The sequence below is a fragment of the Mustela erminea genome, chromosome 19, assembly GCF_009829155.1.
Source record: "Mustela erminea isolate mMusErm1 chromosome 19, mMusErm1.Pri, whole genome shotgun sequence".
Taxonomy (NCBI): Eukaryota; Metazoa; Chordata; class Mammalia; order Carnivora; family Mustelidae; genus Mustela; species Mustela erminea.
This window is the reverse complement of record NC_045632.1, coordinates 25100461-25171536: the sequence shown is the minus strand read 5'-3', so window position 1 is coordinate 25171536 and position 71076 is coordinate 25100461. Positions and strand designations below refer to the sequence as shown.

Sequence of the window (71076 nt, the reverse complement as noted above, 5' to 3'; positions counted from 1 at the left end):
CCACAGAGTCTGTGCAGAAGCTGCCATGGGTGCTGGAGGCCACTGCTCTGGAAGTCTGGGTGAGGCTGCTTACTTCCATCTGCTGGATCTGCTCTGCAGTTGCCTCATCCCCTGGCAGACATGCAGCAGCAGCAGCAGCAGCAGCAGCAGCAGCAGCACAAGCTATTTCCATCATATCAGAGCTGGTTGGAGTATCAGTTGTGGATAAAGACCTGGCTCTGCCCAAAGGATAACAGCTGCCATCTCCTGACCAGATTTCCTGTTGATGTGGGGACTTCCCTTTGGGGTCTTTGCCCCACCTATTATGTAAGCTCGTCCCTCTCTTCATCTTGGGTAGCACTCAGATCTGCTGCAGGACACGATTCAGAGCTGTGGGGTGGGCGGGAACACCATCAATCTCAGCACATGAGTTCTGGTTTTCCAGATCCATTTCAGGTTCTGGATCTATCTGAAATGGTTGCACATTGTGTGGAGACACTGATGACCTCCTGTGCTGGTGCTGGAAGAGATCCTTCAAATGTTGGCCAATCACATTAATGTTCTCCAAAGCATTGTGGGTCATTTCATACAACTTTTGTTCTGATTCTGTTTGCTTTTTGGCCTCTGCATCTTGGGATTTGCCTCCAGGAGCAGAGTCCTCATATAACTGTTCACTGCCTCCATCAATAGGCTCCATCAATAAATTTAATATGCTTATTTGCAAACTCAAAAACTTTTAAACACACCAAGCCTGTCAAATTAGGTAGGCATTGGGGCGCTTGGGTGACTCAGTGGGTTAAGCCTCTGCCTTCAGCTCTGGTCAGGATCTCAGGGTCTAGGGGTGGAGCCTGGCATTGGACTCTCTGCTCAGTGGGGATCCTGCTTTTCCCTCCCTCTCTGTCTGCCTCTCTGCCTACTTGTGCTCTCTCTTGTCAAATAAATAAAATCTTTAAAAAAAAATTAGGTAGGCATTTGCTTCAACAGTAACTACACATGCAGCTGTGCGGCAGAGGCTTCATGCCTATCTATATCACTCTCCCTCAAGCACTTCTAAGGTGTACAGGAATCCTTTTAGGACAAGCCGCGGGGAAGGGAGGAGCACCCGGCATCTCTGCCAGGGCAGTGGCTTGAGCTCAAGTGCTGGTTCCTTCTGCTGTGTCAGCCCCACCAGGTCCATCTCCCCCCAACCACTCCCTGCCCGGCCCTCACTACTGTGCCACCACAGCCACCAATGCTGCCTGAGCCTCGGCCTTGAATTCTATATATTGTCTAATTTTCTCCTAGTGCACGAGTGTTTCAGTTCTGAGTGCTACGTAAACTTGGTATTAGTCTGATGTTCCAGCTGGTCTTCTAGGGGAGGGCCCTGCTGCACTGATTCTCAGATGTCTTGGTCTCGGGGGAACTGTACCGCCCTTTGCCAGGAGGCCAGGCTCAGCATCAACTGTTTCCAGTTGCTCTCCATGGCTTTTGTTCCCTGAAGGTTTTCTAAGCCACTTCAGAGGATAAAAAGAAAAATGACGGTGCCCCAATCTCCAGCCCCAGAGCTGAAAGATCCCAGCCTTCTCTTCAGTTAACCCTTAGGGAAAAGCAGCCAATATCGTGTGTGCACCAAACTCTGCAGGCTCCTGTGGTGTGCACCCCTGTCAGTCCTCCTGGGGGAAGGACCAGGGTCTCACGTTGGTTCTGCCTCTTGTTTGGCCTCTGCTTGGAGTGCAGTCACTGGAATGTGTTGCGGTTGATGGTTTATGGCAAAACTGAGCCAAGGGCCCACTCTGGGGCTGTCTGATTGTAGCTGGCTTCCCTGTTCTGTTGCTTGGGAACTCTGCTGACTCAGTCACCCCCATTCTTTCTGTGACCCCAGGGATCCAGAGACCACACTGTTCCATTAAGGATTCTGCCCTGTGTTGCCACCTGAGCACCTTTTAGGCAGGGATGTCCCTCACCGAGCAGATTTCTGAAAGTTCCAATTTTCTGCTTCACTGCTGTGTCAACTTTCCTATAGCCAACTTATGGAGGCTCGCTCCCCTCACTGTTTATCTTCCAATATATCCCCTCAGATTCATGGTCTCCACAGATTCTACCTTGCAAAAAGTGGTTGCTTGTATGTTTGTAGAATTGCAGAAGTTCTTTTCTTAGCTCTCTGGTTGAATTCACGAGTGTTCAGAATGATTTGATAGATATCTAGCTGAATTCAAGGGACCAGATGAAATGAGGGTCCCCTACTCTTCCAGCATCTTCCTTTCTCTGATTTTCGTATTTTGAATCACCTTTGAATTCTCGAGATAAATCCCACTTGATCAGGATATTTAATCTTCTTAATGTACTGTTGAATTTGGTTTGCTAATTTTTTTTTTTAAAGATTTTATTTATTTATTTGACGGAGAGAGATCACAAGCAGGCAGAGAGGCAGGCAGAGAGAGAGAGAGGGAAGCAGGCTCCCCGCTGAGCAGAGAGCCCGATGCGGGGCTCCATCCCAGGACCCTGGGATCATGACCTGAGCCGAAGGCAGAGGCTTCAACCCACTGAGCCGCCCAGGCGCCCCGGTTTGCTGATATTTTGTTGAGTATTTTTGCCTCTGTGTTCATTTGGGATATTGGCCAGTAATTTTCTTGTAGTGTCCTCTTATTTTGGTAATGCTGGCTTTGTAAAATGACTTTGGAAGTGTCCCCTCTTTATCTTTTTGGAAGAGTTTGGGAAGGGTTGGTATTAATTCTTTAGATTTTTCATAGAATTCAGCAGTGAAACCACCTGGTCCTGGAAATTCCTTTGTTGGGAGGTTTGCTATTTGCTTCATGAACTTGTATGACCAAATCTCTCTCCATGTTTGAAATGTTCTCAGCCATTATTTATTGAAATAAATTTTTACTCCTTTCAACTTCTCTTCTCCTTATGGGACTCCAATAGTATATTCGATGATTCTTTGTTGAATTTTTGTATTTTGTTCTTGTATTATTTTTCTGGTATTATTATTATTATTTTTTAAAAACCTGTATTCTCTTGTAGCTCTCTGAGTATTTGTAGAACTATTATTTAAAATTCTTTGTTTGATCTGTTAGACCTCATCAATAAATTCAGTAAAATTTCAGGATATGAAATCAACAGACAAAAATCGGTACCATTCTATACATTAATGAATAGAATAATGAATTTTCTTTATTTTTTTCAAAGACTTTATTTATTTATTTGAAAGAGAGAGTGAGAGCATGAAGAAGGGGAGGAGCAGGGGGCCAGGGGGAGCCTGAGCCTGATAGGTGGCTTGATCTCAGGACCTCGAGATCATGACCTGAGCTGAAGTCAGATGCTTACCTGACTGAGCCACCAGGCACCCCAATTTTTTTTTTTGAGTTTTTATTTAAATTCCAGTTAGTTAGCATATAGTGTAATATAAGTTTCAGTGTATAATATAGTGATTCAATACTTCTATACAATATGCAGTGTTCAACACAGCAGGTGTACTCCTTAATCCATCATCACCTACTTTACCTATGCCCCCACCAAACTCCCTCTGGTAACTCTCAGTTTGTTCTCAATAGTTGAGAGTCTGGTTCTTGGTTTCTCTCTCTCTCTCTCTCTTTCTTCCCCCCCTTTGTTGGTTTGTTTTGCTTCTTAAATCCCACATGTGAGTGAAATCATGGTATTTATCTTTCTCTGACTGACTTATTTTGCTTAGCATACTCTCTAGCTCCATCTACGTCATTGCAAATGCCAAGATTCCATTCTTTTTTATGGCTGAGTAATATTCCATCATATATGTATGCCACAGCTTTATCCATTCATCTTTTGATGGATACTTGGTCTGTTTCCATATCTTGGTTGTTTAGATAATGTTACTATCAACATTGGGGTACATGTATTCTTTTGAATTAGTGTTTTTGAATCCTCTTGGTAAATACCTAGGAGTGCAATTGTTGGATTGTAGGGTAGTTCTATTTTTAACTTTTTGAGGAAACTCCTCACTGTTCTCCAGAGTAGCTGCATCAGTTTGCATTCCCACCAAGATTACAAGATGATTCCCCTTTCTCCACATCCTTGCCAGCATTTGTTTCTTCTGTTTTTGATTTTCACCATTCTGACAGGTGTGAGGTGATATCTCATTATAGTTTTGATTTATATTTCCCTGATGATGAGTGATGTTGAGCATCTTTTCATATGTCCATTGGCCATCTGTATGTCTTCTTTGGAAAAATGTCTATTCATATCTTCGGCCTATTTTTTTAAAAAAAAGATTATTAATTTATTTGACAGAGAGTGAAAGAGACAGTGACAGAGGGAACACAAGCAGGGAAGTAGGAAGGAGGAGCAGGCTTTCCACTGAGCAGGGAGCCTGATATGGGGCTCAATGCTAGGACCCTGGGATCATAACCTGAGCTGAAGGCAGTTGCTTATCCAACTGAGCTACCCAGGTGCCCCTCTTCTGCCCATTTTTTAATTGGATTATTTTTGGGGGTGAACTTGATAAGTTTGATAAGTTCTTTATATATTTTGAACAGTAACACATTATCAGGTATGTCATTTGCAAATATCTTCTCCCATTCTGTATGCTGCCTTTTAGTTTTCTTGTTTCCTTTGCCGTGCAGAAACTTCTAATTTTTAATTTTCTTAAATTTTGAAGATTTTATTTATTTATTTTTGAGAGCGAGAGTGCACTAGAGATCATGAGCAGGGGTGGGGACAGAGGGAGAAGCAGACTCCGTGCTGAGCAGAGAGCCCGATGTGGGACTTGATCTCAGGACCCTGGGATCATGACCAGAGCCAAAGGCAGATACTCAACCAACTGAACCACCCAGGTGCCCTGGAACTTTTTATTTTGATGAAGTCCCAATAGTTTATTTTTGTTTTTGCTCCTCTTGCCTCAGGAGACATATCTAGGAAGAAGTTGCTATGGCTGATGTCAAATAGGTTACTTCCTGTGTTCTCCTCTAGGATTTTGATGGTTTCAATCTCACATTTAGGTCTTCAGTCCATTTTGAATTTATTTTTGTGTATGGTGTAAGAAAGTGGTCCAGTTTCTTTCTTTTGTATGTTGCTGTCCAGTTTTCTCAGCACCATTTGTTGAAAAGACTGTCTTTTTCCTATTGCATATCCTTTCCTGCTTTGTCAGAGATTAATTGACCATATAGTTGTGGGGAATGACTTTTCTGAAAAAGAAATAAAGCAATTCCACTTATAATAGCATAAAAACAATGAAATACTTGAAGTAAGTTTAAGCAAGAAGATGAAAGATCTCTACTCCGAAAACTATAAGACATGGATGAAAGAAATCAAAGAAGACACAAAAAAATGGAAAGATACCCCATGCAGAATAAAAATACTGTTAAAATGTCAATATTACCAAGAGCCATCTATAGATTCAAAGCAACCCCTGTCAAGATTCCAGTGGCATTTTTTACAGAAGTAGGAAAAAAACTCCTAAAATGTTTATGGAACCACAAAATTCCAAAAATCGGCCAAAGAAATCCTGAGGAAGAACAAAGCAGGAGGATTCACACTTCCTGATTTCAAGCTAACTCTATAAAGCTATAATGATCAAAATAATATAGTATTGGCATACAAACAGACCTCCATAGATTCCAGTGAACCCATAGTTAGCCCTAGTTCTTTCTACCCATCCTGACCCCCATTATTACGAGTGTGTCTATAAGTGACTTCTGCAACTGCATAGGCTCCTATAGCTGGCCTCTATAGTCAAGTGTGTGCACACCACTGGCTCTGATCACCAACACTACCTGCAGTGGTCTCTACCTGTCCTGGAGGTGCCACTTAAGAGCCCAACAGCCCTTGAAGCCACTGTGGACCTCCTTCAATTCTTGCCAAAAACTACACAGTTGTCAATACTGTGGACTCCGGAGGCCTGGGCCGAAGAGACATCTTACACATGAGGAGCTGGTGCCGCCAAATTCCCCTGCGTTGGTGTCCTGCAGGGTCATGAGTTCAAACTTACATTGGGTGTAGAGATTACTAAAAAAATTAACTTTAACACAATTATCAATAGGTAAGGACTTACCATTGTTATTTTGTTCATTGTTTTCTGGTTGTTTTGTAGATTCATTTTTCTTTTTTCTTATCCTGCTCTCTTCTATCTTTTGATTCTTTAATTATCAGTATGCTTTGATTTATTTGTCATATTATTTTGTGTACTTGCTATAGTTTTTCCCTCGTGGTTACCATGAGGTACAGAAAACATCCTAAAATTATAACACCCTATTTTAAGCTGATAATGGAATTTCTAAACACTTTTACTTCTCTCTCACTTTTTTGGTTATTGCTGTTAAAATTTACATATTTTTATATCACATATCTAGCAACAGATTATTGTACTTATGGTTGCTTTCACTATATTCGTTTTTAAAAGATTTTTAAACTAGAATTATAAGTAAATTATGCAGCATCATTACCAAATTAGAGTCGAACATTGACAATATACTTACCATTACCAGTTAGTTTTATGCTACCTTTTAATGTTTTCATGATGTTAATTAGCATCCTTTTACTTCCACTCAAAGAACCCTCTACTGTTTTTGTAAGGCAGGTCTAGTGGTAATGAACTCCCTCAGCTTTTGTTAGTTCAGGGAGGTTTTTATCCCTCCTTTGTTTTTGAAGGATAGTTTTTGATGGGTATAGTATTCTTGATGGACCATTCTTTTATTTTGAATATGTCATCCCACTCTCTCCTGGTCTGAAGTATTTCTGTTGATAAATCTGCCCATAGTCTTATAGGGGTTCCCTTGTTTGTAACTCTTTCTCTTTTCTCTTGCTGTTTTTCATTTTTTTCTGTTGTAATTTTTTACAATTCAATTATGTGTCTTAGTGTAGCCCTATTTGAGTTCAACCTATATGGAGTTTTTTAAGCCTCACAGATCTGGATGTCCATTTTTCTCTCCTTCAGGAATTTTTCAGCCATTTTTGCTTTAGATATATTTTCTGTTTCTTGCTTTTCTCCTTCTGGAATTCTCATATTGTGAACGTTGTTTTATTTCATTGTGTCTCATAAGTATCATAGACTTTACTTTTTTTCCATTCTTTTTTCTTTTTTGCTCCTCTGACTGGATAATTTTTAATGTCCTATACTCCTCTTCACTGATTCCTTTTTCAGCATGCTTAAGTCTGTCTTTGAAACTATTGAATTCTTCTGTTCAATTATTGTAATTTTCAACTCTAGGATTTCTGATTTTTTAAAATTATTTCTATAGCTTTGTTGAACTTGTTTGTTCATGCATTGTTTTCTTAGTTTTGTTCAGCTATCTCTGTGCCCTGTAGGTCATTAAATTTATTTAAGAGGATATTTTGAATTCTTGTCTGAATTCTTTATAGGTCTCCATTTTCTAAAAAAGATCAGTTATTGGGCGCTTGGGTGGCTCAGTGGGTTAAAGCCTCTGCCTTCGGCTCAGGTCATGATCCCAGGGTCCTGGGATCGGGCCCCACATCGGGCTCTCTGCTCAGCGGGGAGCCTGCTTCCTCCTCTCTCTCTGCCTGCCTCTCTGCCTACTTGTGATCTCTGTCAAATAAATAAATAAATAAATCTTTAAAAAAATCAGTTATTGGGTTCTTTTATTGGTGTCATATTTACCTGTTTTGTTTTGTTTGTTTTGTTTTTTGGTGATCCTTGATTCCTTACATTGGTGTCTGTACATTTGAGTAATCAGGTTCCTTAAGAGATTTGCTTTGACAGTGACAATTCTTCATCAGCCAGCTCAGTTTGGGTTTCTGGGTGTATCTACTGATAATGTTGTTAGGCAGGTGGTCTATTTTTTGTTCCCTTTCTGGGGTTGATGGATTGGGAGGGTGGGTGCCACTAGCGGAGAGCAGTTAGCTAAGTTGCTTTGGTTCCCTACCCAAGTGAGCCTGGAGGATGGACTCTGTGGTTGCCTGGTTCTCTGGTCAGGCTTACCAGATTGTTGTAACTGAATGCTATATTTGGTAGTATGTTGGGCCATGAATCAGCTTCCCTACCCTGGCAGGGCAGCAGGATATGACCCTGAACATGGATGGTACATTGTTTGGGGACCCAAATCATGCAAGAGTGAACACAGAATTCTATGGTCAGGTGAGGTCACTGGTTATACTCAGCAGATGAGGAAAACCATGGGCTGTGCTCTCTGTTCAAACATCACTGTATGCAGGGATGTTGGATAAGCTACATATGTGCTCTGGTTGGTTTAGCTGGTCAGGCAGGCTGGGTACTGTATTCAACACCAAGCAGTGCTATGAATTAGTTTCTCTGCCTGGATGCAGTGGGAGAAGTAGCTCTAAAGCTGGTTGAGCTCTTTGTTGTCTTAACTCACACCAAGCTGTGCTCCAAGATTCATAGCCAAACAGGTCCACTGGCTTTGCTCTGAGTGTCGCTGGGTCACAGAGCTTCCAGGTGTTCTCACCAGCATTTCTGAACAGATGGGGCCAGAAGAGTTAAGAGGTCTTTAATGTGTATTAATCAGGTTAAGAGTTGGGCTATGTTTATTGTTCACTGTAGATGTGGGTACCAGAGGCTTCAGACTCCTCTATTTTCTGTGTTTTTACCCCTACCATTAATTTCTGGAGCAGGTCTCCTTAAATAGAGCCTATGCCCTGTAGTTTTTCCAACTGTAATCCAGTGTTGTTGTACTGGTGGTAAGGTGTGGGGGATGGAAAACATTCTTAATCTTTTGACAATATTTCAGTCTTTTAGTGGTAGAACTGTATTCCTGGGCTGGCTGTTACCTTCCCAAGTGTTTCTTGGCTTTTATTCACCCTATAACCCCCTTAAGTAAGACAGGAAGACTGGAGAGGGGAGGAGTTAGATAAATGTCCTTCCTTCCAAGTAGATAAAGTTCTGGAAATGGCTTTTCCTATGGAGAGTAGATCTTTATTATGGAGGATGATCTACATCTATTTCAAGATGGTTATTTTTGGGGGCACCTGGGTGGCTCAGTGGGTTAAAGCCTCTGCCTTCGGCTTAGGCCCAGGGTACTGGGATCGAGTCCCACATCGGGCTGTCTGCCCAGCAGGGAGCCTGCTTCCCTCTCTCTCTCTGTCTGCCTCTCTGCCTACTTGTGATCTCTGTCAAATAAATAAATAAAATCTTAAAAAAAAAAAGGTGGTTATTTTTCCTCTCATCTTGCCAGAGCTATTATCTTTTTTTCTTGGTTCTTAACCTTGAGAACTTGCTAGGATTCTTTGGAATACCCATGAAAATGTGTCCCTTTCTCTCCCCACCAAGACTTCAGTCCCAGGAGTTTCTCACTTCCACACTAGCCTATACAGCTTCCAGCAACTGTCGAAATTACCATGTAAGTGTTCTGTTTATGCCATCAGAGTTTCTGCTCAAGGTAAACAGATCATTACATGATTTCCTATATTTGCATATCTCTTCAGATTTTAGGGTGGCAATTTGTCCCACAACCTCAATTCTCCAACCAGCCCAAGAAAAGTCATTGATTTTTCAATCTCTTCAGATCTTGTGAGCATGGGAGTGATGATCTCTGAACTTTGATATGTCAGAACTCTTACATGTCAGAAACCAGAAGTCTGATTATGGACTTTAACCTTATCTATGAAACACCTTCATAGTAATACCTGGATTCATGTCTGAATAACTAGTGATTGTAGCTTAGTCAAGTGAACACACAGAGCATGGTCTACCCCTTGTCAGCTTGCTACCCTTACACATCTCAAGCTATACTTTATCTCAAATAAAGGTAGTAACAAAGTTATACTTCTGCCTAAATGATACGGATGTGGAGTCTTCCAGTGCAATGGTCAAGAAAGAATTCTTGAGATGTTTACAGGGCAACTTAGTAAGTTTATTTAAGTAGCATGGGGACAGGACCTACGGACAGAAAGAGCTGCACGCTGTGTGAAGCTGGTGGTTACATACTTAGCAATCAAAGGGAAGGGGGGGCATGCAGGGCATATCAGACTATAAAAATTTCTTTGAATTTCTTTGAATTATTACTTGGAAAACTACTTCTGCAAGATTCATCTGGTACATATTGTAGAGGCCACTTAGAGGCAGACTTGAGCAATGGAATATAGAGAGGGCCCACAGTGACCAACTGGCTGAATACAGACAGGCCCATCAGGTGACCCACCTCAAAATATCCATAGACCCTGACCAATGGTCTACTTACAACCAGGCACACTTACCAAAAAAGGAGAATTCTATACATCGTCCTACCTCCTCACCTCCCCCCTTTAAAAGAAGCCCCCACCCATCGCCTCTTTGCAGACAGCCTGTCTGCTCTATTCTGCCCACGGCTCCCTTGCAGCGCATTCAATAAACTTCTATCTCCTTTGTTTTGCCACCTGTACCACTGGCCTCACCCAATCATCCCCTTACATTTGGGGGCCCCCATCCAATCAGAACAGACATCCCATTTAGACACCACACATTTCATCCAGTATGATATTAACTATTTGTGAGATATATAAGCAGTCATGATACCCTTTTTTTTTCATGATACTCTTAAAGAATGTAGCAACCAGCATATATTTGATCCTTATCGAAACTATGCAGACTTTAAGTCTGCCTTCCAAGCTAAAGGTAAACATTTTCCTGCTTCTGTCTCTCATCAATACAATTGCCTTTTATACAATCAAAAACATGCTAGCTCTTATTCCAGAAGAGCTTTCTCCTTTGATCCTGTAACTTAAACTCTGTGAAATAAATGTAACTATTATTAACACATCCTATGTTAGAGATGATAAGGAGATAAGAGAAGGAAGAAGACAATATCTCTTAGCTTTTGGATACTTTCATTTATAGTATATCAAGGCAGTTCTTTATAATATACTAAGGCAAGTTTCAGCTTCATTTGGTATAGTCGAAACCTTTGGATCCATGGTTCATCTAACCAGTCATACTATTAGATCCTTTTCTAAGCCCCTTAAGTTAAAACATTGAATTCAGAATCTCTGCTTAGGGGGCACCTGGGTGGCTCAGTGGGTTAAGCTGCTGCCTTCAGCTCAGGTCATGATCTCGGGGTTCTGGGATCAAGCCCCGCATTGGGCTCTTTGCTCAGCAGGGAACCTGCTTCTCTCTCTCTTCCTGCCTCTCTGCCTACTTGTGATCTTTCTCTGTCAAATAAAGAAATAAAATCTTTAAAAAAATAAAAATTAGGGCGCCTGGGTGGCTCAGTGGGTTAAGCCGCTGCCTTCGGCTCAGGTCATGATCTCAGGGTCCTGAGATCAAGTCCCGCATCGGGCTCTCTGCTCAGCAGGGAGCCTGCTTCCTCCTCTCTCTCTCTCTGCCTGCCTCTCTGCCTACTTGTGATCACTCTGTCAAATAAATAAATAAAATCTTTAAAAAAAATAAAATAAATAAAAATTAAAAAAAATCTGATTCTGCTGGCAAAGAGGATCTCAAAGAATTGAGAAATTCAATGTACTTGGCTTCATCTTCCCATTGCAATTTTCAAGATCCCATTCCTTCCCAATCAGTGCCCTCATTTGAAGGGAAAACACCCTTTTGGTCAAGAGTTCAATTTGCACTGTAGTTCAACCACTTGCAAGAAAGCCACTATAGGCTACAGGAGATAAGTGTTTTTCCAAGGGCAGACTTACCTTTCAGGTCAATGTGACACTGAAGCTGGGAATCAGAGGCCCTGAGCTCAACCTTCTCAACTTTCTCCACCACAGTTAGGATGATCAGCCAATTTCATTACACTCCTTAGTTCCACTAAAATATTCTAATGTAACAAATACATGGTCACCTAGAATCTCACTTCTTCTAGGTATTTGATTAGGAGTATCTAATGATAATATTTTGCATATCCCTTGTCGCATCATGTCATGGACTACTAGTGTCCTCTTTAGTGCTAGAAATAGAGTCATTAGTGTCTTTAATAAGATTAGAGAATCAATTCCAGAAAACCCAGAATCAATTCAGAAAATTCATCTTTAAGATTCTGTTCCTCTAGAGCCACTTCTGGTACCAAAGTCTGTATCAGTCAAGATTCAACCAGGGAAAGAGAACCAGAGCTAGATAATATATATATTAAATGTATGCAAAGGAATTGGCTTACATGATTGAGGGGGCTTACCAGGCAAATCCCAAATCAATATGACAGGCCATCTTCAAGGGCAGGCTAGAACTTGGGCATGGGGTGATAGAGCTGTTCATAATTGAACTTATTTGGAGAAGCAAAGTGTGTGTTCAAGAAATAACATCTATAATTATTATGTAAAAGAAAGAGGAGCAAAAACAGACTTTTCGAGTCATGAAGTTAATCTTCATTATATCTGACATGGATGTATTCCTTTCTAAGTAGGGATTAAAGGGAATCCACCTCATGTATAAACTTCCCGGTCTCTGTTCTTATTTTGGAGATCAAGGAAAGCTTGTGTTATAACCAGGTTATATTCAGCTAGATCTTTGGCTTGGATCCCCGCTGTCCCTTGCTGGGTTCCTTGACAGCCTAGTAATGTTCAGAATGGTAGAGCCTCACAAAATCAGGTACTCAATCCTTTTGTTTCATTTTTCTTTTCTTTTGTTTATTTGTTTGTTTTTAAGTTTTTCTTTTCTGAGCCCCTGGGTGGCTCAGTTGGTAGAGCCTCTTCCTTTTGCTCGGGTCAGGATCCCAGGACCTGGGATCAAGTCCCGCATCGGGCTCTCTGCTCAGCGGGGAGCCTGCTTCCTCCTCTCTCTCTCTCTCTGCCTGCCTCTCTGCTTACTTGTGATCTCTGTCTGTCAAACAAATAAATAAAATCTTTTTAAAAAAAGTTTTTATTTTAATTCCAGTTAACAAACAGTATCACATTAGTTTCAGGTGTACAATGTAGCGCTTCAACAATTCCCTATATTACCTGATGCTTATCACAAGTGCTCTCCTTAATCCCCTTCACTCCTTTCCCCCACCCCCCACTGTCTCCCTCTGGCAACCATCACTTTGTTCTCTGTGGTTAAGTGTCTGTTTCTTTGTCTCTGTCTCTCCTTTTCTCACCTTTGCTCATTTTGTTCTGTTTCTTAAATTCTATGTATGAGTGAAATCATATGGTATTTGTCTTTCTCTGACTGACTTATTTCACTTAGCATTTTACATTCTAGCTCCATCCATGTCACTGCAAATAGCAAGATTTCATTTTTTTCTCTGGCTGAATAATATTCCATATGTGTGTGTGTGTGTATGTGGGTGTACACATGACCCTGAGATCAAGACCTGAGCTGAGATCAAGACTTGGACACTCAACCAGCTGAGCCACTCAGACACCCTGAGAGAGAGAATTTAAGCAGATTCAATCCAATGTAGAGCCTGATGCAGGGCTTGATCTCACAACCCTGAGATCATGACCTGAGCCAAAATCAAGAGTTGGACACTTAACCAACTGAGCCACCCAGGTACCCCAGATTTATGTGATTTTTTAAATTATTAAATAAAAATGGTTAAAATTTACATAACAAAATATACCATTTTAACCATTTTTTTTAAAAGATTTTATTTATTTATTTGACAGACAGAGATCACAAGTAGGCAGAGAGGCAGGCAGAGAGAGAGAGAGAGAGAAAGAGGGAAGCAGGCTTCCCGCGGAGCAGAGAGCCTGATGCGGGGCTCGATCCCAGGACCCTGAGATCATGACCAGAGCCGAAGGCAGCAGCCCAAACCACTGAGCCACCCAGGTGCCCCCCATTTTAACCATTTTTAAGTGTACAATTCGGTGACACAACAGTCTTGTATAATAATCACAACTATTTCTAGAACTTTTTTTTATCCTCAAAAGACATTAAATAATAATTCCCCATGCCCTCCTTCCCCCAGCTCCTAGTAACCTCTATTCTACTTTCTGTCTACCTGAATTTGCCCACTCCAGGTACTTCATCTAAGTGAACTCATATAAAATTTGTCCTTTATTATCTGGCATATTTCACTTAGCATAATACTTTCAAGTTTCATCCATATTGTAGCATGTATCAGAATCTCATTCCTTCTTAAGGTTGAGCCATATTGCATTTTATGTATATAATACATTTTGTTTATTCATTCCTCTATTGATGGACACTTGGGTTGTTTCTACCTTTTGGCTATTGTGCATATACTGCTATGAACACGGCACACAAGTATTTGCCTGAATTCCTGCTTTCAATTCTTTTGTGTATGTACCTAGGAGTGAAATTGCTGGATTATATGATACTTTTATGTTTGACTTTTCAAGAAATTACCAGACTGTTTTACATGGGGGCTGCACTGCACCATTTTACATTCCCACCAGCAATGCACAAAAGTTTTAATTTCTCCACATTGTCACCAACATTTGTTATTATCTGGTTTGTGTGTATGTGTGTGCTTTTCTCTCTCCTTTTTTCTTCTTGTAATATCTATCCTAATGGGTGTGAAGTGGTGTTGTGTAGTTTTGATTTACATTCCCTTAATGACTAGGGACGTTGATCATTTTTTTCACGTGCTCCCTCACTGTTTATATATCTTCTTTGAAGAAATGCCTATTCGAAAACTTTGCCCATATTTGAATTGGGTTGTTTGTTTTGGGGAGTGAGTTATGTTTTAATGTCCAAATCTATCTGCTCTCCAAACGATCTTCTGGAATTTTTGATATTTATTTTAATATTTTATAACTGGCATTTCTAGAAAATGTTCCACAGGAAAACATTTCATGTTTCTATGGTAACTGTGTAACATATGTGAAAGATCTTTCTTTGTAATAGATGAAACAGACAGTAATTCCGAGTTGCTTCCCATGTATGTGGGCTGTTTTCAGAGAGTGCTCCTGCTCTTTCTACATGGAAACTTTCAGAAAGGGTGATTGACTGCACTAATGGGACAAGATTTTGGGGTGAGGCTCCCCAAGGCTTCAGTGATACACTGTTATCCTTCATTTTTCTTTGGGTTGGAAAATTTACTCTCTCAATGAAATCTAAAACATAAAACAAACAAAACACCTTCACTCTCTGGTATATGGTCGCGAATTAGACCTGCAAATGAAAATTTTACTTTGTAAATTTCAATTGTCATCATTAAGTGGATCTGTATCAACTCCAGTAGTAGGAGATCTGACACAAATTTGCTGTGTGCCTCTTCTGGGTTGAGCGGTACATATATATTTGGTGTTAGAGATAAAGGGATAAATGTAGCTTCTGCCCTTCATCAAGAAGTTCAGAATTAGAAGTTTTTTTTTTTATTTTTTTTTTTTAAGATTTTATTTATTTGACAGACAGAGATCACAAGTAGACGGAGAGGCAGGCAGAGAGAGAGAGAGAAGCAGGCTCCCTGCTGAGCAGAGAGGCTGATGCGGGACTCGATCCCAGGACCCTGAGATCATGACCTGAGCCAAAGGCAGCGGCTTAACCCACTGAGCCACCCAGGCGCCCCCAGAATTAGAAGTTTTAAGTATGGTTTTTGAGGTTATAAAATACAAAACACATAAAAAATGTCAACTCGTGTTTGTAACAAAAAAATCAGTTGAACAAATCTGGGTACAATTATTTATGTCTTCATGGTAGTGCAACATGTGAATGTGATTAAAAAGAATAATAGTTAAAACAATAGAAAAGAGCTACCATTTATGGAGTACTTATTATGTCCTAGGCACTATGCCACATACTTTCCATGTATGCTTGTGTTTAATAATTGTAAATCAGGAAAACGAAGCTCAAATAATTAGTTAAGAAAGTTGCTCAGGGTCAGTACTTGGTACATGGCAGAGTCTGGATACAAAGCTAAGCCAGTAGGACCCCACTTCCCTAATAGAAATACAACAACTTATAAGGAGGAGGAAAACAGGGCAATATATTTCAAATAGCTTAGTATTACTGTGAGTGGCCAGGAAAGCAACATGGATATCATCTGGAAAATAGAAGATTTAAGTAAGTAGGTAGAAAGGCCTTTTTTAAAAAAACTGTTTTGGAATATTACATAAAAGTGCAGGAAGCTGAGTACTCATCTCACCTTCCTGATCAATGCAGGTGTCCTCTCCAAGTGTGTTGCAGGGTTTCTTTCATATGCAATTTTTAAAAGATTTTATTTTTAAGTACTCTCTACACCCAATGTGGGGCTCGAGTCTACAACCCCAAGATCAAAAGTCACATGCTCTACTGACTGAGCCAGCCAGGTGCCCCTCAGATGCAAATTTTGGATTAAAATATTTTGTTCAAAAAAAAAAAAAAGAAAAAGAAAGGGGTGCCTGTGTGGCTCAGTGGGTTAAAGCCTCTGCCTTTGGCTCAGGTCATGATCCCAGGGTCCTGGGATGGAGCCCCGCATCGGGCTCTCTGCTCCGCGGGGAGCCTGCTTCCTCCTCTCTCTCTGCCTGCCTCTCTGCCTACTTGTGATCTCTGTCTGTTGAGTAAATAAATGAAATCTTTTAAAAAAAATATTTTGTTCATATTTTGGCTGGCTTTTATCTTGATTACTATGGTCTCTTCATTGACCTTACCACCTTTCCCTGAACAAGATGCCATCTCAAGTCTCTTTCCTTAAGAGTTCTTACCATGCCCTCATCTTTCAAATCTATGTCTTGACTGCTTCCTAAAACCTGTCTTTAATGGAGTCCACTTCTTCAGCTGAGGTCTGAAAGTCTCCAGTGAATCTACCTTTGCCTATATCATAGTTCTTGATTCTTAACAAATAAAAATACTTTTGTGCCTTTTGTCCTATACGTCTTCATTTGTGCCTTTTTTGTTTTTGTCTTCTTTTTACCCTTTCTTTGTCAATATATAGGACTTTATGGTCCTGTTTTGTAAGGTGAAGCCTAAAGACTGTCTCTAGAATCTTTCTCTTACCAGACTAGTTTTCAGCTTTCTAGGATGGAAAATCCTATTGCTCTGAATTGATCAGAAATCTGCTCTTGGGTTAATCAGTCATGACTAGTTGGGTGGGCACCAGAATCTCATAGTACAGACATGGCTGCAGGCGTCTACTAATGTCGACTATGTTAGGGACATTCCTAGTCAGAATACTTTCTAACCAGGCATTCACCTAAGAGGTGCCTCTTACACTCTCTAGAACAAAGTGTTGGAAAGAGTCATGATATCTTTATAAACAAGATGCAGAAACGAGCTGAGGGGTTCGAATGAAATTATAAGCAATTGAACAATCAGATCCAAAGAAGGTGGACTGCTGTTTGCCTGGAGGAATGTCATTAGTGATAATAATTTCAGGGTTCTGTTCACCCTTTCCTGATTTTAGCGTTTCTCTCAATGAGTCAAGTGAATTATCCTTAGAGTCCAAATGCCCACATGAACAAAGGTCATGTCCTGGCTTCCTTGGTGCTGTTAAGCTACATTAAGAAGGTAGTAGACATAATCTCAGGAAATAAACTGAGGGTTGCTGGAGGGAAGGGGGATGGGTGATGGACATTGAGGAGGATATGTGCTATGGCGAGTACTATGAATTGTGTAAGACTGATGAATCACAGACCTGTACCCCTGAAACAAATAATATATGTTAATAAAACAACAAAAAAAAGAAAGTAGACATTTGTTATTTTGGGCCACACTCATCTACCCTTCCTGAATATACCATTCCCCAGTCCTTTTTTTTTTTTTAGGATTTTATTTTATTTTTTTAAGATTTTATTTATTTATTCATGAGAGACAAAGAGAGAGAGAGAGAGGCAGAGGGAGAAGCAAACTCTCCACTGAGCAGGTCCCCTGACGTGGACTCGATCCTAGAACCCCGGGATCATGACCTGAGCCAAAGACAGATGCGCAACCATCTGAGCTGCCTGGGCAGCCTCCCTCCAAGTCTTGATGGGACTGATGGGGGTCCAAGAGGCCCCCATCAGAGTTCCCTTAGAAAACATTGACCCTGAGGTGGGGAAATGGCTGGTTTTCAGTCAGCCCTCACCTCTCACTCCCAGCCTTTTCTCTATTTCCGTCTGGGATTCCATTTGGTGAACATTGAACTTCTGGATTTTATCTGTTCTTTCACATTTTTCTCTTTTTATATCTTATGCTCTGGAAGATCTCCTTTGTTTTATCTTATTATTCTAATTTGGAGCATTTTATTTTACCTGTTGTATTTTATTTAAAATTTTTATTTATTTATTTGACAGAGAGAGAGAGATCACAAGTAGTCAGAGGGGCAGGCAGAGAGAGAGGGGGAAGCAGGCTCCCCGCTGAGCAGAGAGCCTGATTTGGGGCTTGATCCCAGGACCCTGAGATCATGACCTGAGCCAAAGGCAGAAGCTTAACCCACTGAGCCACCCAGGTGCCCCTTAGCTGTTGTATTTTAAATCTCCAAGTGCTTTTCTGATTTTTTTTTTTCAAAGCACCCTCGTGCAGTTTTATAAAATCTTTGTTATATCTTTTTGAGTCAAGTTTTCTTCTATTCCCTGATTATGTTTGTTTCTACCAGGATTTGTCTCGGTTTTTCTTTCTCAAGCTTCCAGATCTGCTAATATCTTAGTGATATTTATATGTCTTGTCGTGTTTTATTTATTTATTTATTTATTTATTTATTTATTTATTTAAAGATTTTATTTATTTATTGACAGAGAGAGATCACAAGCAGGCAGAGAGGCAGGCAGAGAGAGAGAGGAAGGGAAGCAGGCCCCCTGCTGAGGCAGAGAGCCTGATGCGGGACTCGATCCCAGGACCCTGGGATAATGACCTGAGCTAAGGTAGTGGCTTAACCCACTGAGCCACCCAGGCGCCCTCTTGTCATATTTTAGAAAGAAGGTGCTGCTTCCTGATGGCGCAAGGGAGAAGAATGAGGCACCAACAAGTCAGCTGCAACAGAATGGGAGCAGGGGCCACAGTAGAAAAGACTTAGCACTTTATTTTATTCAGGAAAGACCTAAGTGTCCAACAAATTTTATTTTATTTATAATTTAAATTATCATTTAAGTTTTATTTATCATTTAAGTAAAACTTTGACGTTTTAGGTTACAATGACTTTGAAAGCTATCTTAACAATTACCCGTGAAAACTTTGAGACAGACAATGAGTTATCAGTTTAGTTATCTTTTTGTTAACAAATTCCAGCAGAGATAGTATGAGCTTATTTGACCTTTAGTAAACCTTAAGAGAATAAGTTTTACATTTAATGTTGATAACTTTAAAGACATGTCTATTTTAATGAAACCAATAAATTTAACTTTCTTTAAATACTGATTATTGTTTTACTTGGGCCCACCCTATTTTAAATTTTTACCTGAGACATGGGTTTGTAAAAGCTGCAGAATAGGGACGCCTGGGTGGCTCAGTTGGTTAAGCAGCTGCCTTCGGCTCAGGTCATGATCCCAGCGTCCTGGGATCGAGTCCCACATTGGGCTCCTTGCCCAGCAGGGAGCCTGCTTCTCCCTCTGCCTCTGCCTGCCATTCTGTCTGCCTGTTCTCACTCTCTCTCCCTCTCTCTCTCTCTGATAAATAAATAAAATCTTTAAAAAAAAAAAAAAGCTGCAGAATGGAGCGAATAAGAGTTTAAGTAGACCGTATCGTAATTGGAATTGGTTTTTCTTTAGTAGGCCAAAGTTTTACGTATGTTTTACTTTTTTTCATGTTTGTAAATCTAAAGTCCCTAATATAGGGAATTAGGAGCAATGTTTTTAAATTACCTTTAAAAGCTCCAACAGTTTGCCCTGGCTGACTTTTGCTCCTCCTGCCTAAGGAGCCTTTTCAACAAACATCCCTAAGGGTGATACTCGTTTGTGCTCTCCAGATTACCCATACCCGGTAAGTACCCACAACACAGCAGCGGGGTGGTGGGGTGGGGCAGGGAAGGCACTGCCGGTGCAAAACTCACTTTGGGGCTGGTCTCTCAAGTCCCTGTTCGGCCACCACGTGTCGCCTCCTTGTTGCCCCCTGCTCCCATTCTCTTGCATCTGACTTGTGTCTCATTCTTCTCTTCTGGGCCGTCAGGAGGCGGCAAGAAGGTCCATGCAGCTGGGCTCCATCACCTTCCAGTGAGAAATCTGATTGCATGTTCTGCTCTGGGCATGAGAGTGGGGAGGGGAGGGCAACTCATTGTGAGACTGAGAGCCCCTGATTGCCAGAGTGAGAACTTGACTGTGGGACATGAAGTTGAGGACTAAAAACCTTAGACTCCAGTCTTGCCTGAGGGTAGATGCCAGCCGCCTGTACTTGCTGGGTGTCGTGCAGGGGACCGGGGGATATAGGGGGTAGCGGAGAAAAAAACAGGTGGGTACAGTTGATCCACTGCCGGAGCCTGCCCAGGTCCCCTCCGGCTGACTGACTGCCCTCCTCTGCAGCCCTCATACATCCCCTCTCTGCGCTGTCCCTTACCTATTAACCCTCTCCCGTTCACTTCCTGGCTTCCAGATAGGTGCCCACTCTCTCAGCCCAATATGACATTCTCTTACCCTGTTCTCCCTCATGTACGGGTTTATTTCTTTTGTACTTCTGTTCCTTTAATACAGAGTCAAGGAAGACAGAGCATGTCTGGTTCATTAATAAAAGTCAAAAAAACAGGGACACCTGGGTGGCTCAGTGGGTTAAGCCGCTGCCTTCGGCTCAGGTCATGATCTTAGGGTCCTGGGATCGAGTCCCGCATCAGGCTCTCCACTCAGTGGGGAGCCTGCTTCCCTCTCTCTCTCTCTCCGCCTACTTGTGATCTTTCTCTGTCAAATAAATAATTAAAATCTTAAAAAAAAAAAAAAGTAAAAAAAAATACACATTTACCGTTTGTTATTCCACAAGTAATATTTCCAGCAAAACCCCTGTATGTTAATGATATATTTCTATTAAAATAAATAACTTATCTTTTACAGCTTAAAAAAGTAAACAAGTTGGGGCGCCAGGGTGGCTCAGTGGGTTAAGCCTCTGCCTTTGGCTCGGGTCATGATCTCAGGGTCCTGGCATCGAGCCCCACATCGGACTCTCTGCCCATGCTTCCCCCCCTCTCTCTGCCTGCCTCTGTACCTGCTTGTGATCTCTGTCTATCTTATAAATAAGAAAAAATCTTTATTAAGAAAAAGTAAACAAGTAATGTACAAAAACATGCTCCTTATAAAAATGTAAATACAAAAGCTTGTAGACTATAAAGGGAAATTGGCTTTTCCCCTAACTCAATTCTAGAATTGCCCAGGAACTAATGGCTGTTAAGAATTGGGTCTAGGGACGCCTGGGTGGCTCAGTTGGTTGGACGACTGCCTTCGGCTCAGGTCATGATCCTGGAGTCCTGGGATCGAGTCCCGCATCGGACTCCCAGCTCCATGGGGAGTCTGCTTCTCTCTCTGACCTTCTCCTCTCTCACCTTCTCACTCTCTCTCTCTCAAGTAAATAAAAAAATAAAAAAAAAATATTAAAAAAAAAAAAAAAAAGAATTGGGTCTAAATCCTCAACTATTGCTAATGGATTTACATATCTCTGTCCATCTGTCTGTTTGTCAGGTTATTTATCTTTTTAATTTTGATAGGATCCAGTTTTATGTGTTGTTCTGTGAATTTTAACTTGGTTGTATGTCTTTTCATGGCAGTGGATGTAAAGCTATCATTCTTTCCCCTACTGGTTGACATTTAAGTAATTTAGGGTTTTTCTTTTTCTAAAAAGACAAAATCTATTAATGTTCCTGTTTCACATGTTTTACCCAAATTGAGAAACCTTGTCGTATTGCAAAGAATCCCGGTATTTTTTTTTTAAGATTTTATTTATTTATTTGACAGAGATAGATCACAAGTAGGCAGAGAGGCAGGCAGAGAGAGAGAGGAGGAAGCAGACTCCCCCACTAAGCAGAGAGCCTGATGTGGGGCTCGATCCCAGGACCCTGGGATCATAACCTGAGCCAAAGGCAGAGGCTTTAACCCACTGAGCCACTCAGGTACCCCAGAATCCCAGTATATTAAACTAAAAAACCTGATGGATGAAATATAGCAAGTTGAACATATAATATATGACCACATTTAGAGGTGCAGTACTAAAACTTCTTTGCTGAACTTCATGTTATCCTATCCCAGCTAAATAATGGAACAGAACCAAATCACATTTATTTTGTTCAAAGTCAAGGAGGCAAGGCAGCTTGCATGACATCTCTCAATCATCCTAACAAACACCTAGATTCAAATGTTTTTGTTCCCCTCTACTGTCCTTTTCCTACTATTTCCTGCCTATTTTTCTCATTTTCCTCTCCATGCTCTAAACTCTTGATTTACTGGTCATTCTCTTTATTATAGGTCTTGAAATTGGAATCATTTTAACCTCAAGAGGACCATCAAAGTGTGACTATACAGGTGACTCCTATTTATAACAATGTGTAGGAATATCTATTGACAAAAATACACATTTTGGCGGCCCAGAGCCCTACTTTGGAGAAACGTCACATTCTCCACTTTTTTTTTTTTTTAAAGATTTTATTTATTTATTCGACAGAGAGAGATCACAAGCAGGCAGAGAGAGAGGAGGAAGCAGGCTCGCGGCTGAGCAGAGAGCCCGATGTGGGGCTCGATCCCAGGACCCTGGGATCATGACCCGAGCCGAAGGCAGCGGCTTAACCCACTGAGCCACCCAGGTGCCCCCATTCTCCACTTTTGAAGAGCAGAAATCCTTTGCATGGCTAGTTCTGGTCAATCTTTATAGTGTACCATGCCAAATGGTTTTGAAAACTCTACTGTGTTTGGTTAGCACTGACTTTCCTTGGCTCTGTGGCAGAACTAACTTTTCTCCTCATTTTCATGTTTCTTCATCTGTAGAAGCCTGGTGTTCACTGACCTCCATCTGCAAGGTTGGGTCAGAGCTCCAGCTTAGCCCCTGCTTTTAACAAAAAGGACAGCAGCTGCAATTCACTGAGCTCTAAACTACACCAAGGCATCATTGTATGCATTTCACATTCAGTCTCTCATTTAATCCTCAGAACAATCTTATGCATTAGACTGAGAGAGGGTATAAGTTGCTTGCTGAAGTCACACACTAAGTGGTGGAATTGGATCAAAGCCAGGTCTGCCTCATGCACCAAAGCCCACACTCCTACCCTCGAGGCGCCAACCCATACTTCACTGATGAATCTTCATGAGCCCAAACTTGAAGACACTACCTACTAGATGAGTGAATCATAGGCTAGATCATGGCCCCCCAAAACACATTCACATTCACACCCAGGAAGCTATGAATTTTGCGTTTGATAGCCAAAAAACAAAACAAAACAAACAAAAAAACTTTGCAGATATGATTAAGTGAAGGACCTTATCCAGATGGGCCCTAAATGTAATCATATGTATCATCATAAAAGGGAGGCAGAAGGAGATCTGACATACAAAGGAGCAGATAAGGCAGTGAGATCATGGAGGCAGAGACTAAGTATTACAGCTACAAATCAAGAAATGCCAGCAGCACCTAGAAGCCAGAGCCTCCAGAGGAAGGACAGCCTTACTGAAACCTTAGTGATACTGGTTTCAGACTTCTGGCCTCCAGATCTATGAGAGGATAAATTTCTGTCATTTTAAGTCACTATATTCGTGGTAATTTGTTATGGCAGCCATGGGAAACTAACACAGTGATTTGTGACCTCTCTAAGCCAGTTTCCTTATCTGCAAAATGAGGATATTAATGGTAATACTTAGAACCTGAAAAAAACTAATGAATTTAAACGGTCTGGCAGGATGCCTCGTACAAGGTAAATGCTCAGCAGAGATTAGGTGTTATTATTAGCAGTGGGCTCTGATGGGAACACCTATGAGGTGCTTTGGAAGCATATGAGAAGAAAGGCAACTAATCCAGCCTCTAGTTCATATGACGCACATACCATCCTGGAAGGTTAACAAGACACTTGAGAGGCAAAGAAGTTAAAATTAACTTAAATAATTGGCATTTACTGACCATAAAAACATTTTCCACCCCCAATTTCTAAGAGTGACTGCAACCCTCAGAGATGTGCTTTTCAAGTGGTCACTCTTGTCCCCTGGCAGGTGCCCCAACAACTTTCCTATTTTTCTGGATCTGATTCTGAATGGTCATTCCAGGATACATTAATGAATGAATGAAACGTAAGAATAAGCAGTGCAGGGCACCTGGGTGGCTCAGTGGGTTAAGCCGCTGCCTTCGGCTCAGGTCATGATCTCAGGGTCCTGGGATCGAGTCCCGAGTCGGGCTCTCTGCTCGGCGGGGAGCCTGCTTCCCTTCCTCTCTCTCTGCCTGCCTCTCTGCCTACTTGTGATCTCTCTCTGTCAAATAAATAAATAAAATCTAAAAAAAAAAAAAAAAAAGAATAAGCAGTGCAACTGGGAATTGGAAGTGTAAATTCGGTTGCCTATCGAGGAATGTAATCGACAGCCATCACACTTTGCTGTGTTGTCCATAGAAAGGAGCGCAGCTTGGGCCCAACTGGTCTAAGGGCCGGAGTGCCAGAGAGCTATGGATCGTTTCTCCCCGAGGGCTGCGCTGGAGCCGGGCCGGAGCCTTTGCCTTTGAGCTGTCTCCATTTGTTCACCCTGCTCTGAGAGACATCATCGCCTGCACTGTGGGTTGCTCTGGGCTAATGATGGAGGAGTTAGCAGCATGGCCTGGAGTGGCTCTCGGTGGGCTGGAGCCAGCTGACACACGCCACTTAGGTTTCCAAGGAGCCAAGCTGTCCCCACTCACGCACGGCTGATGCACTTGTGGCTAAATGCGTTGTAGCTGGGGGCCCGGTGCCAAATTCAGGGCAGGAAATAGAACGCCACCTCCATCACCAGGGAAACAATGGCCTGCGTGCATGATTTAAGCCAGGGCCAACGAGAAAGCTCAAAGGGACAGTCGGCAGAGGAAGGGAGACCAGAGGGCGGCTTGCAAGGATTTTGTCTTGGGTTATAACCGTTGACAAGCCACTTAACTGCCCACATATTTAAGTTTATCTGAGTATGAGATGGAGGCAACAATATTTACACATCTCACTGGGGACTTAGGAAAACAATATTTCTGACAGACCACTTGGGATCCATGGATGAAAGGTGGTATGTAAGTGCAGATGATAAACTTCCTGTGTGTTTATGCTTTTAGCAGGTGTGTTAGAGGCATGTAGACCCTCCGGAAAACACCTGTAGAGTCTGATCGAAACCAACAAGTAACAATAAAAGCTAACAGTTTTAGATGCATGGATTTGTCTTTGGTTTTGTGCAAGTTTGGGGAGCTGCATGTATAATTCAGACTTCAGAACCGTGTCCAAACTTATTGCTGTGATGAGTGTTTACGGGTCCTTTGATCCTTTTGAGAATTTTGTAGTTGGGGATTTGTTCTCAAATGTTTGCCAACTTTTCTCTAAAAAAACAAACAACAAACAAACCCCAAGTTACTTTCACTGTGTAGTTTCTGAGTTGCACATGGAGTCTGGAACTTTTGTTTCCAAGTTGCAATGGGCCAAAAATCTGCTTCAATAACAAAGTGGGAAGAGGACTTGTTGCTCTTCCCACCTGGGGTTTGCTGTTTCTGAGAAGTCCTTCCGAACCTGTTATACCTCCTGCATTCTGTTCATTTAAGGCTAAGCAATTGATCTCAGACATCCCTGTAAGGTTTTTAAATGTTGTTTTCTGTCGGGGAAGGACCCGAGGGAGTCTATGACTCTGTTCTTAGTTAATTAAACCCCTCTCTGGTGCATATTGTCTCTCTAGTAATTCCTGTGGGTCCAAGTAAAAGGTGACTATTATAGAAAAACAAACTTGTTTAATAACACAAATAATACACATTAAAAAATTTAGAATAATTACATGAAAGCAATATGGAAAATAAAGATCATCTACAATTCTCTCATGCAGAATTCACCATACTGGCACATAGGTAGATTTCAAACAAGCATGGGATTCTAATCTATGTACCTGCTGTTTTACGACCTCTTTGGGGGGTGAACTCTTCACTTAGTGGATCTGGGGAGAGCATCGTAAGTCCTTCGAATCTCTGCAGCGGGGAGGGGTCCTGCTTCTCTTGCAGCCTAGAGGCTGTGCAGGGAATGAGGACCTTAGAGCTTTAGGCAGCCCTTGCTTTCAAAGACTTTCAAAGACTTATTCTCGCAGATGTCACTCCACTTCCTTAGCAGTCCCGTGTTTTGGCAACAGCGTACACCCCAGAACTAGTAAACACTTGCTGATTTTAGCTTCTGTGTGGATGATGATCCTATGCCCTTCCAATCCATTTGCACTCTGCTGTCAGGTGCATTAGTCTCTCCTCCCCCCCTTATTTTCATGCTAGCAGAACTTGATTAAGGCATAACTTACATACAGTACAAAACACAAATCTTATAGCCTGTGGAATACAGCAGACGGGTATGCACACATGCACACTCCGGTGTGACTGACTACCGCTCAGGATATAAAACATCTCCCAAATCCCCAAAGTGGCTTTGTGTCCTCTCTGAGTTGGTTCCCCATGCCTCAGTAATTATTCCATACATTCCTGATGTATGAAATATTACTTAATTTAACTAACTAATTAATTAATTTTAACTAATTTAATCGTGTTATTGCCTACCTAAAAACATTCGATAGGATTGTTGTTCCTGTATTTTGCTGCTTTGGGTCTGAATGTCTCTGCCTCATTTTCTGTGTCCACTCTCTTTGGGGTCCTGCCTGCTGAATCATCTGGGCCTCCGTTGACACCTCCCGACCTGAGGCTAACTTGTGCACTGTCACCCCCACCTCCCAGGCTCCATCTGGAGCTCTGTTTCACTCTGAGTCCTCACAAGAACTGCCCTTTCTTTGGCCTCCCCAAATCTCACCCATTCACCAAGGCTCAACTCAAGTCCCATTTCCTCCATGAAATCTTCCCTCTTTGCCAAATTTTTCCCCCATGTTTTTGCCTCCCTCTTACACCTGAATTGGTTAACGCCATGTGACTAAGTTTCCATAGAGAGCTGGGGCCTCAGGAGCCTTGCCACTATGCTGTTCCTACTTATGGTCCCTGGTGAGCCTTTCTGTCCTGCAGCAGACGGTTTCCCAAACCCTCCCTTCTGTTCACTCCCGTTCTCTTGCATCTTGGGACTGTCCCCCGTCTCCACTCTGCAACGCTAAACGCTGCTCTCTGCATGCGATCTATCTCTCCCCTTCTTTCTTTTTTTGCTCTTGGTCCTTTGCTCCCCAGCTCAGCTAAATCCAGCCTTCCAGACCGCAGGTCGCATCTTACCACTCATTTGACACCGAAATGATTTGGTGTCAGATTTGACACTGAAAATCCGAAACCAGTCTTTCCTCAGGGGTAGAGTGAGAGGGGAAAATTTGAGCAGATGAAGAAGGAATTCTTTTTATCAGATACAGGAAGGCTGAAAATACTGACAGAGCTTCTGATTTTTGCCCCTTTGAGTCAAGGAGTTAGTGACTTTCTCACTTTCTCTGTTGTTCTGAGGTGTTAACTTTGCTCCCGCACAGATTTGCTGAGTTCCCACAACACAACAAGAGCTCTGAGCTCACAAACATTGGCACAATCAAGGGGTTTAAAAAAGATATTGCAGCTAATTGCTTAGCACAGGGTCTGCTTTTGGTAAGCCTCAGAAAAGTGAGCTATTATCAAAGGCCTGCAGCCTCTCCCAGTCAAGCCAGGTGAGTCAGGGCCCCAAAATGATGTGTGTGTGTGTGTGTGTGTGTGTGTGTGTGTGCATGTCATGGTGAGGAGGGGTCCAGAAACCCTGCCCTGCTGTGGACACAGGCCCTAGAGCTATAGAGTCAAGTCCAAGGTCCAAAGTGGCATAGACTCACAGTGAGAGTCTCAGTCTCTCCATGGGGAAGATGGGGGCTATAATCCATCCGCCTCACATGAGTGTAAATGTGAGCACATGTCAAAGTATTTTGCAGGTGATGACATCTTGCTGTGTGAGCTGGTAGAAGGACCAGCAACGCAACGTCTTGTATGAAACTGGTTGGCCTGATTCCAAATTGCACATACAATTACGTTTCTGAATTGGTACTTGGCAAAGGCAGCCCCCCAGAGACAGAGCCAGGTTCTAGACAGAAGATGTTTTAGTTAGACTCCTTGCAGTTGTAAGCTGACTCCGAGGCTGGCTGCCTGCATTTATATACAGGGTCTGACACTGACTTTGGAAAGTGGCTCAAACCTCAGTTTACTTGTCTGTGAAATGGGGATAATAGTCCCTTCCTCTTATAATGTTGAGGGGTAAAAGGTAATTTATATAAAGTTGTAGCACAGTGCCTGACACAAAGATGTGCTCGATAAATACTAGTGCTTTTGTTATTTCCTAATAAGTGTTGCCCCGCAAGTGCTGAATGAATGAAGGAACAAATGAATGAAGGAACAAATGAATGGGTACTGGTCTGGATTTGGCTCCTGAGGGTGCTTTTTTGTTCTTCTCTAGTGTTTTCAAGCTGGTCCTTTGTTTAGGCAGGGAACAATGTTGACTAGACTTGGGGGAAAGGAATTGACCAAATAGAAGGGTTTCAAGCCTGGGTAGGAATGTCGGCCACAGAAGATAGGGACGTGTTGGGGGCAAACCTACTGGCCACCTGAGAGCTTGCAGGGGACCCCTCAAGCCCAGGCCAGGCTCCACATAGCTGTTATTTCCCTCTCTGCTTCTTCAGAGAGGCCAGCTTGACTTTGGTTTTGTTCTTAAGCGCAGTTCCTGGATTCATCTTGGCAGACTGATGGCTGTTGTTTTAGTATCTCTCTAGACAGCCAGGTGAGACAAATTGTAGAAATTTTTCTATGAAAGAATAAGCATCCAATATGGTACCTGGGAGCCCGAGCCCCTTCACCCCCTCCTCATTTCCACAGAATCAAGCCTGTGGGACAGAAGCTAATCTGACTACACATATGCATGACACACACCCTGATACATGTACACACACATGCATGAACATACACACGCACACACACACACACACACACACACACCCCTCATAAACCCGCAGAGTGGGGCAGGAGCTCCACAGCCACTCTGAGGGAGACAGTTTTTGCTATCCTGTCCTGTCTTTGCCACTGACTTACTGTGTGACCTTCAGAAAGTCCCTTCCCCTCTCTGAGCTTCAAATTCTCTGTCTTCAAACTGAGGGGGTTGACCTTTGTGGTCTCTGAGATCCCTCCCATCTCCAAAAGTGGCAGGATTGTGTGAGTTATAACCACAGGGTTGGAATTCTGGCTCCATTGCTTTCTGGGTGGCCTTGGGTGAACCACTTAATTTCTAGATTAATCCTCTCTGTAAAATGGGAATGACAAATAGTAATCTACCCTGTAGGGATGTAGTGAAGTTTAAGATACTGCAGCTAAAAATGCTCAGCACAGGGTGCCTCGGTGGCTTAGTGGGTTAAAGCCTCTGCCTTCGGCTCAGGTCATGTTCCCAGGGTCCTGGAATCGAGTCCCACATTGGGCTCACTGCTTGGCAGGGAGCCTGCTTCCCTCCTCTCTCTGCCTGCCTCTCTGCCTGCTTGAGATCTCTGTGTGTCAAATAAAGAAATAAAATCTTAAAAAAAAATGCTCAGCACAGGGTCTGTCTGTGGTTACGCTCAGAAGAGGAAGCTAATAGTAAAAGCATTGTGTGACACTTGTCTGATTCCTGTGTGTGGGGGCAGGTAAGGGGGGGTCCCCAAGTGATGGGTATGTGTAAGCATCTCTGTGTGTGTGTGTGTGTGTGCATGTGTGTGCACCAGTGTGTGGAGGGCTCAGTCTCCCATGGGGCACTAAGTGATGGGTATGTGCAAGCATCTGTGTGTGTCTGTGTATGCGTGTGTGTGCGCCAAGGTGTATGGAGGGCTCAGCCTCTCACGTGGTGCTCTGGGAAGATCTGAACAGGGAGCCACCACCCCCCGCGCCCCCCCTGCTGGAGAGAGCCGAGCTGGAGCCGGCACCTCATCCAGCAGGAGCTGTAGGTCTTATCTTCTCCCTCATGGCAACATGCTGCAGTCTTGGGGCACAGTGTGTCTTTGTTGCTTCCTCAATAGTTCCACTTGCAGAGGCAACGGCTGGACCCTCCTGGCCTGGAGATGACCGGCGAGGTTCCCAGCCGTGCCAGCAGCCCCAGTAAAGAAACGCGGGCCGCCAGCCCATTCTGGCTGATGGGGCTTTCCTCTATCCCAGAGGGCTGCCTGAAGGCAGTGATTCCCAGCTCATCTCCTGGGCTCTGATACCATGGTTCTGGGTTTTGAAAGCAGGTCAGTTCTGCCCTAGGCCCCCTCCCTTCTTTCCTCCTTCCTTGGACCACACAGTGTTTGTTTCACAACTGGACACTTCACTAAGTGATGCAGGAAGTAGGCCCCTGGGAAGCAGATACCGCCTCGCAAACCAGATAACTGAGTGAAGCCTCTGGATGCCTCTGGGGCCTGGGGCAGGGTCAGAGATAAGCGGAAATGCCAGGCTTATCGCTGCTGCCTGAGTTCTGGAGAAATCTCCCTGGCCAGCCAGCCCACCTCATTCCCAGCACTCCGGGCTGCTGGGCATCTCCAGGCAGAGTAAACACTGAGTTGGCACCGTGGCCGCAGCCCCAGGATGGGGACTCTGTGCCCCACTCCGGTACTTCACAGTCCCGGCGCCAGAGGCCAGCAGCGGGCGTCAGATTACATCCAGATATTTGCGGTAAGCGCGGCTCCAGGCGGGTCTGCTTTGAAGTAGGAGCCCTCAGGGACAATTGTTAGGGTCATGGGACTAAGGGAGACTTGGTGACAATTATCCCCCAGACGTAGGTCCTCTTGGACCAAGAATCGCAGTCAGCAGGAAGCTTTGGTTGATGGGTACAGCCTGGGGACGGTCAGTGTGGCCCCCCCCAGATAACACAGGGTGTAGTGGGCGCACAAGGCCGGGCAGCTGCTAACCCCCAGGTTGTCTGCGTTGAACCCAGCGAGGCTTTCTGGGGTTCTGTTTCATCTCTGATTTCCTTTTCTGAAGAAGCTCAGCTTTATGGAGGACAGGGTGGCACTTTGCGAGTGCGCATCATCTGATGGTGCCCACAAGGGAGGTGGCCTGGGTGGGCCGGGCACCTGGGGGCTGATTTAGGCCTGGGGAGATGCCTCCTTCCCCCCCCCCCCGCCCCACCCCGCAGTGAGGTGGCTCTACACACTGCTGTCCTGTTGGCTGATTAGCTGACCATCTGGAGTGAGGGATGAGTACGGCCTAGTGAGTTCGATTGTCTCCTGTTTTCATGGACTTACCATGTGCCAGGGCCCGTGCTAGGTGTTTCACTTACATGGGGACCCAAACAGCCCCGTGGTTACTGCACCGTCATGTGCCCCCTTTCGAGATGAGGGAAGCTGCCTTCAGAGAGGTTAAGGAAGTTCCAGGTATGCAGCCGGCCCCACAGCCGTTTCATGGGAAGTAGAGAAGGCCACGGGCCTCCATCTCTCAGAAAATGGTCATACCCGATTCTGTTAGAACAAGACCCTCACTGTGGCATGCTGCAACCTTGTTATAGATATTCACATCCCCTGGCATGCAGTACCCGGACCTCTGCAAAACCTGCTTCCCGGCGGCAAACACCGGCCGCCTTTCAGCTCTTTCGCCTGGCATTTGCCTGCATTTGCCTCTGCCTTCCTCCCCATCAGTTTCCTACCAGATCTGTGTGCTTCCTATGAAGAGAATCGATTCAGCCTTGTCACTCCCCCTCCTTCCCCATCCTAACAACATCCCTGTTTTAACCCCGTGAAGCGTTGACCCCATTATGGCATCATAGTGTGAACAATATTCCGTGAATGCTCTTTCCTGAAAAATCAATCACTTTAGTGCCTCTTTCAAAGAGCGCTTACATTTTTTTTACATCTTTGCAAGTCTTAAAATGCTTCCTTCCGTCCTCTGACAAAGATGCAGTGTCTTCAAATCTCGAACCTAGAATTCCACGTCCTGCCTGGATTCCAGAGGCCAGTTGTTTTTAGGATGAGAGGTCTGATATCATCCTGAGTCTAGATCCTTGGGATGTGATTTTTTTTTTCTTTCAGGTTTTGGGGAGCTTTGTAATCTTCTCTTTATCCCTGTGTTCTCAAATTGCATAATGACTGTACTATTTCTTTGATAAATTCCCTCCCGCTTTCTTTTCCCCCTCTGAAACTCCAGGGAACGAAATGTGGGGTTAGGTCCATGGTCTGTCATCTCTTTTCTCCCTAGGTAGGCATCACCATCTTTTTTTTTTAAAGATTTATTTATTTATTTGACAGACAGAGATCACAAGTAGGCAGAGAGGCAGACAGAGAGAGAGGAGGAAGCAGGCTCCCTGCTGAGCAGGGAGCCCGATGTGGGGCTCGATCTCAGGACCCTGGGATCATGACCTGAGCCGAAAGCAGAGGCTTTAACTCACTGAGCCACCCAGGCCCCCCGGCATCACCATCTTTTAATTCTCCTTTCTGGGATATTATCTTAACTTTATTTTCTCATCTCCGTATTGGATTTAAAATTTTTAACCCACAGACTTTTAATTTTCAAGACCTCTCTTTTATTCTATGCCTGTTCTTTCTCCATAACACCTTCTTTTTTAATGGGTGGGATAGCCTTTTGCACTTGCCCATGGCAACTAAGGAGAGGCTTTTTGAAACTTTCTGCTGTTTCTTCTGTTTCTTGTTTTCTGGGTTTTCTCCAAAGTTATGTTTCTGTTTTGGGGGACTCTCCTTTTCATCACGGGGACTTTGTTTGACTACCTGGCGATCATTTCTTATCTGGGCATATTTCAGAATAAGGCACAAAAAACTGGGTGAGAGGTTGAAGCTTGTTGACTGGCTGGCCTGTTGAGGATGGTCAGATGAGGGGGTCCCAGGAATCGCCAGTGCCAGCATATAGAACTGTTGTATTATGGACCATTGAATTTCTCCAGAAACTGACCTCTCTTCTCCAGGGAGAGTGGGGCCTCTCTTGGCTGTGCCTGTTCTGTGCAGAGGTGGTGAAGGGGGAGAGTCACTGCTTTGGAATGGACTCCTTAGCCTTGCATTTCTGCTCCCCTCTTAGTCCACCTGGGACCTCAGGGTCCACAGTGCCTCTGGGGTTGTACAGGGAAAGCCGACTGTCACCAGAAAGGCCACGGAAGAGTCTTGGGTTTGGTGCGGGCTGATCCCAGCCTATGGCAAACAGAGGTCGGTCTGTGTTTTTCTGCGAGTGCATCAGCTGTCCTGTCTTCACCCAAGAAAGATGAAGTGTCATTGGATTTGTTACTCTGTACCCATCCAGCAGGACTGCCTCTTCTCTGGTCTGTGCTCACTTGGCTTGAGGGGTGGAATGCCTCTCTTCTCCTCTGGGCAGGAGGAGGATTGCCCATGGTTCTTGCTGTGTCCTGTACATCAGGGAGAGTTGAAGAGAAGCCATGCCTCAGCCCTCACAGAACTCACTTCTCTAAGCAGAGAAATGTAGGGATTCAAAGCTGGTCCTCCTGGCTGCTCTTTTTCATCAAAGAAGCCTCCAGGATTTCACCTGTTGGCATATTCCGAACTTTTCCTCAGAAGGTCCCAGAGCTTACTTCTGGGAATTGTCAAGGTGTTCTGCCCTGTACTTTTTTGTTCTGGGAAACCCTAGCTGCAGTCTCCCCCTTCCCCAAGTCTCCCGAAACTCAGTCCAGCCTCCTGCTCAGCCGGGGTCCCCCCTTAGCTCATTCTTTCCATACGGTTGTATTGAATACCCTGCACTTGCCAGGCATGTTGGTGCACTGGGGGACTGAGGCAAGCCCAATGACTGTTATGGGCTCAGGAAACTTCCAGGGGGTTCTAGAACAGTGGCGAATGCAGCAGGCACATTTCTACAACACCAGCTGACTTGCAACCCCTTGTTGCTTTAGGGAGACCTGGGACAAATCCTTCTGTAATTTAAATAATTAGCTTTCAAAATAGATGTGTGTCTGGGATGTTTGTTTTTCTTTGGGTTCAGCTGGACTTTCAAGATCTGTGTCCAGACTTTATTAAGCCCAGGCTTGGCTGGATGTAGGCTGCTCAGAAGGTCCCCGCAGCAGCTGCCTGTGGTTCACGCTGGTGGAAACTCCTTTCTGGAAGCTGGTCTGTCTCTTTCAATTACCCCTACATGCTGTAGGGCAGACATGGAACTGGTGTTAGAACCAGAGATTTCTCTAGGGCGCCACTTCCCAAAGAGTGATCCAGGGACCCCTAGTCCCACAGAGCAGTATGAGGAGATAAGTGCAGGAGAAGGAGGGATTCCCCGGTCAGGCGCTGCTTTCTTTCTTTGGCAGATGAGGTCCATAGAAGGGCATTGTGAATCCCCGAGAGGATCTGGAGCACAGCGTTCCCCAAATTTCTTTTTCCAAGGAGAGCTTATTTATGTATTTGTTTTAAATCACATTGCTCTAAGAGACCAAGGTTCTTTTGAGCTCCAGGCCATTCTGCCACTGACACCCAGGACTATGCCCCAGAAATGGGTCTGGATTTCTACACAGACGGCTGAGGGCAGCTATCTCGGCAATGCGACAGGTAGTGAGGGGTTGGTGGTCAGTCAAGCTGCACTTGTCTAGCTGGCACCCCATGCTTGCGAGTCCCCTGTAGCTTAAAATAGCAAAATGACTTAAGGGTGTTTTCAGATGTCAGATTTCCAGGTCAAAGTTTATTCTCATGATTGCTTTTATTCAGAAGGAGGAAACTCAGCAGGTCACTAAAGACACCTCCCTGCCCCCACACCACGGGGCCAGCCAGCATTGACAAAGCTGCGTTAGCCTCAGGAGGCCTTGGGCTGGGATGACCTTGGACGAATTCCCTCTCCCTTAACTTTTTCTGTAGGAGGACCTGGAAGAAAATGGTGTCAGTCAATGGCTCCCCAGCGGCCTAGGGACTCTGTGGTGACTCCTGGTGCCCCACCTCAGTGTCAGCCTGAGCATCTCCTTTATCTGCTTTATTTATCGATGCTTCTGTAACAGTACCATTTGAACCAAGGGTTTTGAAGCTAAAACGTTTGGAAACTACAGGAACCCCAGCCCCCCGTGCCCTCTAGGCTGCTACTATGTCTGTTTAAGCGTAGAGAGATTGGGTGCCCCACATCTGCGTGTGTAGTCAGTGCTGGAGGAGTAGTGTAGGGGGTGGGGTGGGGTGGGGGGTAGCAGGAGACCCCTGGCAGCTATGCTCCAGAGGGATCTGTGTGGAACATGACCTGAGGGATGGCACCTGGCGAGTAGCCTAAGCCATTTTCCCTCACTTCTATTTTTAGGTACAAGCAGCTAGTGACTGAGGGCCCATTGTGGGAAGGGACCTGAAGGTACACCCCACAGGCAGCCCAAACACTTATTTGGGGGCACCTGCAAAGTAGGGGCGCCAGAAATTTGATTTTAATTTGCAGAAGCATCAACACTTTTATCATGGCAAAAATCAGAATGGCCTCACATTTATTTATTTATTTTTTCTTTGTAAATTCAGTGTTCGGGGCAGGCAGGATACTGCGTGCGCCACAGAGCTTTGGACCGCTAAAGGTCTTACCCTGCCCGGGGATCCCTGAGGCCCCTTGTAAAGTCCAGCATTCTGATTCATTACCTAAAGGACCCCCTTTCTTCTAACCTTTCATTTCAACTATACGAACCCCTGCCTGCCTTGGGCAGATTCTTAAAATATTTGCCCATCAGCACCCTCTCAGAGAGGAATGTCAAATGCTGCCGTGATGTCAAAAGGGCCCCAAGGAGAAGCGCCTTGCCAAACCCAGCCTGTCACTCGTGGCCACGGCAGAGTGGGAGATAAGCAAAGGCAGAGGCTCAGAGAGAGACTGGTTCCCTGGGCTCCCTAAACCACCCAGAGGATCTGTGTGGGTTGGCGCTGCAGGGCGAGACTGTTAGCTGTCAAGAACAATGAACTGCCAGGTACCACTGCCCAAGTAAAAGCCAGGAGTCTGAGGCTCTTCTGATTCCTCGCCCTTGTCAAGCCCGCATCAGGATGTCCGGAGCCTCCAAGGAGGGCCTGGAGACCCGAGGGCTGCCGGTGTCAGGCAAGGCCTGCTTAACCACCATGGACAAAAAGCTTAATGCGCTAAATGAGAAGGTGGACAAACTCTTGCATTTCCAAGAAGATGTCACAGAGAAACTGCAGTGTGTGTACCAAGGAATGGGCCATCTGGAGCAAGGCCTACACCGGCTGGAGACCTCTCAGATTCTGGGTCCGGGTGGGTCTGACCACACTCCTCCAGCTGACTCACAGGCTGGGTCGCCGGAGGTCCTGGAGCTGGTGAGGGCTGTGCGGCAGGAGGCTGCCCAGCATGGCGCCAGGCTTGAAGCCCTGTTCAGGATGGTAGTGGCTGTGGACAAGGCCATATCTTTGGTGGGGGCCGTGTTCCAGAACTCGAAGGTGGTGGATTTCATCATGCAAGGGAGTGTCCCCTGGAGGAAAGGAAGCCTGGCTGATGGCCCTTTGGAGGTTGGTTCCTGCTTCCCTACCCCTGTACCCTTCTGGCTGAAAGGGAGACCCCGTGGTCCTGGTGGGGACGCTAGCCAGACGGCTAGGCTTAGAAGCACTAGGAACTCTTGTTTCCTTCCTGTGTCATCTGCATGACCTGTTGATGGGGAAGAGGAGAGACTGAACCTTAATGGTCACAGGTAGATTTCCAGACAGGTCACTGACAGGCCGCTCTTCCTAGGGAAAGGAAGAAGCAGTGCCTCAGTGAGGTCTGCGGGGCCTTGGGCAGCTTCAGAGCAACTAAAAGTGGGGGTAAATGGATCATTAGGGAGAGGAGGACAGTGAAGCTTGTTGGATGTACGAGTGACTTCTTTTTGCTCCTTTCTGTTTTGTCACACCTAGAGTGAGAAACAGGTGGGCGCCAGTTTGCCCCAACAGAATCCCCCTTTTAGAACCCTCCCCTTCCTGTCCGCAACCTATGCTGGGTCCCAGAGTGGGCGGAGTGTGCAGCTGCTTGTTGGAAGATGAGTGTTGACAGTGACCCCCGGGGGACAGAGGCCATGAAGGAGCCGGAGCCTGGGGGTGGAGTGTGGCATTTCTGGGAGCGGCTGTTCCCTAGGATTGCATAATCAAACCCGCTGGCTAATGGAAGTTCGGCTGGGGTGTGTGTGTGTGTGTTTATGTGTGTGGTATATGGAGGCAATACTGTTTGGGAGGGAACAGCTAAGAGTCAGCCACTTAGCAACCTTCAGACGGCCTGGAGCCACCATTTCAGATCACTGTAGTTATCCACCAACCTCTGGAAAGAGATAAGGTGGGGTCTACAGGAGGCTGTGCTGGACTCTGTGTCAGCTCCGAGGCTTTCACAGGAGCAAGGCTTCAGGAGTGTGCCTTCTTTCCTCATCCCCAGCCAGGCCAGAGCTCACCCTGACCCCTTCCCCCACCCCTGCCCTACAGCCTTGACCAAGGTATGCCCCTCCCCCACCCAGCTCCCCACTTTCTGCACCTCTCCTATGAGTCTTGCCTGCAGGGGAGATGGGACCTTCTGCTTTTTCACTGATAAACAACCTGGACTTTATATTTATTTATTTATTTTTTAAAGGGGGAGAAGGGGGCGCCTGGGTGGCTCAGTGGGTTAAGCCGCTGCCCTAGTCTCAGGTCATGATCCCAGGGTCACGGGATCGAGTCCCGCATCGGGCTCCTTGCTCGGCAGGGAACCTGCTTCTCTCGCTACCTCTGCCTGCCTCTCTGCCTGCTTGTGTGTACTCGCTTGGTCTCTCTCTCTCTGGCAAATAAATAAAGGGGGAGAAGGTGAAGTGGGGGAGGGGCAGAAGAGAGAGAGAATTTTTTTTTTTTAAGATTTTATTTATTTATTTGACAGACAGAGATCACAAGCAGGCAGAGAGGAGGAAGCAGGCTACCTGCCAAGCAGAGAGCCCGATGTGGGGCTCGATCCCAGGACCCTGGGATCCAAGCTGAAGGCAGAGGCTTTAACCCACTGAGCCACCCAGGCACCCCGAGAATTTTTTTTTAAGATTTTATTTATCTATTTGACACAGAGAGAGAGGTCTCAAGTAGGCAGAGAGGCAAGCTGAGAGAGAGGAGGAAGTAGGCTCCCTGCTGAGCAGAGAGCCAGCCAGATGCAGGGGCTTGATTTCAGGACCCTGAGATTGTGACCTGGGCCGAAGGCAGAGGTTTAACCCAATGAGCCACTGAGGCCTGAAAGAAAGAGAGAGAGAGAGAGAATTTTAAGCAGGCTTCACACCCAGCTTGAAATCACAACCCTGAAATCATGACCTGGGCCAAAATCAAGAATCACCCAGGTGTCCCATCAACCTCAGCTTTAAAGAAAATTACTGTGATATGATTTATGCATGTGGTAAAAGACATTCATGAGGGGCTCCTGGGGAGCTCAAATGGCTAAGCAGTTACGCGCCTGCTTCGTGTGGTATAAAGAGCACGTGTTCCTCCTACTCCAGCCCCCAGGCCCTAGGACTACCCTCCTCCCCATGCAGTTATAGGTGCCTGTTTCCCGCAGAACCTCCCAGACAGAGTCTGTTTATCTGTAAACACCACCTCTTGATTTTAACTCAAATACTAATCACCTTATTCTGGCCTTGATTTTTTTTTTTTGACTTAATGTATTTTGGGCACTATTTCATATGTACACATAGAAAGCTTCCTCGTTCTTAAAGTTGTAGTGTGCCCCAGTTGGGGGATGTGTCTTAATTTGCTAACCAGCCCCATATCATTGTTTGGCTATATTATTTGTCATTTTTAGCTATTATAAATAACGGTGCAGTGAATATCTACAGAAGTGTGAGCTTATCTCTACCATACACTCCTAGAAGTGGCAGGGTGAAGCCAAAGGGTAAGGTTGTGTACATAAAGCCAAACTGACCTTCAAAGGAGTTATTTCAGTTTAGTCTCCTGTTGGTAGCATATGGGAGTGCTTGTTGCCTCCCATTTAGCTAACAAAACATATTATCCAACTTTTTAATTCTTTGCCTGTGTGGTGATTGAAAACTGAGATCTTACTGAGCATGTGGTTTTTTTTTTTTTTTTTTTTTTTAGCACTTTGAAAATTTTTTCAAAATACGAATTTTTTTATATGAAAATTTTCATTTATAAAAATAGAGATTAGTATCATGAACCCTATAAACCCGTAACAGGAGGCCAATGTTATTGCATGTCTTCCCCACTGACTTCCGTCTCTCTAGATTATTTTGAAGCCAATCTGAGACATTGGATCATTTCCTCCACAAACATCAGCATTTATATCTAGAAGTTAAGGCATCTTTTAAAAAAATGTAATTACAATACCATTATTATGACTAAAAAGTAAACAGTAATTTAATGTTACCAAAGTCAGTGTGCAAATTTTTCTAATTGTCTTATGCTTTATTTTCCTTTGTTTATTTGAATCAAGATTCAAATAAGACAACTGATTATATGCCTTCTAGTGCTAATGCTTTTTCTTTAACTCATAAAAAATTTACAACTCTTCATTATGGAAAATATCAAACATAACAAGAAATAGATAGAATGATATACCTTGTAGTTTTTTTTTTTTTTAAGATTTTATTTATTTATTTGACAGACAGAGATCACAAGTAGGCAGAGAGGCAGAGAGAGACAGAGAGTGGGGGAAGCATGCTCCCCGCTGAGCAGAGAGCCCGATGCGGGACTCGATCCCAGGACCCTGAGATCATGACCTGAGCCGAAGGCAGAGGCTTTAACCCACTGAGCCACCCAGGCGCCCCTACCTCATTATAGTTTTAATTTGTATTTGTTTTACTAGAAGGTTCAGCATCTTTTTTTTTTTTAAATATTTTGACTTTTTAAAAATGTATCTTTTTTTTTTTTTTTTAAAGATTTTATTTATTTGACAGATAGAGATCAGAAGTACGCAGAGAGAGAGAGAGGAGGAAGCAGGCTCTCCGCGGAGCGGACAGCCCGATGTGGGGCTCGATCCCAGGACCCTGGGATCATGACCCGAGCCGAAGGCAGAGGCTTTAACCCACTGAGCCACCCAGGCGCCCCAAAATGTATCTTTTTTTAAAATTTATTTTTAAATTTATTTTCAGTGTTCCAGAATTCATTGCTTATGGAAGTTTCAGCATCTTTCACAGATTTAAAACCTTTTGTATTTTTCTGTAGCACTGGGTGATATGTAGAAGTGTTGAATCACTATATAGTTTTGTTTTGCTTTTTATTTTTATTTTTTAAAAGATTTTATTTATTTGTGAGTTACAGACAGAGGGAGCATGAGTGGAGGAGAGGGGCAGAGGGAGAGGGAGAAGCAGACTCCCCACTGAGCAGGGAACCCCGATGTGGGGCTCTGTCGCAGGACCCTGGGATCATGACCCATAAGACAGACGCTTAACCAAGTGAGCCACCCAGGCACCCCTTGAATCATTATATTGTACACCTGAAACTAACATAACACTATATATATATATTTTTAAGATTTTATTTATTTATTTGACAGAGAGAGATCACAAGTAGGCAGAGAGGCAGGCAGAGAGAGAGAGGGAGAAGCAGGCTCCCCATTGAGCAGAGAGCCCGATGCGGGGCTCGATCCCAGGACCCTGAGATCATGACCTGGGCTGAAGGCAGAGGCTTTAACCCACTGAGCCACCTAGGTGTCCCATAACACTGTATAACTCTACTGGAATTAAAAAATGTTTAAGAAGTCAAAAAAAAAAAAAAAAGAAAAAGAAAAAAGAAAAGAAAAGAAAAGAAAATGGTGTCGGGAGTTTGTGAAGGTCCTCCTTGGGTTTTCTGAAGCGCCCAGCAGGATATCATTTTGGTTGTAACAATGAATTAGATTATTACTAAAAGTTAGGTGCTCTCTCCTGAAGGACAGGGTCAGGCTCATCCAGGCCTGGGCCCAAATCATAAGCAAGCTGTTCAGAAGATACCAGTCCTCTAGAATGGTGTCGAGGGTCTCTTCTTCCTCTGAGTGAGCCTTGAAGACATGACGCAGCTGTGTGTGTGTGTGTGTTTGCGTGTGTGTGTGTGTGTGTGTGTGTGTGTGTGTCTACCTACACCAAGAGCAGAGGGAGGGAGAGGACATGCTGAGCCCAACAAGGTCTGCCAAAGGACAGTTTGTTCGAGTCCCTCTCTACCGGGGTGAAACAGGAGGCGTCCCGTGATAATGCTTCCAGTTCCCCCAGCTCCGGGGGTGGCAGGACAGAGTCTGCAGAAAGAGGTCCAGGGAGCGGTCTCTGCTGAGTAAGGGGATCTGGGTCACCTTGATGGCGCTGTGTTAATCACGATGACAACAGCTGGTGTTTATTTATTAAGTGCCTAGCACATGCCAGGTGCAAGGCTAGGTGTTCCCATGGTGCTGTTACCCTCAAAAGGACAGAACTTGGTGTGCTGGAATCCCAAAGGGATGAGCAGGTAGTAGGATTGAGAGAAGTGGGTATAGCATAGGAAAAAAAAAAGTGGAACCAACCCTTCTCAGTGCCGGGAGGCATTCTAAAGTTGTGAGGACTGGTGCCCCAGTTAGCGGGAACAGCTCCAGCCGATTTTTGCCGTGAGCTTAACATTGTCAGATCTTCAGATTTTTTTCAGGAGAATCTTAGAAAACTTAGAATTGTTTCTAATCAGTTTTATTTTAAAGATTTTTTTTTCAATTTATTTGACAGAGAGAAATCACAAGTAGATGGAGAGGCAGAGAGAGAGAGAGAGGGAAGCAGGCTCCCTGCTGAGCAGAGAGCCCGATGCGGGACTCGATCCCAGGACCCTGAGATCATGACCTGAGCCGAAGGCAGCGGCTCAAACCACTGAGCCACCCAGGCGCCCCTAATCAGTTTTATTAAGGCATAATTTACATACAATAAATGGCACACACCACACAATGTACGTGTGAGTACACAGTTCAACAAGTATATACACCACAATGAGAATAGAGAACAATCCTAAGCCCCGAAAGGGAACTTAGAATTTTAATGTAAAAGTCTCCTAGATTTAAAGTGTTGATAACAAATTTAAAAATTGAAAATGCTGTGTGGGCCAAACAAAATGTGTCTCAAGCTCATTTGGGCTCCAGTTGGGGCATCTGTGGGTGAGGCCAGGGAAAAGGCCTTCAGGGGTGAGTGCCTTGACCAGACCTGCTGCTGTGATAAGGACCAGGGGGAGTCTTAGGGGCTGTCCCCAGTGAAGCCTCCACCAGCCAGGAAGCACCAGAGGGACCCAGCAAGGAGTCAGGTCCTATAGAAATATTTATACTTAGAAGTACTGAATGTTCCTACCATTTCAGGAGTAAGAGCACTGGCCTGGTACAGAGCACTCAGAGTTAAAGGAAGAGCTGCCGAGAGCTTCTCTGGGCCTTACACATATGATCCGTCCCTCAATCCGTTGGCTCTTTGAAGACAGAGTGCTCCCTGTCTCAGGCAGGTCAAAATCCCTAGAGCTACCGAGCACTTACCATGCGCTGGGCACATTAGTCAGGACATTCCACAGATCAACTCCTCCAAACCTCTTACTAACTCTACGAAGCAGATAACATTATTCTCGCCATTTCACAGATGAGGAAAGGGAGGCTGAGGGGTAAAGATGGGGTTTAAACCCAGCAGGGTCTGGCTCCAGAGTCAAGAGAGGCTGTGCTTCCGGTCACGTTACTGTATAGTAAAGGGGTGACGGTAGGAGGCACCAGCTCCCTGGCAGGCATTATTAATTGATGGGGGCACTCTTCCAACCCTCCTCCTTGCCCCTAGCCCCCTAAACAGGCATGGGTCAATCTGACTTTAGAATCCAAGCCAAGCCAGGACTGTAATAGCCATGACTGAATGATCTGAATTGACACTTGAAATTTATCTTCCATCCCTGGTCTAAGTATTTTGACGTCCAGTCCATTAAGAAGCGGCGTCAGGTCTTTCCCTTACTGGCAATGTAAGGACACATTAGAAAGAATTTGTGACTTTGTGTCTTTATCTCTAGAATGGCAGTAGCAATGTCTATCCTCTAGTATTACCGTGAGACCAGGTGAAGTAATCTAAATACTTCTACCTCAAGCACATGGTAGGTGTTCAGCCAATGTCTGTGTCCTGAACAATGACGTTGATGATGATGATTGTTCTTTCAGAACAAAGATCGACTGGAAGAGAAAGGAGCAAAGCCAAAGCATGCGCTGAGCACCAGAGCTGTGCAAGCTGAGATCAGGGGGCCTTGGGAAGGTGAGTGGGGCCCTGTTTGCTGTGTTCCATGATGCACACATCATGGTTTCAGAATAAAAAGATATTTTTTATTTTTTCCTTTTTAAATCTATTTAACTAATTTTTAAATTTTCTTTATTTATTTTCCCCCTTTTCATTTTTCTTTTATCCTTTCTATATACTCCACTATACATTGCTGTTTTAAGTCACTTGGACTAGCTCTTTTCTGCGTAAGCTATGCCACCAACTTGAATCTCAGGTCTATTTCACTTTGCTCTACATCTTTGTGGATTGCTTTTATTCAAGTTTCATTTTCTTGTACAATTTTGGGTAATATTGACATGGTTCTGAAGTCAAATGGACAAAACAAGGGGTATTAAGAGAAGTCTGGCTTTTCTTTTTTCCTCCCTTGCACATGGAACCATTCACAAAATTTTTTGTCTTTCTTTGTGTGTCCTTAGGCCATGTTATCAGTGGTTATACACATGCACCTGCATGTGCACATTCGTGCGTGCGCACACACACACACACACACACACACACACACACATCCTCCCTTCCTAGAGAAACAGAAGCACACCAGACCCACTTTTCTCCACCTGATTCTTTTCCACTTACAGTACACCTTGAGATCAGTCCATGGCCACATCTGGAGATATTCGTGTCTATTCTCTATGGCTGTGCAGTGTCTGGGTGCTGGGCCGTGGTTTAGTCAACCAGCCTCCTACTCTTGGTCCCTTAGGTTGTTTCCAGTCTGCCTATTATAAACATGTTTCCCTGCATGGCCTTTGCATATCCTTTGCAGTATCTTTAGGCTCGACTCATCCATATAGAAATGCATTTTTATGCTGCTGATTTTCCTGTAGAGAGCCAGAAGGCGAACCTGCCAGAGGGGACAGAGGAGAGGCTGACCCCCGTCAATGCTTCCGAGATAGGATCTGACCTCCCCACCCAAGCAGAGGCCCAACCAGGGCAGGAAGAAGGAGTTCCTGGCCCAGCCCAAGTGCCCCTTGGCCTCCTGCCGCTGCACACAGAGGCCGAAGCCAAAGCTCCTGGAGCATTCACTGAGAGCCCTGGGACTGGCCTGGAATTGTCTGCAGCATCCAACAGGGTCAGTGAAGCCTCCACCAGCCAGGAAGCTTTACCCAGTACAGACCAAGGATCGTCATTCAGCGGGCCTGACCCGCAGCCCTCAGAGGCAGGCGTGAGGCTCACTCCAGGGCTGCCAGCTCAAGCCAAGGCAGCTCATGGTGGTGGAGAAACGCCTGCCAGGTAAGGGGTGCTCCTCCATGCTGGGCAGGGAGGGAATTAACCGCAGCCCCTCAGCGGGAGCACGACCAAGGGGCTAGCTGCTGGGATAGAGTGCCCACTGTCTGCCGTGCTGGCTAGCTTCTTGAGGGCAAGACAGGAGAAGGTGTAGGCACTGCTTTTGGGAATTTTGAGCACTGTTTCTCACCTGGTGCCCATTCAAATTGCCTGAAAGCAATTTTTAAAATACCAATGCCCAGAGAGTCTGATTTATTCAGTCTGGAGTGCAGCTCATCTACGCTTCCTTCCTGCCTTCTTCCTTCCCTCCCTTCCTCCCTGTCTTTTTTTTTTTTTTTTTTTTTTTTTTTTTTACAAGCTCCTTGGGTGATTCCTATATAGAGCAGGGCTGAGAACCGCCAGCTCTCAGAGCAGTTGTAATAGCTACAAGCTGGGGCTCACGGCACAATCCTAGGAGCTGGCACTGGCCACAGATTTCACAGACCACGTCTTGCTGTATTCGCACAACATCCCAGGAGGCAAGTGAGGAAATGAGGAAATGGGCTGAGACCGCCGTACAGCTAGGGAGTCACAAAGCTGAGATCTGAATCCAGGTTTCTGGACTCCAGCATCTGCTCCCAACCACTGTGCCCTGCTGCCTCCTCAGGTCAGCATGTAATTAGGTCCCAAATACTAAGTTGGGGAGCGAAGGATGGGGATTCACAGGGAGGCTGGAAAAGGCTGAGTCCATCCAGTAGGGCTTTCAAGACGATTATACCTGGTCCTGAAGGTGGGATTGTGCCCTCGGAACACAGCCTCTGGACCAGCACTCGGCCCTCAGCAGACACAGGGCAGGATAATGAAGAGCCAGAGGCTGCTGACTGCCAAGCTCTTTCTAGTCCTATGTTCCCAGCCCTGTGGAACAGTGCTTTGAGCCCCCAGGACGGCCCACGGAAGTATATTGTGCTTCCCTGTCTTAAGAGGGTCTGGTGCCCTCCTGCACCTGCCCGGGGTTGTCCTTATCTGTGACATAGCCCCATCCCTGCTCTAGGCCTGCTGCAGGGAGGGGGGCTGATGTCCGTGTGCTAGGGCGACTGGCAGAAAAGCCCCGATCATTTGTCTGCCTTTGTTCTGGAAGGAAATGAGAGCCTCTGGGAGAGCTTAACCAACTAAAAGGAGGAATTCCTGGTAGGCTTCCCTGGATCCTGGTCAGGGCTGTAAACATGGACTTTAGGGATGGGGTGGACTTTCCATGAACTTGTTAGGGGCCCCCAAAAGATTCTGCATGAGGGGAAATTTCTCTATGTCAGTTTTAGCCGTTCTCTGAATTTCAGGCGCACTAGACCGGCCGCCGGGCTCAGGAAGTGGAGAGATCACTACCTGCCTGTCCTCAGCTAGCACATGAGTATATTTTGAGAAGATGAGTTTAAAGTCAAGCATCCACTCTGATGGGCCGAGGCTGCCCGTGTCGAGGCTGCTAAGGCCCTAGCAGCAGGTGGAGGAGCACAGTGCTGGAAGTGGTCAGCGGCGTCTGCCCCGGGTGCACCGTGCAGCAGCAGGACAGAAAGCCTTGGGCGCTCGACGGCATGGGAATGCGTGGCCGTGCGTTGGGGTCATCCCATGCCCTGCTCGGTGTGAAGACCAAGTGGGACAGCAGTGACTCTTGGCTTTATCAGCCGGTCACCTGACCACCTGGATACTCTTCCAGCAGCTGGCTTACTGTAGTTCCCATGGCCCTCAGCAGAGATGAGACCCGAGCCAGGCTTGGATGCCACCCTTCGCACCTACCCTGTCATCACCAACCCACACTCACTCCTTCCAAGGGGTGCAGGGCTGCGGGGTGTGTGGCTTCGGCTGCCTCCTGCCCAAGGCTGGCCGTGGACAGGCTTGTACCGAGTCAGGGGCATCCAGGAGTAGGTGCTGCTTTCAGAAGACTGGCTGCAGCTCAGGGAGGCGGCTGGGCCTTCAACAGCTGGGGAAAAGCCTCACTTTTTTTTTTGGTCATCATGGTGAAAAGACACATAAAGTAACATTTACCAACCGAACCGTTTGTAAGTGTACAGTGCAGGAGGGTTGAATATCTTTCATGCTACAAATCTGAAAATCTGTAACCATCAAACAACTCCCATCTTGCCCATCCCCCAGATCTGGCCACCACCACTGCACTTTCTGCCTCTGAATTTGACTACTGTAGGTACTGCATATAAGTGGAATTGTACAAATGGACTCAGGATTTTTCTTTACTTTTTTTTTTTTTTTTTTTTTTTGTGACTGGCTTATTTCACTTAGCATAATATCCTTAAGGTTCACCCAGGTGGTGGCATGTAACAGGATTTCCTTCCTCTTTAAGGCTGAATAATGTTCCATTGTATGGATATTATACATTTTGCTTATCCATTCATCCCTCGGTGGACATGTGGTGCTTCCACATTTGGTTGTTGTGAACAATGCTGCTATGAACACAGGTGTACAAGTTATCTCTTTTAGACTGTGTTATAAATTCTTCTAGATACTTTTTTAAAGAAGTGAAATTGCTGGGTCATAGGGTAGTCCTATTTTTACATTTTTGAGGAACCATCAGCGGGTTTTCCATAGCAGCTGCACCGTCTTGAGCCTCATTTGGGGACCCTTGGGGCTTTCCCCGCTTCGTGGCTTCTCAGCACTCCTGTGAGTTATTAATGTCTCTGTTTGACAGAAGAGGGAGCTGATGCTGGCCTTGTCCAAAGTTGTCCCGCAACACGGTCCAGAGCTAAGACCAGAGAGGAGGCTGCTGGGCTCCCTTGTGAGACTCAGTCCATGCCAGACACTCACCTCCTCACCCCCACCCCAATTCACATAGACCCCAGGAGTGGGGTTGTAAAGAGCAGTCACAGCAGGGGCAACTCTGAGAGGGAGTGTTAAACCCTTGGGGGTAATGGCTCCCAGGGTCAAGTCCTTTCCTCTGAACGTTAGCAGGGCTCAAAAGGCCTTCCCGACCTCTAGCTGGGGTTCCAAACCCAATGTCACAACGTCTGGGTAATGAAAATGGATGTGAAGTGGGCCCAGTGGTGTTGCCAGGGTACAGCAGGGTCTGTCAGGAATGGGAGCTGCTTCTCGGTTATGCAGACATGCCCAACACAGCCAGACCTATTTGTTCAAGAGAAACGAGAAGTCTAGTCTCTATGACTAGTTGCTGATTTTTTAAAAAAAGATTTTATTTATTTATTTATCTGGGAGGGAGAGAGAGAGAGAAAGTAGGGGGAGGGGCAGAGGAAGAGGCAGAGTGGTTTTTTTTAATTTTTAAATTTTTTAATTAACATATAATGTATTATTAGCAGGTACAGGTCTGTGAATCACCAGGTTTACACACTTCATAGTACATACCTTCCCCATTGTCCATAACCCACCACCCTCTCCCTACTGCCCTCCCCCCAGCAACCCTCAGTTTGTTTTGTGACATTAAGAGTCTCTTATGGTCTGTCTCCCTCCAGATCCCATCTTGTTTCATTTATTCTTTTCCTACCCCCCAATCCTCCCACGTTGCCTCTCAGCTTCCTCATATTAGGGAGATCATATGATAATTGTCTTTCTCTGATTGACTTATTTCGCTAAGCATAATACCCTCTAGTTCCATCCATGTCATCACATATGGCAAGATTTCATTTCTTTTGATGGCTGCATAGTATTCCATTGTGCATATATACCACATCTTCTTTTTCCATTCATCTGTTGATGGACATCTAGGTTCTTTCCATAGTTTGGCTATTGTGGACATTGCTGCTATAAACATTCAGGCACACGTGCCTCTTCGGATCACTTCATTTGTATCTTTAGGGTAAATACCTAGTAGTGCAATTGCTGGGTCATAGGGTAGCTCTATTTTCAACATTTTGAGGAACCTCCACACTGTTTTCCAGAGTGGCTGCACCAGCTTGCATTCCCACCAACAGTGTAGGAGGGTTCCCCTTTCTCCGCATCCTTGCCAGCATTTGTCATTTCCCGACTTGTTAATTTTAGCCATTCTGACTGGTGTGAGGTGGTATCTCACTGTGGTTTTGATTTGTATTTCCCTGATGCCAAGTGATGTGGAGCACTTTTTCATATGTCTGTTGGCCATCTGGATGTCTTATTTGCAGAAATGTCTGTTCATGTCCTCTGCCCATTTCTTGATTGGATTATTTGTTCTTTGGGTGTTGAGTTTGATAAGTTCTTTATAGATTTTTGGATACTAGCGCTTTATCTGATATGTCGTTTGCAACTATCTTCTCCCATTCTGTCAGTTGTCTTTTGGCTTTGTTAACTGTTTCCTTTGCAGTGCAAAAGCTTTTGATCTTGATGAAGTCCCAATAGTTCCTTTTTGCCCTTGCTTCCCTTGCCTTTGGTGATGTTCCTAGGAAGAAGTTGCTGCGGTTGTGGTCGAAGAGGTGAGGCAGAGTGTTGTAAGCAGACTCCCCACTGACTGGGGAAACCTCACACAGGCCTTGATCCCACAACCCTGAGATAATGACCTGAGCTAAAATCAAGTGTTGGATGTTTAACAACTGAGCCACCCTGGGCCCCCACTCTTGCCTGATTTTACTAAAATATGCCTGACCTGGGGTTTCCCGTGGGATAATTGGCTTGGTTCACACTTTCTTCACTTAACTGAAAGGGAGATTGAGGTCTAGAGAGGGGAGCCCAGGTATCCTGCCTCCAGGCCACAGTCCTCCTGGGGCCAAAGCAGGTTTCTAAGGCCTTCATAGACATCTGGTGCCCACCAGCGTCCATCACAGGTTACTTCAGCCTTCCTTGGCTGCTTATCCCCTGCAATCCTGAGAGCAGAGAGTACCATCTCAATGAATCCAGCCTCTCCCTGGTGTCCTGTCAGGGCAGAGGTAGTCAGGTATTGGGGTCTGCTGGTTCTAAACACAACCTACCTTATTATTATAATTAATGCAAGGACCCTTTTTCCAGATGAGAAACTGAGGCCAATAAGCCATGATCATTGAGGGGCAGCAGCAGGTATCTGAACCCAGGTCAGGGTGACTCGAAAGTCCTTGCTTTTAAGGCCGTATTTTTTCTCTGCCCCAGGATCTCCATCCATGTACAGGAGACAGATAACCCTGGGGAGATGCTTGTGACGCGAGGGGACAGCCTCAGACCCACGCCCCCTGTGGAGGCTCCCACAGCTGCCCATCCAGGTGAGCAGGACCCATCTGGGCCCACGCCCCAGACCCCTGCAACCAAGTCAGAAGAACAGATCCCGAAAGGAGCCAGCAAGATTTCCTCACTGCAGAAACAGAACAGCCACGAGGGAGTAAAGACAGAGGAGGAGCAGGGGCCTGGGGCTGAGTCCACCACGGGACCAAGCGGGGCCAGGAGGGACAGAGGAAGTGATGCTGGAGCCACAGGCTGGCAGCAGGACAAAGGCACGGGAGCAGGAAATCCTGAACCCGGGAAGGACTGCACAGCCGGAGGTGCTGAAGCAGGAAGGAGGTCGCCCCTTGGAGCTGAAGCTGGGAGTGTGGTTCTGGGTAAGTGAACCCATTGCTGGGTGCCCCAAGGTGAGTGAGTTTGGGGGCCTACTCCTAGGGTGCCTTCCTGCAGCTTCCAGAGAGGTCTGGGAGAGTCTAAGACTTAGAACAGCCTACCAGTACCTGCTGGGGCTGGAGAACAAGGCCTGGAGATGCAGTGGGCTGAGTTTGGGGTGGCTATAACAGTAGGGGAGGAAGGAACCCATGTGGATTTCTCAAAGCCACCAGCCTGACTGAACTCTCCACCATGGGTAGCATTCTGGATTGAGCCAGGGAAGGCTCCTGCTAAAAAAAACATCTATTAACTGATGTCAATATTTGCCACCACACCCAGTGAGTGAGTTCTCGACCTGGGGTACAGAAGGGTGTGCTGGGGCTGCTGACCTGCTTTCTGTCCCAATGGTGGTGGGAGGGATCCTTGTGCTCTTGTGACCCAAGTGTTCTCAACTCCTCCAGCCCTTACGGCCACACTCTCCTTGGTCTGAGCCCTCATCCCATGTGGCGGCAGGAAGGCTGATTTCCTGCCCTGGGATTTCAGGAAGTCCCCAAGGAAGGGCTGTGTGTTCTGCAGGTCATCCCGGGGCCCCTTGCCACATCTGGGCTCTGCAGTTGCCCTGTCATAGTGACATCTCCAGATGCTTCCTCTTCACCTGTATGACTCAGTCCAAGTGTGGACAAAGGCCTCCTTTCACTCCTAAAACACCACTGAAACCAGGCGGAGACTCCAGAGTCCTTTCTGGGGCTTGGGGTGGTGATAAAGCCAACGTGAACTTAGGGTTCTCAGTGTACCAAGCCATGTGCCTTTGTGCCAGTGTTTCCCCTCATGGGCTGGTGGAGGGGGGATAAATGGAAACACACGGGAAGTCAAGGAACATGCTCAGGGCCACGGAGACAGTGCTGCCCTGTCTGGCTTCAGAACCTGTGTGCAAACCTTGTGGCTCTACGGCCCCTCAGAACAGAAGGCCCGTAGTGCGCAGCAAAGGAAACTTCAAGCCAAATTCTAGATTTGGAATCTCTGTGGCACACACTCAGCATCCAGGCTCTCTCAGACTTTCTAGATCCCAGGAAAACAGCAGTAGCAGGAGCAACAGCCCATACTTGTTACCTTTGTGATCCGGGGCTCAGGGCTTGCTTTTGCAGATACAAAAAGGAAGGAACAATATTCTCTCGAGGCAAATTCAAGCTTCTACTTTGGGGAGCAAAAACTGCTTTTATTAAGATGAACTAAGAGCGGGGCACCTGGGTGGCTCAGTGGGTTGAAGCCTCTGCCTTCGGCTCAGGTCATGATCCCAGGGTCCTGGGATCGAGCCCCACATTGGGCTCTCTGCTCAGTGGGGAGCCTGCTTCCCTCTCTCTCTGCCTACCTCTCTGCCTACTTGTGATCTCTGTCAAATAAATAAAATCTTAAAAAAAAAAAAAAAGATGAACTAAGAGCAAATAGCCGTGGTTTCACAGCAGGGGATATATGGTTTCAGAGGCAGGAGAGTTATAGGTGGAACACTCTGAGTGAACCATAACAAGCCCAGAGAAACCCAACGCAAGCTGCTGACTGCCTGCCATGGAGTCGCCCAATCCTTAATATGCAAACCAGCTCAAGTCATTGTGTTTGGTTCTGTTTTAGTCCTTTATTTCAGGTAACATTTCTAGGTTCATACTACCTCTGAAGTGCAAGATTTTTCCCAAAAACTTAGACTATTTTTATTTTTCCAAATGCTGGTGTCCTCGGTTTCCCCTCTAGGCCCACTGTCCACTTCCAGCCTGTTGGGTCCATGGTCAAAGGAACGAGACTGATACGAAGCGAAGGTCAAGCAAAGCTTTATTTCGCGCCAAGCGTCGAGAATCAAACTGACTGGTCAGGGCCATCTCTTACAAAGAGGTGACCCTTCCCCACCTCACGGACTAGCTTTTATAGAGCAAAGGCCATGTGGTTGAGCCTGGCTACACACAGGTGGCCAATGAGATTACAATTTACCCTAGCCTATCACCTTGGTCAGAATTGGTGCCCAAAAGGCGGGGCCCACTCTCCCTGGTAGCTAGGAAGACAGTTTGCACGCTCCACTGTTTGGATGTCTCCACCTGGCCTGACCTGCCCTTTTATCTGGGCTTTGCAAGTAAGTTCCTCTGGGAGGGGCAGGGTCAATCTACGTTTACAGCATAGGGTCAATCTAAGTTTACGGCAGAGGGTCAATCTAAGTTCACTGCATAAACAACAAAACAGCTCCCTCTGGCTAAGTAGGCCCTTGCATTCCCCCCTTTTCTTTGGAGATTAGTCAAATCTTTGACTTTTCAGCCAGTTCTATGTTCTGTTGTAAGGGGTTATATTGAGCATGTAAGACTAACATTTACAAATGACATTAGGACGTTTATAATGCAGGAGCCAAAAAGTAACGTTAGGGTTACAAATGTTAGGTTAAAGCACGGTCGGGTGAGGAGTTAGCCATTCACCGCTTTGTAGAACCTTTTCCATTTTTCCTAATTCCGTTCATCTAATTTCCCACCTATACTTTACATAAACAGGTAACATAGGAGCAACAATACACAAACAGGTAACAATAGGAGCAACAATAAACTCATAGTCTTAGTCTTAGCTTTAGTCCACGGTCAGCGGGGTCCATCGTCTGTGGCTTCCATCTCTGGGGGGCATCCTCGTCCTTGGCTCTTTTGACTTACACAGCCCACCTCCCCCGAAGCTGACCCGCTGTGGGCTACCTCGAGGGCTGTTTGCCCTGTGAGATCAGAAGGTGCCCAGGGAGGGAGGAAGCGAGGAAGGGAGCGTGTTTATTTCTCCAGCTGCCTCCCTGTCACACCACCCTGGCGGGGGTCTGCAGCCTGCGCCTTCAAATATAGTTCCATCATTAAATTCTGCTTGATCACCCTGTTCAAGGGTGCCTTCCGTTTCCTGCTGGCTGCACAGATCCACCCTGTATCCCCTCTCAACGTCAGTGAACAGACTGGGTAGAGCTTCTCCACCTTGCAAAGAGCACCACTGTAGGTGACGAGAGATTTGGGTTTGACTCCCGTCTGTCACTGACTCACTGTGTGCCCGTGGGGCCAGTCACCTCACCTCTCTGAAATGCAGCTAGCTCCTCTGCCATATGGGTGATTCAATGAGGTGATCCTTGAGAAGGGCGAGGGGCTTGTCACTTGACCCAAGCGGGTGGCTGAGTGGAGCAGGCTGCACTTAGAGGCTCACATCCTATTGTCTCCCAAACAGATGACAGCCCAGCCCCACCAGCCCCCTTTGAACACCGGGTGGTGAGTGTCAAGGAGACCGTGACCTCGGCAGGTTACACAGTGTGTCAGCATGATGTCTTGGGAGGGTAGGTGGGCTTCTGCTTTGATGAGGGGCAGGAGCAGGAGGGATGGGGGCAGAGACACTTGGACACCTGAGCTGGCATGCTGCTGGATGCTTCTCGGGAGGGGGTTGGTCGAGAGCCAAGGCCCGGGGTGGGATAGAGTGCAGAGCATGCTAGTGACTGGCTAGCCTACAGAGAGTGGGTGAGTGCAGGGGAGGCCACATGGTATATGGGCATGGGTGGGAGCCATATGCTGGAGGTGGTAGGGCGGTCTGGGTGGTGTGGAGTGAGGGCAGTAGTTCCCTGGGGTATGGTATACACCACTTACAATAGGGTGAAGATCTTCTCTAGGTTTGAGAATAATCCATATGGTGTAGGGGTAATGGTTATAGTGCCTCCGGGGTGCAGGGTAATCCCCATGGTGTTTATGAACAAAGGGCAGGACCAGAAAGCCAGAGATACAGGATGGCTCACCTTGGGCTCTCAGCCTGCCTTACCATCATGTCTCTGCAGGGGCCGGTTTGGCCAGGTCCACAGGTGCACAGAGAAGTCCACAGGGCTCTCGCTGGCAGCCAAGATCATCAAAGTGAAGAGTGCCAAGGACCGGGTGAGGCATCTGCCCTGGGCCAGCTAGTACCTTGGGCCATGTTCGGGGCTCCTATACTTCCTTCTTGGTTCCCTGGCCCCATGCTTCCCCAGACCCCTGAATGCTGATCAGGAACCCTGTCAACTTCCCTGTCTCTTTTCCTTGATTCCCACACTCTGCTCAGCACATCACCTCATACCCTGGGCAGCAGGGTCCCTCTGGACTTCCAAGCTTCCTTCTTGGGTCTCAGGTTTCCTATCTGTGGAATGGGGGATTGAAGTTAAGTCCCTTCTGTTCTAAGAATTGGTTTGGGTCATGAGTTGGAGACCTGATGTGAGAGCAGAAAAGGAGGAGGTGGGCATGCATGTGTCCTGGGAAGCACAGCTGGCTCATCTTTCTGACCCATTTCTTGGAATCTCCTCTCCTGTCTGACTCTGCAAGGAGGATGTGAAGAATGAGGTCAACATCATGAACCAGCTCAGCCATGTGAACCTGATCCAGCTCTATGATGCCTTTGAGAGCAAGAACAGCTGTACACTCGTCATGGAGTAGTGAGTATCTTGGGAGATGGAGTAGTGACTTCTCTGTGGGCCAGGACTCAGGACTGGGGCTTGGAGCAATAGTTCTAGGCAAAACTCTCCCTTCCTCTTCCCCTTGCCCTCTCTGGGTTATGTAGGGAATATCATCACCTCCAATATGGAGCATGGAGGACAAAACCATTTGCTGTAAACCAGCAGTAAACCTGACTCACTCACTCAGATATATGTCAGTTTGGCCTACAATTTTCAGTAATTTTGATTTAGGTGTTAGCAACTGGAAATTGGGAAATTTCACATGGAAACCCAGCTATCTTGTTTTTTCTTAAAAATGTGAAAGAACTAGTAATTCTAGACCTGTGTTTCCAGCTAGAAATGGTGTGCTAGAGCTCCTAATGGCTGATCTTTGTAGACAGGGCAACCAGTGTCTCATTTGTCACAGTCCCCACCATTCCCAACTACCCCTGAAGCTGAGGCCAGGGGCTCAGAGGCCATTTATTTTTGTGCTTGTGTTGCTATTTTCCTTCTGGTAAGGTTTGTCATGTCATGTCTCTACCATGAGTGAAAAAACAAAGATAGACTAAGGGGCTGTATTTTATAGAAACTTTTGACTCAGATCTGGTCTTTTTTGCTCGTTTTGGGTTCTTGCCATGTAAGTACTAATTGGCTCCTGTAGGCAAATGAGTTTATTACCTTGACTTAGAGTATCCAGAGTGAGCCTGGATTATCAACACTGAAGACAATTCCCAGTCTTCCTTTTGGCCCATCAATTCCTTTTTACCTCCTGCCCTCTGAGCTGGGAATAGGCCTAGAACAAAGATATCCATGAAATCCAAGATGGCAGTGGCTTCAGGCTTTTCTGGGTTGGCCTCTTTTGACTCTTGGTGATAAGAGTGGACAACTCCTCTGAGAGCCTTCCATAGGTCAGTGCTTGCCTCTCTCTTTGTCCTGGCAGTGTGGATGGGGGTGAACTCTTTGACCGGATCACAGAGGAGAAGTACCAGCTGACTGAACTGGATGTGATCTTGTTCACCAAGCAGATCTGTGAGGGGGTGCATTACCTTCATCAACACTACATCCTGCACCTGGACCTCAAGGTCAGGCTCTACCTGGGCTTGTGGTGGTGGTGGTGGTGCCGGGGGCGGGGGGGGGGGGTGGATAGGGTTCCTGCTTTTCTGTGGCAAAACAGCAAAAAACAATCTTGAGAAAGAAGAACAAAGTTGAAGGATGCACATTTCCCGATTTCAAAATTTACAGCTAAGCTACAGCAACAAAACAATGGGTTATATGTATGAGGATGAATAGATAGCGCAATTGTATACAACTGAGAGTCCAGAACCAAAACTTTATATTTGTGGCCAATTGATTTTTTGAAAACTGTGCCATGACGATTCAATGAGGAAAGGATAATCTTTTCAATGGACACCATGCTTGTACCCACATGCAAAATAATACACTGATACTATACACAAAAAATGGATTGTAACTTAAATATAAGACCTAAAATTATAAAATCATTAGAAGAAAACATAGGATTAAATCTTTGTGACCTTGTATTATTAGGCAGTGATTTCTTAGAAATGACTCAAAAGCAAAAGCTAGAAAAGAAAAATGGATAAATTAGACTTAATCAAAATTAAAAACCTTTGTGCTTCAAGGGATATCATCATGAAAGTGAAATGACAGCCCACAGAATGGGAGAAATATTTCCAAACAATATCTCTGATAAGGGACTTGTATCTATAATATGTAAAGAGATCTTACAACTCAGTAATTGAAAGAAAAATTTTAGAATGGGCAAAGGATTTAAATAGACATTGATCCAATAAAGATATACAAATGGACAATAAGTACATGAAAAAATTCACAACATCATTAGTCATTAGAGAAATACAAATCAAAACTATAGTGAGATACTGTTTCACACCCATTAGACTAAGCTAAAATAAAAAATAAAACTGACAGACAATAAGAAGTGTTGGCTATGATGTGGAGAAATTGGAACTCTCATACTTTTTTTTTTTTAAAAGATTTTATTTACTTATTTGAGAGAGAGAGAGAATGAGAGAGAAAGACCATGAGATGTGAGAGGTCAGAGGGAGAAGCAGACTCCCTGCCAAGGAGGGAGCCCAATGTGGGACTTGATCCCGGGCTCCAGGATCATGACCTGAGCCGAAGGCAGTTGCTTAACCAACTGAGCCACTCAGGCGCCCTGGAACTCTCATACATTGTTGATGAGATTGTAAAATTGTGCATCCACTTTAGAAAACAGTTTGGCAGTTCCTAAAATGTTAAATGCAGAGTTACCACATGACCTGGTAATTTTACCTCCAGGTATGTGCTCAAGAATATCAAAAACATAAGTTGACACCAAAACTTGTACATAAATGTTCTTAGCAGCATTATGCATAATAGCCCCAAAGTGAAAACAACCTGAATATTCTCTAGCAGATGAACAGATAAACAAATACAGTATATCTATACAATGGAATATTATTCATCTCTGAAAAGGAATAAGGGAGGTACTGATGCATACTACAATATGGATGAACTTGAAGGACACGGTGCTAAATGAGAGAAGTCAGGTGCAAAAAGGTTGGTGTTTGTATGATTCCTTTATATGAAATGTCCAGAATAGGCAAATCCAAAGAGACAGAAAATACGTTAGTAGTTATAAGATTTAGGGGTGGGAGAGAATGGAGAGTGACTGCAGATGGGTATGAGTTGTGTTCTTTTGGAAGAGATAAAAATGTTCTAAAATAAGATAGTGATAATCATTACGTAACTCTCTGAATACACTAAAACCTGTAGAATCTCACACGTTAAAATGATGAATTTTATGATAGCATCATTATTATTTATATTTCAATAATGCTGTTATAAAAATTAAGTTCACTTATTTCTTTTTACCTTTTTATTGTGGTTACTAGAAAATTTTGTAAATTATATATGTAGTTTACACATTATGGTTCTATCAGGCAGTGTTGTTCTAGACTTTATAAAGAAGACATGGAGACTTTAAATTACCGTTCTCCTGCTCCTATCTGAGAACTTGTATGACTCCATTGTACCATAAATAACAATAAAACCTTCTGTTGGGCGAAACAGAACCTGGTATTTTCTTTGAAAGCCGTACGGTGTTTTCATCCATGTTATGTGATTTGATTCTCATACCTTCCCAGGAGGAAGGCAGGAAGTGGTTATCATTCCCATTTTATAGACGGAGACACTGAGGTTTCAGGAATGAGAAGGGACTCACCTAGGGACACAGACCTAGATAATAGACCCCTAGACCTCATCTACTAGGCCCTGGGTTTCCAGAGCTGTTCTACCATAAACCCTCCACGTGCACCCGCCCCCACCCCATCCAAATTTGTTTTGCACAAGCAGCAAGCATCATTCCATGCTCCCTCTGGGCCTCAGAGCTGATCTGAAGAACTTGAGAGGAGAGGCCTGTCAAGACCACCACCTCCATCCCATGGGTCACAGCTATCACCACAAAATGGGAGATTGACGTTGAGCAGCTCTGATCTCCTTGAACAGACTACTGAAGCTTTGGTCCCCATCCCTGAGATTCAGTGATATAATTAGTCAGGGTTGGAGCCTAGACCATGGGACTTTTGAGAGTTTGCCCGATCATTCTAAAGGAAAGCCAGGGTTTAGAACCATGACCCCATGGCAGCAGTCTCAAACAAGCAACCTACGGGTCAAGCCTGCATCACAAAGGTGTTCTACTTAACTCCCGCACATGGACGTATGTTTAAACTGGAGTTATCAGTATTTAAAAGCATGGAATTTTCACATAAATATATATACTCTGGCTTCTCTTGAGCAACTGGGCCTGCATTCCTGCATGGTGACCAGTGGCTGGAGCTGCTTTACACAGGGCAGAAGTCCCCCAGTTCCCTACAATCCATACCACTCCTTATTGTCTCACATCAGTCCACTTCGTTTTTGTGATCTACATATTCCTATAGGAGCACTGTCCTGACCCATTCATTCTCTTTGAAGCTGGGAATCTGAGGCCTGTTGACGTAAGTGTGGGAGTTGCGCACCTTCTTGGCTTCTGATTGAGCTAAGCAGACCTCTCTTTCTTTCCCAGCCGGAGAACATACTGTGTGTCAGTCAGACAGGACATCAAATTAAGATCATTGACTTTGGGCTGGCCAGAAGGTAAGAAAGTTATATTTTGGCACTTTGACAAAACTCCTGGGGGACCGCTTGTGGCTCTTTTGGACATGGTTACCCACAGTTCAGCCTTTTTTTTTTTTTAAGTGTGCTAGCATTATTTTTATTTTTTTCATTTTTTAAAATTTTATTTCTTTTCAGTGTTCCAAGATTCATTGTTCATGCACCACACCCAGTGCTCCATGCAATAAGTGCCCTCCTTAATACCTACCACTAGCCTCTCCCATCCCCCCACCCCCTCTCCTCCAAAACCCTCCGTTTGTTTCTCAGAGTCCACAGTCTCTCATGGTTCGTCTCCCCCTCTGATTTCCTCCAACTCATTTCTCCTCTCCTTCTCCCCATGTCCTCCATGTTATTCCTTATGCTTCACAAGTAAGTGAAACCATATGATAATTGACTCTCCCTGCTTGACTTATTTCACTCAGCATCATCTCTTCCAGTCCCACCCATGTTGATATAAAAGTTGGGTATTCATCTTCTCTGATTTTTGAGTTTTGGAACTGACACAGAAAGCTCTGACCCTGATAGGCTGGTAGACTTTGATTGTGCAGAGATAGGCCTTGTTACTACCCAGGGGGGTGGGGGTGTGGCTTCATGCTTCAGACTCTGCTTCTCCTTAAAAGGCTGTGGGATTCATTTTATTTCAATCCCCCTGTCTGAACAGAGAGCATGTGACAGGTTAAAAGAGGACCACTGCATGGGTGCGGGGGGTGGGGGTGTCAGATCAGTTCTATTCACCCCCAGAGCTGGAGCTAGGATGTGCTGAGCTGTATGAGGTATCCAGAACCATCCCTGCCCTCTGGGAAGTGAGTAGTTTAAATAAGAGGATGTGTATGTCCCAGTGTAGGCTGGTGTCCAGCTGAGTGGTTCTGGGCCTCTCAAGACTGAGTTAAATCTTGGTAAAATGATGATAAAATGAAATGCCTGCTGACATGGGGCAGTTTTGAAGGTTAAATGGAATAATATGTCGACAGGGCAGACCCAGCCTAGAAGGGTGGCTAGGTTCTCCAGTTTGACTACACAAAGTAAACATGTAACTTAAAAAATATCTTAAAATCCCTTAAAATGCCTAAAGCCTAGTGAAGGATGGTTTATCCATAAGTACTTTTACGATCCTGTCCAGTCAAATGTGTGATGAACACTCTGGCCCCTGGCACACACAGCTGAGTATACGGGTTCCTAACAATGGCATTGGGTAGGGCTGTCCCCCAAATCTTTAAGCACCCACAGTCTACTTCCTCCAGAATTCTATTTCCACCAGGAATCATATTTCTCTGGGAATCATATATTTTCTAGGTAGGTCTCCACAGTGCAGCTGAATTTTCAACTCTTCAAATTTTCTCTCATCCTGCTGGACATTTACCACAAAGAAGTTGTTTTTGCCCCTTTATAAACCTAACAGTGTTCTCCACTCCATCCACCACAGGGGAAGAAAGCAAAACCTTGTCCCCGCGGAGACAGAGCCATTTGCCTGAGCTCAGCCTCTGCTGTCCAGACCTGCCTCCCAGAAGTAGTAGTCAAAACCACAATGGCATCTTCCTAGGTCCCTCCCCATTGGTGAAGTGATAACTTTGCTTCTTTTGCAGGCGCAAAAGATGCATTTTTCAATGCCAACATGATGGATGAGGCCAAGGGTGATGTTGTGAGAGTTAACAGCAGAGGAAAGTTCATATATTCCTACTGTACCTTTACACTGTCCCTATTACACTGTGTACTGTTTTTCATGAATGGTATGCCAAAGCCCCCAACCCAAATGCTTCAAAATCAAATTCAATCCATGATGTAAAAAACTACTTAATATTTTCCTAAATAACGTCTTATCAAGTTGGGATACATCTTATATGCTTGCGTTCTTATATGCTATAGCAATGTCTCTGAATCTATTTTATTATTATCATTGCTTGCCTTCCAAAGTGTCTTTTTCGACATTTCTTTCCTAAGCATCAGGCCCCCTTCTCATGGAAGTAAATGCTGCAGTTGTCCTTTGTATCTGTTTATGTATCATAGCCCTTTGGAGAGCCACAAAACATTGCCCTTCCAGGAACCAATGCTCACGTAAGTGGGGCAAACTGAGAATGCACAGCCTCCCATAGTGTGTATGTGGTACCCTCCCAACTGCCAGATGTCCGATTGCCAAATGCGTATTTACAGTGACAAACTGAATTCAGAGCAAGGATTTACCAGTTGAGGCAACTGGATTCTGGGAAGTCTTCTCTGAGCAGCTGGGAGGGATGGATGGACAGGGTGTTGTTATCTGCAGGCAGTAGTATGCTGGCAAAGGTTTATCAGCTCTGTGGGAGGGTGCTGGATGGAGATGGGGTTCGACTTGTAGCCTTTGCTAATTTCAGCTGAGTTCAACCTACCAACACAACATCACTGAATGCAGATTGGGAGGAGATGTACACTCCTGTACTCTTGAGAACCAGCTCCAGCACACGGGGGTGGGGGTGGGAGTGGTGGGGGGGTTGTGGATGATGGGGGCTGGTCGAGGATGTACACCAGGCCCGCACAGGAAGGGAGGAGCTGGGGTGGGACGGGGGGAGGCAGATACAGTGAAGATGAGGGTGTTACTAGGGAGTCCTGAATGTCCTGCTAAGAAATTGGAACATTATCCTATCAGGCATCGAGTTACCTAGTGGGGAGGTGAAAAAGGCTGTAGGACAGCCTACCAAACATGTTAGTCCAAATCTATCCCCAAACTCTCAGGCAGTCCATCTCAAACTGTCAGATAAATTCATTAACCTGGTCAAAGGCATTGATGACAATAATTTTGCTGATGGCCCAGAGGCGGAGGGCAAGGCAAGTTCAAGACAATAAACACGGGGAACCACATTGAAGAGAAGGCCACCCACGTGAAACTGCTGGGCACGGGGGAAATGCCGGTGTCTAAAACACGTGGTGTTCAGGAAACCTCACTCAGCAGAGATGGGCTGACAGAGGCACTGGCTCCAGCTGGAGGTAAAAGGAAAACATCGGAAACATCCTCAGCAGTCTGGCAACCTGGCCATTGGGCAAAAGGATTATTTGGCAAGTTGGATTTTGCCAGATTGGCCTGCATGTCCTTCTAAGAGGAGGAATCTGTGGGGGGACTGTGCAGGTTGAGAGAGCATATTTTATATGCCAGAAGAAGCAATGTTTGTAGAGAAGAAGGAAAAGCCGGTTTCCCCCTAGAATACAAACTGTAGGAAGTAAAGTGGTATTTCTGGGTGGAGCCATTAAAGATGCTGAGGTGTACAGTCGGAGCATGGCCACCATCATGTAGGCAGGGGTGGGGGTCTGGGGGGTTGGCACACACAGATCTTCAGAGGCCAAAACATCCAGCCAGAGGGACCAGTGTTACACCAGTGGGCAGTGAGACCCATCAGTGGGTCTAAGTAGGGGCCTATGGGTAAGGATGGGAGCAGGATGGGAAGTATCTTGTTTAAGTTTGGTCTCCAGAATGTTGGGTGCAGGGTTCGGCTTCTTGTCTACCAGTCCGGTACGCAGATTGAAATACAAACCTATGTCATCAGATCCTTTGGCAGGGCAAGGAAGTGCCTGCCCCAGCCTCCGTGAGGCTGCAACCTCATATGTGACCCTATGGTCACAGAGTGCCTTAGGAATTTGGAGAGGAGGTCTTGGTGGATGTTAGTTAACTGATGTTAGTTAACTGCCACAGTACTGCTGTGTGACAAACCCCCCCCAGACTGCAGAGGCTTAAAGCTGTCATTTATTCTCATCCACTCATTTGCGAGTCATCTGGGGGTGTGGTATGCTGGACCCCCCACTCATAGCTGCTCAAGATAAGGAACCTTGTAAACAGTTGTTAAAATGTACCATTAATTAACGATTAAATTGTATGAACTTACAATTAAAGAACTTATATTTTCAAACGTTATCACTTCCTAATTATTTTACTGCTCCTGCAATTATTGGTGCTTGTTGAAAGACCGTGGGATGGCGCGCTACAGCACGTCGCTTCCCAACTCGGCATCCAGACATTCATCATGTTTGAAATTGGCCATCATTAAATCAGTATTTATACCACTACAAATGGCAAATGCTGCAAATCAGGACCTTTTTTTTTTTTCTTAATCAGATAGCTGGTTGTTAAACATTTACCCATGGGCCAATGGTTGGGAATCACTGATTCCTGACCACCAAGGGGACTTGGGCTTGGATCTAAGACACAGGTCAGTGAGGGCAGAGCTGCTCTATGTGTCTCCCGTTCTCTCCTCATGGTGGTGGCGGAGGAACCAGGAGGCAAGCTATTACGGTCTAGCTTGGATGGGCCCCGCCATCATACCTCCTGCATCTCACGTGGCCGAGCCAGTGTCAGTGGGGTGGGGCGAGTGAGCGACAAAGTCACAGGACACAGGATGTGGCTCGGGGGCGAGATGAAGCAGTGAGAACAAGGCAGCCTCTGGGAAAGTGGCTTCTAGGGGCTGAGAGCCTGGGTCTTCGCTCCTCTCTCTTTTCTTCTCTCCTTTTATGCGGGGGAGGGAGGGAGGTTTCAGATCTTTTATTGTGAAACACCAAACATGCATTTTAAAAGCGAAAGTACACTTAAAAACGTATATTTATATCACAAAGACCTGACCACATCATAGTTGCAAATACATTTGCTAGAATGTGTGTATCTACACTAGTATGCAAGACAAACCGATTTCTACACTAATATTAATATACTATCAGTAGTGATAGATATTTTGTACATTTTCAAAAGAAAACAACATACTTTTACAACAAAACCATAATTAAGATCTTCATCAAGGCTTCTGGATCCATTTTCTTTCTTTTCTTTTTTTTTTGAAAGATTTTTATTTATTTATTGAGAGAGAGGTAGTGAGAGAGAGCATGAGCGAGGAGAAATCAGAGGGAGAAGCAGACTCCCCATGGAGCCGGGAGCCCAACGTGGGACTCGATCCCAGGACTCCGGGATCATGACCTGAGCCTAAGGCTGTCGTCCAACCAACTGAGCCACCCAGGCGTCCCCTGGATCCATTTTCTTAACAAAAGATTCTTTCCCTACACAATGAATCAAATACTGTATTGTCCTCTTCTTCTTATCGGTCCTGAGATGCTGGAGGACGCTGTGGCATTCCCTGGGGACTTGTCTGAGCAGAGTAGCTGCTTGTTGTCCAGGGGAAAGCTGTCCCTTTCAGCTCGGCTCCTTGGCCCTGAGTCAGTTGCCAGGGTCTGCCAGAGGGGGGATCCTGCTCTCTCCTTGCTTCGCGCTCAATGAGGCTACCAAGATGATCCTTGTAGCTCCTTTACTGGATGAAGGTAGGCCGTGTTGGCACAAGCCTGCGTTTATCTGGCTCTCAGTAAATTTGGAAGAGAAAGCTCTTTGACATGTCACCTCCCTGGTTTAAGGGAAGCAGGACACATTGGCAGGATTTTCCTTTTATTCTCAATTGCCTTATCTGTAGGATGAGGAGGGTAATCTTAGAGACTTCATGGGGCTATTGTAAGAATGAGAAGAGATTATATATATATGGAAAACCTTTAGCCTGGCAAATAGGATGTGTCCATTATATTTTATAAATCAATACTTTAGGGGCACCTGTGTGGTTCAGTAGGTTAAAGCCTCTACCTTGGGCTCAGGTCATGATCCCAGGGTCCTGGGGTCAAGCCCTGCATCGGGCTCTCTGCTCAGCAGGGCGCCTACTTCCTCTTCTCTCTGCCTGCTTCTCTGCCTACTTGTGATCTCTGTCAAATGAATGAATAAAATCTTTTAAAAAAATTAATACTTTATTTTATTTTTTTAGGAACAATCTTAGGTTCACAATAAAATTGAAGGGAAGGTGCAGAGATTTTCCATGTACTTCTCACTCCCAGTCAAGCCCCCCCCGCCCCCAACCAGGGTAGTACAGGGCAGTACATTTGCTACCCATGATGAACCTACACTGACATATTATCACTCAAAGTCCACACTTTACATTACCATTCACTCTTGGGTTGGGACAAATGTGTAATGACATGTATTCATCATTTCGGTATCATATGGAGTATTTCTAAGCCCTACAGATCCATTGTTCTCTCACCTCTGTATCCCTCCCTTCCTCTCCCCACCCCAGCCCCTGGCCCCCACTGATCTTTTTAATATACTATCCACATTTTTGCTATCCATATTTCTCCATATATATACTATCCATAGGTCTCCATATATATACTATCCATATTTCTCCATATATATACTATCCATATATCTCCATAGTTTTGCGTTTTGTGGAATGACATTAGACTCATACAGTATGTAGCCCCTTCAGACTGGCTTCTTTCACTTAGTACTGTGGGCTTGTTCCCTCTATGTCTTTTCATGGCTTGATAATTCATTTCTTTTTAGCTTTGAGTACTACTTCATTGTCTGGATGTACCACAGTTTATTTATCTACTCACCTACTAAAGGCCATCTTTTTTTTTTTTTTTTAAAGATTTTATTTATTTATTTGACACAGAGAGATCACAAGTAGGCAGAGAAACAAGCAGAGAGAGAGGAAGGGAAGCAGGCTCCCTGCTGAGCAGAGAGCCCGATGCGGGACTCGATCCCAGGACCCTGAGATCATGACCTGAGCCGAAGGCAACGGCTTAACCCACTGAGCCACCCAGGCGCCCTAAAGGCCATCTTTGATGTTGCTCATTACATTTTAGCTAGAGACTTTCTCAAAGTCCACACATTCTAAAAACTGCCTTTGGCCACCCCCTTTCCCATTCATCCATCAACTCTCTTTCTAACCTTTATTAATCTTCCTATTCAGAACCATTTTTCTCTTTTCTGTTTTTAAAGATTTTATTTATTGGGGTGTCTGGGTGGCTCAGTCGTTGGGCATCTGCCTTCAGCCCAGGTCATGATCCCAACATCCTGGGATCGGGCCCCGAGTCAGCCTGTTTCTCCCTCTGCCCTTCCCCCTCCCCCTGTTTGTGCGCTCTCTCTCATTCCGCACGTGCTCTCTGTCTCTCTGTCTCTCTCTCAAATAAATCAATACAATCTTTAGGTTTTATTGATTTATTTGAGAGAGAGAGGGACAGCATGCGCAGGAGGTAGGGGCAGAAGGAGAGGGAGACGCAGACTCCTCGCTGAGCTGGGAGCCCATCTGAGGCTCAGTCCCAGGCCCCTGGGATCATGACCTGAGCTAAAGGCATCTGCTTAACTGACTGAGCCACCCAGACGCCCCAGAACCTTTTTTCTCATTCTTATTCTTTTTGTAATTATGTAAAACACACATGAAACATCATCTTAACTGTTTTTGAATTAATTCATTAGTGTTAAGTACTACTCATTGTTGTGCAACCGATCTCCAGAACCCTTTTCATCTTGCAAAACTTAAATTCTGTACCTGTTAAACAGTAACAGGTCACTTTCCCCCTACCTCCAGCCCCTGGAAACCACCGTTCTACCCACTGTCTCTGACTGTGACTAATCTAGGGGTGCCTTTTCAAGGTGGAACCATACAGCATTTGTCTTTTGTGACGACTTGTTTCACTTAGCATAATGTCCTGGAGGTTTATCCATATAGTAGCACGTGTCAGAATTGCCTTATATCCTAAGACCGAAGAATATTCCACTGTATGTGTCTACCGCATTTTACGTTTGCAGTCATCCATCAGTAGACACTTTATTTCCTCCATTTGGCTGTTATGAATAATGCTGCTATGAATATGGGTGTATGCATATCTCCTCAAGTTTCTGCTTTCAATTCTTTTGGATATATATGTAGGAGTGGGATTGCTGGATCATATGGTAGTTCTATTTTTATTTTTTTTTTTTTTTTAGGAACTGCCATACCGTTTCCATAGCAACCGCACTATTTTACATTCCCACCAGCGAGGGTTCCAGTTTCTCTACATCCTAGCCAACTCTTGCTATTTTCTGGTCTTTCGTTTGTTTGCTTGTTTTATAGCAGTCATGATGTGCAGTGATATCTCCTTGTGGTTTTGAGTTGTATTTTCCTGATTAGTGATCTTGAGCACATTTGCTTTTTCTAATTCTTACCGTCATCTCACCAACCAAACGGCTCACACCACAAGAGCAGGCCTCCACAGACAGCTGCTCTCCAATTTGTGCTTCTTCGTGTGGCTGCATGACGAATAAGATATATTGATCTTCTCTCCTTTTCACGTTGCAGTTGCCTGGAGGAAGAGTGCTGTGGTTTTCTGATTCTCCCTAGTGACTTAGGAAAGTCTGAAGTTGGGGCAGAGTTATGATGATTATGTGGTGATGTGTGAGGTCTAGACAACATGGCAGACAGGAAGGGCTGGGAATGTCTAGCTCCCACCCGGAACTAGTCCCAGCCTCCACATCTTCTCTCCGGGCTCACTCCCATGGTCCTCTGCACCCTCTCTTCACCAGGTACAAGCCTCGGGAGAAGCTGAAGGTGAACTTCGGCACTCCAGAGTTCCTGGCCCCAGAAGTGGTCAACTATGAATTTGTGTCCTTCCCTACGGACATGTGGAGTGTGGGAGTCATTACCTACATGTTGTGAGTGCCCAGGAGCCTGGCTCCCATCGTGGAACAGCCCTTCACAATTACTCTGTCTGAGGGGGGAGGGACTGATAAGCAACTCTTATCAGTCATTGCTTGTGTGCTGATGCCGAGGACCTTGGTTCCCTGAAACTTCTGGGCGGATAAAGCAGCTTCCACTGGAGAGAAAGCTCTCTAGCAAGGAAATGCAGGTGCTGCAGTACAACAGAGTGCTAAGGAGAGGAGATGCACAGGGCAGGACACGGGCTGCTGCATCATCTAACCTTGTCCTTCCTGCCCTGCACTGTTTTCTCTGGACTGAGGAAAGCAGAGTTAGGATGGACTGAGATGAGATATGTGCACTGACTAAGCATTCTCATCTCTGTGACCTCCCTGGCTTTTTCCTCAGAGGCCCAATCAAGTCATGCTTTGCTCCCATACAGTGCAGTTGCTACTGTGCATCCCCACACTTTGTTTGGGTATACTGCATCAGGTGGGGGGAATTTGAGGCCCAAGGCCATTCAGTTAGAGTGTCCTGTCCCTCTGCCCTCACTCTAGAGGGGCATAATGAGCCAGTTTTCCTTTGGCCCCCAAGGCCTGGGGTAGTTTCTAAGCTCACCAGGCTGTCTCGGAGACATGCTAAGGTATTTTAAAATTAAGTCAATATGTACCTGATAAATGGACATACTGGACTGGGTCTCAGTTTATTCTTCACTTCAGGCTTAAAGGAAAATAGGTGAGCATGACTGGGGATTTATTCAAACCCTCTTCATGCCTCTAAATTTTCAGTCCTGCTGCTTGTTCCCCTAATAGAACACACTGGACTATCTCCTGTAGAGAAGAAATGGGGGAGCCTCTTGGTTCTGGCTAATGGTCTTGAACCTTGCAAGACCTCTACACTCTTGTTGCATGTTGGCATATATGGTTTCTACACACTGATGGTCCTTTCTCTCCTCTGTAGACTCAGTGGTTTGTCCCCATTTCTAGGGGAAACAGATGCAGAGACCATGAATTTCATTGTGAACTGTAGCTGGGACTTTGACGCTGATACCTTTGAAGGGCTGTCGGAGGAGGCCAAAGACTTTGTTTCCCGTCTGCTCGTCAAAGAGAAGAGGTACCCTTCATTGCTTATCATTCTGAAGCCATTCTGACCATGACCTCCCATCTGGGTGCTGTGAAGGTCAGGCTGATGCTGGGTTTCCTCTGGACCAATTCTGTCCAAGATTTCTTAGTCTGCCACTTCATTGGAGCTAAAAGAGTAGCAGGGGAAGAGATGAAGGAAATCATTAAAAAAATAAACAACTAGGAGCATAAAATCTAGACAGTTTTAGAAAGGACCACACATATAAATTAGTCCTACTACTAAGTTATCACTTCTAATGGGTTAATGTTGAAAGAAAGTTGAGACATGCAGATGTTATTCCCCAGAATAAAGGCCAGAAAACCTTTTGTTGATGATGAAGGCCGACTTCGTTTTCAGCAGCCCTATCCAGTTCATGGGTGGAACCATGGAGTTTTATGATAATCAGACACTAAGAAATAATTGCAAACAACCCAGGGCGAGGTCCAAGAATCTGAGCTCTGAGACAGCCCATAGTTCCTTGGCCTTTCCTATTTTATTCTTTCCGATTGTGAAAAGTTATGAGAGGAAAAATATTTTTAATTCAGATGAACAAAACTGACATTTTTCTCTGGAAGGAGAGACAAGCTTCTTTCAAGGCTCATGTTCATAAGAGCAACTTCTTAAGAGCAATTCCAGGCCCAGCTGGGCCTTTCTACTCCCTGCCTTGATTCCCCAGCTCCCTCTGAGAGAGGTGATTAATCACTGGGCTACTTTCCCTCTGTAGAGGGCAGGGGCATTTTGCCGATGACTTTCTCATACTTCTAAGGAGGGGAATTTTAGGCATGAGGAGTTCCTTTTTAGTATGTGGCACAATCTGCCCGAATGATTAATCTGTTCCATTGACTCAGACTTCTTAGCCAGCCGAACTATCTTCTGGACAACCAGAAAAGGCAACCCTAACTAAAAGTTTCAACTTCTCTTTGATTTCACAGCTGCAGAATGAGTGCCGCACAGTGCCTGAAACATGAGTGGTTGAATAATTTGCCTGCCAAAGCTTCAAAATCCAAAGTTCGTCTCAAATCCCAGTTATTACTGCAGAAATACATGGCTCAGAGAAAATGGAAGGTACCTGTTTTTTCTTAGGAAGGCAGAATGTGTCTTTAATGCGTCCTTTGAGAGAAGTGTAGCTGTTTTTACTTACATTTTCATTCTAAATAGATTTAGGAGAAAAAAAAGTGTCTTATGTAAAAACCTGTTATCTTGATTAAAAATGCCACCTACCACAAACATCTGGCATAAAAGTGGCATTAAGTTCATACTTAGGTGGACACTTGTAATGACAGAATGAAGTTTGAGCATATGTTCCCAACAACAATAGTAGTAAAGTGCCTGGAACTTACTGCCTGCAGCTTGAGATCTGATTCCTGCATGTTTCAGGAAGAAGGGCTGGGAAACCCTATTGGGTTTTAAAAGCTTCATAATTTTGTTTACAAACTGAACACTTTGGTTCTATGGACATAAAATCTGTCTCAAAAACATTTGTCCTCCAGGAAAGTGGCTTTCCTGCATCTTGACATCAACTCAGATCCTCACTAAAGAACAAAAAACAAAAGCCTTTACTTAGAAAGCCAGCCAGTATACAAATACACGTACACATACATACGCTATGAAATAAAAATACCCCAACATTGGCTAAACAGAGTGTGATGCACTCAGATATTTTTTATTCTGTGGTATTTGTTTTCATTCAAAAAAGTGCGGGTCATAACCCACCAATTTGACTTCATGAGCCCGTGGTGGATTGTGAATCGCAACTTGAAAAACAGTATTCCAATGGACTCCATTTTTCATGTGAAAAGGGCAGGATAACCTATTTTCTCACTTCATACTTGCTCCAGAATGCCCCCAAATCATGTGGCTTCTGCTAGAAGTTTGCCACAAACTTGTTTTCTCCATTAAGTTCTCAGTTTTGAACAAGCCCAAGTGGCTAAACTTGGTTAAGTCCTTTTATTGTTCTTAAAGCAATTGGTCTAAAAATATATTTTTTTCTTTTTTTCTCTCCTTAACGTCAAGAAACATTTCTACGTGGTGACAGCTGCCAACAGGCTAAGGAAATTTCCAACTAGTCCCTAATTCTCAACACTGCTGCTCCCATGGGCCCAGAAATTTTTGAGACTGGTGATGAAGTGATGACTCAAGATTTTTAATAATTCAGTCTTGTACTAATATTGATTCCTCTTATTTCGTAAAGAAATGTTATAGCTGTTGCCTTCCTTCTGGATGAAAAGTGGCTGTAAGGAAAGTGACCTACAAACTTTTTTTTCTGCCTTATAAGATCATACTATGTTGAAATGCTGTGTTTACTTTTCAAGTATAACTACTTTGGGTGATAAGCGTAGGCATGCTTTAGGTAGGTAGGAAAGCTTCTACTTTGTATATGTCAAATTTAAAGTCTAAACTTACTCTGATTAAAGAACTAAATAGACTATTACACGGGGCATGTTATTCAGTGCTATTCCCTCCAGTACAAAGAGTTCTTAGAATTTTGATTTGCTCGAGAGTGAGCTGACATTTTACTATACTACCCTGCTCTTGTGGAAAGCAATGTGGATTTAGGGCAATGATCCTCAAACTTGTTTTAACTTGTGTTCTCTTTTGAGAATCAAACCATGCATCCTTTAATATTCTTTGAAACTTCAAAATATACCACCTATCCTGGCTAAATCAGAACTATGATTATTTTGAATGTGCTTTTTAAATCTATACACACCTCCACGCTCTCCTAATTGACCCTGTCCTGGCATTGGTAGTCTCACTCCTGAACTCCCTTCTACAGTTATAAGCTTAGGGTCTAGTAAATCTGGAACTGACAGGCAATATGTAAAAGAGGGATAAGAGTGTAATGATGTTCAGCTTTCTGAGAGAAACACAAATGGTATATCATGAGACAATAAACTGCTCTGCTACAGCTTTATTAAGGATATACCACTTTCAGGGGTGCCTGGGAGGCTCAGTGGGTTAAGCCTCTGCCTTCAGCCTCTGCCTTAGGCTCAGGTCATGATGTCAGGGTCCTGGGATAAAGTCCCCCCATTGCATGGGGCTCTCTGCTCAGCAGGAGCCTGCTCTACCCCGCCCCCCAGCCTACTTGTGAACTCTGTCAAATAAATAAATAAAATCCTTAAAAAAAAAAAAAGGATATGCCACTTTCAGTGTTGTCATTTAACTTATAAAATTAGTAACAAGAAGTACTTTGTTATTTGAAAGTAACAAATGCTTTTAATTTCCTTGCTTCTAACCTGATTTTTGTGCTATCCTCATGAACTTCTCAGGTCAGCAGTTTTAATTACCTTTAGCTTAGTTTTTTCTTTGTGTTTAAAAAAAATTTTTTTTTTTAAGTTTTTAATTAGCCATGCAACAGTTTCACAGCCTTTCAGGATTTTTGTTCAAATAAAGACCCTGCTTTTTTTGGCAGAGGGCGTGGGTGTCAGGAGGGAGGCAGAAGGAGGCAAGGGGACTCCTACTG

The 71076-nt window shown here is 45.0% G+C and overlaps 1 protein-coding gene, 1 long non-coding RNA gene and 1 pseudogene across 5 annotated transcripts in view; 1 reads left to right on the top strand and 2 right to left on the bottom strand.

Annotated features, from left to right (window-relative positions):
* LOC116580233 overlaps positions 1-676 on the bottom strand; it is a 2192-nt pseudogene extending 1516 nt beyond the window's left edge.
* Positions 1-6231, bottom strand: part of LOC116580234 — a 9797-nt gene extending 3566 nt beyond the window's left edge. Inside the window, exons 1-2 of the long non-coding RNA XR_004281560.1 lie at positions 6220-6231; positions 3937-3940 (exon numbers count right to left, since the gene is read on the bottom strand). This is a non-coding gene — a long non-coding RNA (uncharacterized LOC116580234). The remainder of the gene's footprint in view (positions 1-3936; positions 3941-6219) is intronic.
* An 18336-nt stretch (positions 6232-24567) lies between these two features.
* MYLK3 (myosin light chain kinase 3) lies at positions 24568-70632 on the top strand. Of its 4 annotated transcripts, none has more exons than XM_032325840.1 (13): positions 24568-24784; positions 42635-42725; positions 43571-43976; positions 48999-49441; positions 52656-52761; positions 53251-53344; positions 53765-53874; positions 54815-54956; positions 57962-58032; positions 66380-66508; positions 67452-67604; positions 68546-68678; positions 69627-70632. In XM_032325840.1, exons 1-13 carry the CDS (start codon positions 24767-24769, stop codon positions 69684-69686), a joined length of 1956 nt encoding a protein of 651 aa, XP_032181731.1. In that variant the 5' UTR covers positions 24568-24766; the 3' UTR covers positions 69687-70632. The 4 variants fall into 4 exon arrangements, with proteins under 4 accessions (XP_032181731.1, XP_032181729.1, XP_032181730.1 ...); XM_032325838.1 differs by lacking the exon at positions 24568-24784 and adding an exon at positions 30151-30331; XM_032325837.1 differs by lacking the exon at positions 24568-24784 and adding an exon at positions 35124-36060.
* The last annotated feature ends 444 nt before the right edge of the window (positions 70633-71076 follow it).

Coding starts and splice junctions, on each gene's coding strand:
- MYLK3 (XM_032325837.1), top strand. CDS start 35,584: ATGTCCGGAGCCTCCAAGGAGGGCCTGGAGACCCGAGGGCTGCCGGTG. Junction 42,726..43,570: donor GATCAGGGGGCCTTGGGAAG/GTGAGTGGGGCC, acceptor ATTTTCCTGTAG/AGAGCCAGAAGGCGAACCTG. Junction 53,875..54,814: donor TGTACACTCGTCATGGAGTA/GTGAGTATCTTG, acceptor TTGTCCTGGCAG/TGTGGATGGGGGTGAACTCT.